The 70,247-nt window shown below is 44.8% G+C and overlaps 1 protein-coding gene across 3 annotated transcripts; it reads left to right on the top strand.

Moving 5' to 3' along the window:
• Nucleotides 1-18,842: 18,842 nt before the first annotated feature.
• MAPRE3 (microtubule associated protein RP/EB family member 3) lies at nt 18,843-69,856 on the top strand. 3 transcript variants are annotated; one of them, XM_069494003.1, is made up of 7 exons: nt 18,843-19,021; nt 64,883-65,010; nt 65,981-66,126; nt 66,751-66,907; nt 68,209-68,363; nt 68,484-68,636; nt 68,934-69,856. In XM_069494003.1, exons 2-7 carry the CDS (start codon nt 64,890-64,892, stop codon nt 69,000-69,002), a joined length of 801 nt encoding a protein of 266 aa, XP_069350104.1. In that variant the 5' UTR covers nt 18,843-19,021; nt 64,883-64,889; the 3' UTR covers nt 69,003-69,856. The 3 variants fall into 3 exon arrangements, with proteins under 3 accessions (XP_069350104.1, XP_069350102.1, XP_069350103.1); XM_069494001.1 differs by having other exon boundaries at nt 66,751-66,952; XM_069494002.1 differs by lacking the exon at nt 18,843-19,021 and adding an exon at nt 57,977-58,208 and having other exon boundaries at nt 66,751-66,952.
• The last annotated feature ends 391 nt before the right edge of the window (nt 69,857-70,247 follow it).

Raw genomic sequence — 70,247 nt, 5'->3', positions numbered from 1 at the left:
GTTGGGACACCCTGTGCCCTTTGCCAGCCTCCTCCACTCCCCGCCCACACCCTCTGGGAGTCACAGGCCCAGAAGGGTAGCTGGGCGGGGCGGGAGGCTGGTGCCAGGCGCGTGTAAATGGTTTTGTTTTGCACGTTTGGTTTGCGCAGTGGTTTGGTTTGACTTGTTTGTGCATCCTGTGAAAAATAACGGTGCTTCGTGTCACTAGCATAGAATAGCAACAGGAGTAGATGTGGTCCTTAGGAGATGCTGCACTCGACACCAACCAGACAGCACAGGGCAGAGACGGTGGGGGCTGGCCTCACGGGCCCCTCTTCTCCCCACCTGGGGTCCTCCGGGCTGCCAGAGGCCCCAGCCCAGGCCTTTCCCCTCCCTTTCCCTCCCAGTCTAGGTCCCCACATTCTGAGAGGGTGCCTGGCATGCCAGCCCTGAAGATGCTGGCCCTATAGGCAGCAGGGTGACCTTCCCCGTCTCTGTCCTTGGTCACTCCCAGCACTAACACCCCCCCCCCACACACACACACAAACACACACACAACTTCCTGTAGCTCCCCCCTGCTGGACAGAGGCCCAGCGCTCCTCCGTGTGATTGGCAAGAGGCCTCATGCCTGCTGAGAGAGGGGGAGTGGGAGAGGGGCTCGCCAGACACCAGGGAGGGAGACTCCAGGCCCGTGGGACCCGGCTGCAGAACCCGCATTGCTGCACAGGTGCTGTGGTCTCCTGCAGTCAGCTCCACGCCCTCACCGGCTGTGGCCTCAACTCCTCCCACGTCCAGTTGGGCCCTACCTGCCCCTGTGGCTCCACAGACGTTTCCATGGAAACACTAGAGGCTAAGTGATCAGCTGCCTCCCCTTGTTAGGCCTTGTCTGCCCCTCGGGAAGTGATTTCATGTTGCACATATGATTTGAGCACCCCAGGCTTTCATGAGACTCCTGGACTCTTGACTGACGGTCATATCCTGCACATTTCTATAGTGCTTTCCATGTTTTCAGACCACATTCATATATGGCCTCTCACTTGGTCCTCATGACAATGGAGCATGTATGATTCTTCCCATTTCACAGATGAGGAAACTGAAGCCCACAAAGTTTAGGCCCTCTGACCCGAGAAGCGTCCGTACTGTCTGTGGAGGGGAGGCACGGGGTGACATCTATTGTAGATCCCACCGGAGGATTTAACCAACTAGAAGACTTACCTCCCTGGTAGGCATTCTGCTTTTGCACAGGTAGATAGATTTTTCTCATCTTTGTTGTAAACAAACTAATGCATATTCTTTGTTCAAGCCAAGACTAGTCCCATGTTGGGGCTTGCCACGTGGTTTGAGCTGCATCCACACCCTCACTTCTCCCTTCACTTCCAGTTTCCTCACTCAGGGGCTGAGAGGACAGAGGTGGTAACCCAGGGAACAGAGACAGGGAAGGGGCTCATGGCAGGTGGCAGCCATGGGGACAGGAGGTAGGGACCCAGGCCTGGGAAAGCTACCATGGATGAGGGAAACCGTGATGCTGACTCCTGGTGCAGTGCACATCATCTTTATCCCTTTCATCCCTCGCTGGGTCATGAGCCTTGGGCAGATGCCAAAGAGCCAAGCAGTGGTGGTGGCCATCTGGGCAGAGTGTCCCTGCTTGGGCCAGGACAGCTTTACCTTCCCTGAGTGCCTCCACCTGAGAGATGCGTGATCATGGTGCTGGGAGACCACATCTTGGAGTGGTCCTCTGTAGACCTTCCACTTCATCCACCCCTGGCCCTTACATAGACCCTACCCTCACGCAGGAGCTTCTAGATGGAAATCAGGAGGTTCAAGGAGCCAAATGAGTGGCCATCCCCCACCACCCACTCCGTGCCCCGTGCAGAGCTCCAGCCAGCTCCGTCACCAGCTCCGTCACTGGCTCCTGGTTGGAATAAAAAGGGTCTCTGGTTGCACTGAATGCAGCTCTCAAACTGGTCTTGTACTTGCTGAATAAATACTGTTGTTCTTGCCTTAGCTGCTCTCTAGGTTTGTGGGGTTAAGTTACCAGAAAATTGTGCTACTGTGTGTGCGTGTGTGTGCGTGTGCGTAGTGCTAGGAGTCCACAGTAGGTCTCTGTCAAGCCAGTGTCGTGATGAGGGCTTTTCCGATACTGACCCGGAAGCCGCAGAACCACGCAGAAACCCAAAGCCCCTCCAGCTCCTGAGGCGGCAGGCACAGCCTGGGGTCAGAGAGGAGCCGCCAGCTCCCCAGCGCCCAGCGATTTCCCACTCTTCTGTAAATGTCATGGTGCTAAGATTGTGTCAACCAAGACGACACATGGTCCTGTGCTTTGGCCACCTGTTTGAGGCAAAAACAAAACAGCCCGACAAGTTGTGTTCTGGTGCAGGTTTGTATTAAACTGTAGCTACTTCTCACTTGGTCTCTGTTGTGTTTCTTCAAAGCAGAGGGAGTCTGGCAGGGGATGTCTACCGTGGCTGGGGTGAGCCTTCAGTACTAAGAAAACTCGGCTCTGATCCGTCTCTCCCATTGGGTGGCAGCTCACTGGGACACCTGAGTAGGGTCTGGAGATTAAAAAAATACGTTGAGGGACAGGAGCCTCAGTGGCCAACAGCTACCAGTCAGCCCTCTCTCCTGAGAGATTCACCATGCTTTTTGTTCCCAGAATTTCTGATGGGAACAAAACCAAGGTTTTTGGTGCCAGATTCCCCAGGACAAGGTCACTGAGTCATCTGAAACAGAAATAATTAGGAGACAGCATTAGATACAAAAGGGAAAAACTACTCCCGCTCCCACATACCTGGAGTCACCGATTGTCTTGGCTGCCACTTTGGAAGCCCACAGCCCTCCCTCCATTCAGCAGAACGCTTTGCTGCTGGAACTATGGCCTCGTAAGATCACAGTAAAGAGTGAATGAAATTGTTGCTTTTAGTACTGTGGGGTCACTTGTACTTATTTCCTAACCTCAAAATTCAAAACCCCAAAGAGGGAATATTGTTGGTGACACGGGAACGCTCATCAAATGAGCAGCCCATCTACAAATGTGACTGAAATACGGGAGCATTGCCACTGGGACCACGCACTTGGCTGTGATGAAATGGGCTGTGTGTACAAGCCCTGGTGGCTTCTAAGCCAGGTGTGAGCACCGTGGGCCGGCTTGAGATGGATGCCAAGTCCCTGGGATGTATTGAGCCAGTGTCTCTGTTACCCTATTTCCCGTAGCACGGGAGCACACCAGAATTGGATTAACTGCCAAAAATCCATTGTAAGTGTTTGGAGGAAAGAAAATAACGTGGCCACACATCTGGCACGCCATGTGCATGGCATCCAGCAGCCTACATAGAAAAAATAAAAGATACCCAGGAAGACACAGGATGCCTTTGTATGTATGTAGTTGTAGAAAACTAAAAGACCACAGACTGAGACTTTAAAATAAGGCTTGATCATTTATGAGAATCTGTATTTGGGGAAACCTGAACCAGTCAGCAGCTAGGCAGCCGTCAGAGAATCACGGGTTGACTTCTATGTACAGCTGCAAGCTGGGTGAGAGTGAACGGGGGCTCTATTAATAATTATACAGGGCAATAGACTTAAACTAGGATTGTCCGGGGCAAACCAGGGCATCTTAATTCTTAGAATTGCCTGTGATCAGTGGAGGACAGCGGGTCTCATGACAGACACCCCAGGTATAAAGAAGAAACCTCGTGACATGCAGGGACAGTAGACTTTAGAGTCCTAAGTTAATAAATGTCTGTTTGACAGTGTTGTGATAATGTACATTTGAAAAGGCGCTTAGTGCTTTTCCAGTAGAACACTAAAGAATCTGGCATTTTGTTGACACTTGGTACTGTCTGAGGATGGAAGCTGAGTTCTTTACTTTCTTCATCTTGTGGATTTACAAACATGTTTATACCTAGGGGGACCAGATGCCACAACAAGCTCTTGGAGGCTTGGTGAGTCTCAACACTGTGGATTCCACAGGGTGGTGAAGGCCTCAGGATGATTTTCTAAGCTTTCCAGTGGACCTTATGGACCTTATTAATCCCATTAAAAGTTTCGTCCACCAAATTCTGTCATTTGCTTTTAAGGGCCTTTGATTCCATTTATGAGCTTAAATAACTTACACCATTTTAAATGACATTTAAAATTTTATTTCCTTTTTAAGTACCTTTCCTAAGTGCAAAATAATTATCACCGATCTAATAAATTAAACATAAATATAGTGAGTTAGTCTTCTTAGATGTTTTGATGCTAAGCATAAATTTAGTAAGATTTCAACATAAAATCATACGTTTTAAATTACACATTTTAAATTAGTTATGAGATGCTCTACCAGGCCAAAATTTTCTTACAGAAATACATAAAATGCCAAATATGCACAGATTCTATCTTAATACAAAAATTTTAATACTATGGGTTTGATTCTTTAAAACCTTTATTTTCTGAATTCTATCCTTTCTGCCAGTTCTCAGTTCTCATTGGGCTTTAGCTTCAAGTCTTTTCCTGATGACAAGTCAACTCCCAGAGGAGGCGAGATAGGTCTGCTTACCAGCGTCACCCAAGTGGCTCAAATCTCCAGTGCAGCACGTTTTCACTCCACCACTATCTGGTCGTCTGCAACAACTGAACGCATAGTTATTAGTGCAAGGTTTATATATCCGCATCAGTTCTAGCCAAGGGAATTCTGCCTCCATTTAAATTTTTTGAATAAATTAGATCTTTTGTATATTAAAGTTTCTTTAAATTTTAACTTAAATTCTAGTTTTTTTTAAATTAACTTAAATTCTAGCTTTTTTTAATGGGCTTTATTTTTTAGAAAAGTCTTGATTTACAGAAAACTTGGGGATAGTACAGAGTTCCCATACACTCCCCACCAAGCTTCCCCTAGTAGTGACATCTGACATCAGTATGGCGTATTTGTTACAATCAGTGAGCCAATATCGATACATCATCATTAACTAAAGTCCATACTTGATTCAGACTTCCTTAGTTTTCACCTAATGTCCCTTTTCTGTTCCAGGATCACGCTCAGAACACCAGGTTACATTTAATTGTTTCCGAGGCCCTTCTGGCTGTGAAGGTTTCTCAGAATTTCCTTGTTTTTGATGACCTTGACAAGTTTTGAGGAATGTTGTTCAGATATTTTGTGGAATACTCCTCTGTTGGAATTCATCTCCTGTTTTGCTCAAATGGTTAGGTGGTTGTTCAGAGTTTTTAGGAGGAAGACCACAGAAGTGCTGTGTTCATCACCTCACATCAAGGGTGTGTACTGTCAGAATGACCTTTAATGATGATGTTGACCTTGATCACCTGGCTAAAGTCTGTTACAAATTTTTAAACTTTATGGTTCCCTTTTATGAGCTATAAGCTCTTCTTTTTACAGTGACTTCATTAAGCGACTAAATATACTATGTATTTTTATACTAAGTTTTTCAGGTGTTTGTTAAATGATTCTCCCAGTTAGGAATTTTTTTTAAAACTCAGGATCAGTTGTAAAATTTTTAATTTGACAATGGGGGACCAAGAAGATACCAGTATCTTAGAATGCCACAAGATTAATAAGAAATAGTCACATAAATACAAGCTCTTGAGGTTTTATCTGAAATCCTGACTCACGGGTCAAAATTTAGGCCTTTATACACACACACACACACACACACACACACACACGTGTGCACGCACACATTTACATGCAAACACAGAGTAGTCTTATTTTAACTACATAACACTGACTTTGTGGAGCCTTTGAATAACAAGTATCCATTACCTTAATGCTATTTGAATTCAAACTTCCAAAACCCAATCAGAAATTCTAGAAAAAAACAGAGACTAACCAGGTAAAATTAATAAGCAACTGTTCAGAAATTATACCAGATATTATTCCTTTAATGGTACCCAGAAAGTTAAGTTGAAACTTCTCTATTGATTTATATAATTTCAGATTATGTGAGTTTTATTGAACGATTTGATAAAAGGACATGTTTTTCTAATTATAACACTTAAGTAGCAATATCCTACACTATTATCAAAATCCCACATTTTACATTTACAAAAAACTTTAGCTATTAATTTTAGTGCAGAAATTTAATTTTTTTCTCCTTTGGAATTTTTCTAGCTATGAAATTCAAATTCTTATTGAAATCAATTATGCCATATCCAAAATCCCTGGTTTCTCATTCTGCATTGATTTATCACCTCAAAGGGAAAAACAAAATTTTATGTTTGTTTAAATTAACTTGTTAAATTTCTCAGCTTCATTATACACTAGGTTTTAATCACCTTTTGAATTTGAAAGGCAGCTAATACTGAATTCTCAAATTTGAAAAATGACATCTTAAAACAGTAAGAATTAGAAATGATTCTCTTACCAATGATGAGGGTGGAAAAAATTAAGTCAACTATCAATTTTCTAGAAAGGTCTTTGCCTTTTATTATTCTGTGGCCTGTGACTTGCTTCTATCAGGAATTTTTCTTCTTGAGTTTAAGACTATGCTAAAAATTTGATTTAAAAAATCTTGGTTTTCATAGTTTCTAGCTCTACAGAAATACACTCATGCTATCATACTGTCTTTCTGGCTAGAATCACATAGGTACATTGAATATTTTCCTTGAAATGCAAATTCTTCATATTTTTTTTTTTTTTTTTTTTGAGACAGAGTCTCACTTTGTTGCCCGGGCTAGAGTGAGTGCCGTGGCGTCAGTCTAGCTCACAGCAACCTCAAACTCCTGGGCTTAAGCGATCCTACTGCCTCAGCCTCCCGAGTAGCTGGGACTACAGGCATGCGCCACCATGCCCGGCTAATTTTTTGTATATATATATTTTAGTTGTCCATATAATTTCTTTCTATTTTTAGTAGAGACGGGGTCTCGCTCTTGCTCAGGCTGGTCTCGAACTCCTGACCTCGAGCGATCCACCCGCCTCGGCCTCCCAGAGTGCTAGGATTACAGGCGTGAGCCACCACGCCCGGCCAAATTCTTCATATTTTTATTATTAAAAGCAAACCATCGTTCTTGAGACCCTGAGAGTTCTGAGTGCCATTTTTCACTGGACAGATTGACAACATGGTTATGTGAACTATAGCCCTTTAAGCCCCTTTGAAGAGAAAGATTCCTTACCTGTAAACCCAAGATGGCCTCATACTAAAAACGGTTGCTTACAGTTATGCATATTTAAATTTTATCATCTGCTCATTGCCTCTTGCTTTATTGGAATTCTTGATTTGAAATTATCCTCTGAAGTTTTGTAGTCCAGGTTTACTCTGAAGGGAGTTACTCGCTTTTGATCAGTTCCCAATGACGCCAAGTTCCAGACACTGGAGAGGTTAGTTTCAGCAAGATAGACTTCTCCTGGGGACAGTCTTTGATCCCTTTACTGCTTAGGGAGCAGAAGCCACTGGAGAGCAACTTCTCTTGGAAGAGACCACGGGTATCGGAAGCCCTAAAGGGAAAGAGACTTCCGTGGCAGTGCTTCGAGGGCCTATTCCCATCTTGCAGTCGTCTGGCAGAACTCCTGGTGTCCACAGAAAAGAAAAACTGGAGGTTCCATTAAGGGTATTTTAGCCACCACATGTGGGAGTTGCTGAGGTTGATTCAGACATTGAGTTTTCCAAGAGCCAGGCTTTATTGTTATATTTTTCCCCAATGTGGCCTGGTGGATGTCTCTTTTCTAAGTTATAAAGGTTTGACTTTGTGCTTTGGGATGTATCCTTTTTCTCAATTCAAATGTTTTACTTTAAGTGTAATGGATATACAAAAAAGTGCATAAGATCTAAGTCTCCAGCTTGATAAATTTTTATAAAGTGAAAACCCAGATGGAGACAGAACATTAGAGCACCTGAGAAGCCCACTTTGTGCCCCCTTCCTGTCACTGTCCCCCACCAGGATAACTGCTCTTTGGACTTCTAATACCACTATTAGTATTGCCTGGTTTTGAACTCCATGTAAGTGGAATCATGCAATACATACTCTTTGTTCTGGCTTTTTTGCTCAACATTAAACTTAAAATTTAAAGGACATACCATCTTGTCTAACTTTTTTCCTATACTTATGTGCAGCACTGTTTAAGATGGAGCAGCTGACTTTGTCATCAATGTGCACATACATGTAAATTTAGAGTATGAGGTAAAGGGATGTATACATGTGAAGTACAAATGCAAAGTACTTTTTCCATTGATGGAGAGTGAGACTTGTACAACTTGAGCACCTTAGTCGTGATCTTTACATAGAAGTTGAGAAAGTCTTCCAGTCAAGATGGAAACCCTCTATGCCCTCAACTATAGACACACAGAAAATAGAGAGCATACTTGCAAAATTTTAGAAATGCAAAGTGCATTAAAAATAATAAAAACATCTCTGTGAACTACAAACAGAATGAAACATAGCTCTAAGGAGAGTAGATGCCACAGGGCCACAGGTTTTCTAGTCTTTGAACAAAAAATAGATGTGGGAAGATGGGGTATCGTACACTTGGGCAGTGGGACCAACAGCATTTCATGCATGGAAGGGAACCAGAGCCAGACTCAAACCATGGAGAAGATGGCAATGGCTGGGTTCCTCCACTCATGCTCACAGATAATTGGACTACTGCCTGGGCTGTGGCTCATAGTGACCCAGAAAAGCGAAAATAGGTAGAGACAACTTGGAAAATGGGAATGGGACCAAGCTATGTGGTGGCTCGGGTAGGATCTGAAATATCCCTGAAGGTTGAGAAGCTAGAGCCATCAACTTAAGAATAAATATAAATAAAATAAAACAGTAACGTAGGAATAGAGGAACAAAAAAGACATCAAAAACAAAAAAAAATGGCAGATATAAATCTAACTATGTAACATTAAATGTGAACAAATTAAACAATCTGATCAAAAGGCAGAGATTGTTAGACTGGATTTTCAAAAGATCTAACTATATGTTATCTACAGGAGATAGACTGTAGATTTTAGAATAGAAATAGATTGAAAGTAAAGGGATGGAAAATATATATCATGCAAACAGCAACCACAAGAAAACTGAGCCTTCACTAAGTGTACTGTTCCACCTCCCCAAAGCTCGATTTACTCAATATTACTTCTTTAATTGAAACTGAATTCTGTCTCCCTGCAACTTGTGCCCCTTTGTCCTAACTCTTTCCTCTAGGGGCACACAGAACAATCTTATTCATTAACAGCTCTTCTAGTATTTGCATATTATCACGGACTTCACTCCCACCACTTTACTCATGCTTCCTCTAAGCCTATAGTTCTCACACTTTAGCATGCACCAGAATCACATGGAAGACTTATTTAAACACAGCTTGCTAGGCCTCACCCCCAGAGTTTCTGACTCAGTAGATCTGGTTTGGGGCCTAAGAACTTGCCTTTCTTACAAGTTCCCAAGTGTGCTGAGAACCGAACTTTGAGAACCACTGCTCTAAGCAAACAATTTCCATTCTTTCAGCTGTCAGTCCATGGCATTGTTTCTATGCCACTCATCCTCATTTAAAATGTGGCACCAAGCCTCCAGGATGGAGCTTTCCGACCTAAGGTGCCAAAGAGAGTTCCCACCAATGCAGAGGAAGGGACCAACAGGGCTTTGCAGAAGCAAACACAATGCCCCTCTAACCCTTAACGACCTGAGCAGATGATGGACTCAGTGTGTACATGGGAGTCACATCTGGACTTCCCCAGAGCAGCCCCACAACTTCCCTCCACAGCTTCAAGTTACATCGAGGACAATACAGAATCCCAGCCAGCCTGTTACATGACCACGGTGGGCCCTCCCTGAGCAGAGGAACTGCGGCCCTTTCCCAGGGTTCTCCAAGACACTGTGGACCTCCCTGGCTCTCAGATAGCCTCTTCCACCCCCAGGGCAAGGCATGAAGAGGGACTGTCAGGTGAGGCTCCTCAGAGTGAGAAGGAGCCACAACTTTAGCAATTCACTTTCTTGGATATGTCTCCCCTTGAGATGTCTGCTTCCCAGCCCCTCAATCATTTTTGACTCCTTTTCCCCTGTCATGGGTGCATCCCTTACATGTTTTCTATTGATTTTGTTTTTCTGGATTACCTGCCACAGCCTTTCTATTACTCTCCATGACCAGCCCCAGGATCTGAACCCTGAGCTGCCAGAGATGATGAGAATCTGGCCGGCCACTGGCAGGATGCTTTGGAGATGCGGCAGGCCATACCTGCTTGGGAGATCAGTTAATCGGACAACTGGCAGGGAAGACTGCCCTAAGTGCCTGAACTCCCCAGCTGAGGAAGAAGGAGGTGCTGAGGGCAGCCTTTCGTTCCACACAGGAGCCTGGGAAGCTAATTCGGAGGTAGGGGGCAAGCCATTCTCCCTGGCAGCAGGCCCACCCATCCAGAAGGAAAAGGGGAGTAACACTTATTAAATACCTACTGTATGGCAAGTAATTTGCTGTATACTTTATGGGTTATTAATTTAAGATTGGAGTGGGGCTGAAATTCCCTTTATCTAGTGCCCCATAAGGTTAAAGACTGTTCTTCCCTGGAAGATAATGATGGATGATGAACTGCTGAGAAGGGAGAATAAAAATTTTAAAAACCACACTTAAGCATGAGCCCTAATACACTCAGCCATTTCAGGTCATGATGCTTCTCCTAAGGCAACAACTTCCAGCCTGGGGAAGAGCCGGGAACAGCTAGCTGGAGAGACAGAAGATTCTAGGGAAGTGAAGCCCTTGGCAATAAACTCCTTTGGAAAGTGCCTTCACTTCCAAGGTGGCCAGAGGAGCAGCAGCTGCAAACTGAAAATGCCAGGAAAGTAAAGCTTCCTCTGCCCCTGTCCACTTCTAGGCCGGCCTCCTCTTCTACCTTGTCTCTGCCTCATTTGGCCTTTCTCTGCTCAGTTAAGTCCTGGGTCCATGGGATGGCCCCTGGCCACACTACTACCTATAAAAGCCTCCAGATGGCGCTTTAAGCTCATCGGTGGCTGCCTCTCCAGTTTACGGTGTGAACAGGTAAGGCTCAAAGCAGAGGTGTCCTGGTTACCACCCCTGAAGCCCAGCCCCTGGAGCAGCTCAGGGGCAGGTCAGCCTTGAGTGTGAGTGACAGGCCATAGAAGCCTTTCTCCTTCCTGGAGCTCCGTTGAGAAAGTTGTCCCTTTCAAGGCCAATCTCAGAATTTAGGGTAAGGTCACCAGATTGAGCAAATAAAAATACAGGATATCCAGTTAAATTTAAATTTCAGATAAAAAATAATTTTTTAGTTTAAGTATACCCCAAATAGCATCTGTGGCATACTCGTACTAAAAAAAGTATTTGTTGTCTATCTGAAATTCAAATTTAAGTCAAGTGTCTTATATGTATCTGACAATTCTAGCTTAGGTTTACTTAAGTGATTTTTCCACCCTCCATTTAATATATGCTTATGGAACATCTACCAGGCATGCATTAGACACTACAAAAATGAATCAACTGCAACTCCTGCATTTAGAAGTGAGTTTGAGGAAAGATAGTTGGTAAAAAATTATAGTACAGAAAGTATAAGAAGCATGGGATAATGGAAGAAGTCTGGATTTTGGTGTTAGCTTTAAATTCCAACTCCACTTCTGATGTTCACTAGCTGTGTTATCGTAGGCCAGCTGTTAACCTCTCTGGGCCTCTGTTGTTTATTGTGAAAATGGGACTAATACTAACCTCAGAAGGTGACCGGGGATATTATAGGAAATGTTATGCATCTCATGCCTGGCTATAGTAGGAGCTGAATAAATGCTAGTTTCCCCCTGTATAAATAAGAAATACCATGAAAGAGAAAGAGAGAACTAAAATTGCCATGGTAGCAATGAACTTTACCTGCTTTGGGAAGGTCTCTACAAAGGATGTAACACTTCACTTCTTAAATAGAAATAATAGCTGATACCATTTACTGAATGCCCACAACATGCCAAGTATTATCCTAAGCACCTGATAAACATGATCTCAATTAATCCTATTAACTCTCCAAGGTATTTACTATTATTAACCTCACTTTACAGATGAAGAAACTGAGTTAAATAGATTGTCATAGAGCTAGCAAGTGGTAGACTTAACATTTCCACTCAAGTCCATCTAACTCCCAACCAATACTCCTAGCCTGTATCTTATGCTGCCTTTGCAAGGATTGGCCCTTGAAGTTTGGGTTGGTGATTGCTATGAAGAGGAGCACAGTTTCTGAGCTTCAGCAACAATAGATGCAGCTGCAAAAGCTGGGCAGGGTAAAAAAGGACAGTCCCCGACCCCTGAGACCACCTTGAACTCATCCAAGTTAATCCAAGCCTTTGTCATGTACCTGGTGGTCAAGGGATGTGTTTTCCACAGAATGTAGAGCAACATCTTGCAATCTAATTCACTGGTCTAGAGTTGCTGGTCATTCTGTATACAGTAGGTCGTTAATATTTACACGATGTTTGTCTTAAGACCTTTGCAAATTCTCAATTTGCATATTAGCTCCTGTATAATGTAACAAGGTATAACTGGGGGTTGGGTCATGTGACCTCTTGACCTTAATGAGTGTTTTGGTTATTATTGATCATTACCATTAATTGGGTATTTACAGTACATCAGGCACTGCTAGGCATTTTTCAGACATTATCTCATTTCACCACAGATCAGAAAAGCCAAGGCCAAGGTCACATAGCAAGGAAGTATTGAACCCAGTGTTTGTGCAACTCCAGCAGGGTGGACGGTTGATGCACTCTCTAAATAAGGACTCTTCCACTTCAAGGCATGTAATTAAAATTCATTCCTGAGGAAAATTACATATTGCTTTCACAAGTCTCTTGTAAATGTTCAAAACCATGTCTAGTGTTTCCTATATTGTGGGAATCAGTCCTATTTTAGTGCCCTGTTCCACTTTTACCTAGGTTCAAATGAATAATGAACACAGTTGATAACAGCTACCAGCATTGCATGCAGCACCTCCCTGCCTCCACCTCGCAGCCAGGCCAGGGCTCCCGTGCATAATCCATATAAACTCTAGCACCCCGAGGAGCAGAGTTAACCCACTCTCTTAGACTCTATTCCCTTCCTTGGCTTCCCCAGTCAACCTGGAGAAAGTGCAATAAGATCAGAGTTTTTTCAACTTGCTTGGCTGTTTTTAGTCCAAGGTGCTAAGAACACAAAGTCCAAGATGCTAAGAATACAAAGGTAGATAACATATGGTCTTTGACTGTGAGGCCCTCCTGTGGGGAAGATGTGAACAAACACAGAACCCAAGGCAAAGAGGGACCATAACAAAGAAGGGACTGGTACCAAAGGGAAAAAGTGAGTCAGTTCACTGGGGAGATCCTTGACAGTGCCACAGAAGCTGATCTTGGAGAACTAGTAGAAATTTGCCTGATGAAGGGAGACGAGGGGTGACCTTATAACGCAGGCTCAGCCACGAAACAGAACAGCTTGCTTGGGCAACTGCAAGTGGTTGTTTTTTGCGGCTGCCACATATGGCAAGAACTATGAGGTGGAGTAGGGCATAAAGGGAGTGGAAGGGGAAGCGGAAATTGTTGGTAGGGACCAGATTGCAAGAGCTTGTCCACCACGTGAGAGGTCTGAACTTTTATCCTTTAAGACAGTGTTTCTCAAACTTTTCCACTAAACTACCCCAAAAGCAGAACAGGCATGGGGGTGAAGAACATCTTGAGCTCAAACTCTCTTTAAAAGTCTTGTCTTTAAAATCATGTGATTCTTGCATTTTACTTCATCATATGTCTGTTTTAATATAAACAATGTTTTTCTGAATCTCCAAAAGTTAAAATTGAGGAAGATGTAAGTATCCTACAGCTCTTTCATCCTATTTCCTTACATGAATCTCCCATCCCTAAAGGCTTCTTCAGCAGTTTTGAGAAGGACAGCCATGGAGGTTTAAGCAGGGGAGTATGTGAAAAGATTTATCTTGTAGAACAAGCCTTCTGGCAGTGGTGTGGGTGATGGGCCAGAGGGAGAAGACACTGGAGGCAGAGCAGGTGGGTTGCTCTGCAATAACCCAGGCAAGAGGTGACGAAGGTGAAGGAGATGAGGAAGGGAACAGATTTGAGGGACATTTAAGAAGTAGAATTAATAGCATTAGAAAACTGTCCTGGGAGTTGGGGACAAGAGGTGGCTTAGGGATCACCCCAGGTTTTTCTTGGATAGTGACACCATTAGCAATAATATGGAATATAGGAGGGGTAGGTTTGGGGGGAGGGTAAATATATTTAATTTAAGCACATTGAGTTTGAGGTGCCTGTGGAAAATAGGGTTAGAGATGTCTAGAGGGCAATTACATATACAGGTCTGACAGTTGGGAGAGCTGGTTAAGATGGAGATACAGATTCAGAAGTCACATAAATAGATGAGGCCACTCAGCAAATATGTATAGAGTGGGAAGAGAGGTAATGTGAGAAGGGCACCCTGGGAATCATCAATATTTAAGGACAGATTTAGGGAGCAAGGGAGACTGGAAAAAAGAACATCAAGAAGTCAGGAGTATGGCAGCAAAGTCACAAGCAATGATACCAAAAGCACAGGCAACACAAGTAAAAATGGACAAACTAGACTTCATGAAAATTTAAAAATTTTGTACATTAAAAGTAAATATCAACAGAGTAAAAAGGCAACCCATAGAACGGGAGAAATACTTGCAAATCATATATCTGATAAGGGATTAATATCCAGAATAGAGAACTCTTAAAACTCAGCAATAACAAAAAAACACCTAATTAAAAAATGGACAAAGGACTTGAATACAGATTTCTCCAAAGAAGACACACAAATGGCCAATAAGCACATGAAAAGATGCTCAACATCACTAATCATTAGAAAAATGCAAATCAAAACTATAATACAATAACATACCACCTCACTCCTATTAGGATAACTATTACTTAAAAAACAGAAAATAACAAATGTTGGTAAGAGTGTAAACAAATTGGTGGGGATGTAAAATGGTACAGGCACTGTGGGAAACAATATGGCGGTTCCTCAAAAAATTAAAAATAGAATTACCATAGGTTCTGGCAATTCTCCCTCTGGGTATATAACCCAAAGGATTTAAAATAGGGTCTGGAAGAGATGTTTGTACATCCATATTTGTAGCAGCATTACTCACAATAACTAAAACATGGAAGCAATCAAAATGTCCACTGATGGATGACTGGATAAGCAAAATGTGGTATAAACATACAAAGGAATATTATTCAGCCTTAAAAAGGAAGGAGATTCTGATATACGCTGCAACATGGATGAACCTTGAGGACATTATACTAAGTGGAATAAGCCAGTTACAAAAGACAAATTCTCTATGATTCCACTTTTATGAGGTACTTAGGGAAGTCAAAATCATAGAGACAGACAGGAGAATGGTGGTTGCCAGGGGCTGGGGAAGGAGGGAATGGGGAGTTAGTGTTTAATGAGTACAGAGTTTCAGTTTTACAACATGAAAAGAGTTCTGAAAATGGATGGTGGTGACAGATGCACAAAATTATGAATGTATTTAATGCCACTGAACTGTACACCTGAAAATTGTTAAGATGGTAAATTTTAGGTTATGTGTTTTTTAACACAATAAAAAAAATTGGAAAAAGTAAAGTCAGGAGGATCCATGGCTCCTTGGAGAAGTGGATGATTACAGGGCTGGGGCAGGAGAGTTACAAGATGAGCCTGGAGCATCTTGTGCCAGAAAGCAAAGAAGTGCTCAAAGAATGATGGGTACAAACCCAACAGACACAGGAGACAGCTTGAAGTTTCTTCCACTAACCAAATCAGTAACAAAATTGGGCATGAAAACAAATAATCATAGGAAAGAATTGTAACCCATTGGGGAACAAAATCCATGTCTAGCCACACTGATATAAATAAATGGGAGTATGACTGAGCACTAATCAAGGAATTGGCAACATGTGCCCAGCTGGATTTCAGAGTCACTATGAATAACAAGTGCTGGTTCACCTTCTGTTTTCCTCCTTTTTGAAATGAGAATGTTCACAATTATCCAATGCCTGTGCCACGATTGTGTGTTGGGTGTATAAGAGGCAGGTGATGTGTCTCTTTACAGATCTTCAGATCAAGAGGACTCAGGGGTTGTACCCAAAGAACTGGACCCAAGGAGCCATATCCACACCAGGACCTGATTTGGATGGTGAGATCCTGTCTTTAGGCTGATGCTGTTATGTAATGAGACTTGGGGGTCTTGGCGGATGAGATGAATGAATTTTGCATTGAGTAGGATACGAATTGTGATTAGAGGGCAGAATGCAGCAGATTATATTTTCCAAAGATGGCTTCAACAATATTTCCCACTTACATACTCTTATTATATGACTTTGAAATTCCTCTCATTGAGAGATGGGGTCTATGTTCCCTCTCCTTGACATTGATTAGGCTTTTGTGATTTCTTTCAACCAATAAGACACAGTGGAAGTGACTCTGAAAAGGGAGACAACTTTCCTCTTGTTTACTAGAATACTCATCCTTGAAACCTTCAACTACCACGTAAACAGTCCACCTGCTCTGAAGCCACCATGTGGCGAGAAAGCCCAAACTAGGTCTGAGACAACATGAAGAGAGAGTTGTCCAGCCAGCCCTCCGCTGTGTAAGTTCCAGCCACCATCTGACAGCAATCACACCCTGGGCTAGACCCATCCAACTGAGCTCTTCCTGACTTCCCATCCCATAGAAATGAAGATAAAGAAATGGTTGTTGTTTTAAACCACTAAGTTGGCATGATTACGTTTGGTAGCGATAGATAACTGGCACATGGTGAAATGTTACTATGCGGAGAATCTGGGTGAGGGATATATAGGAACTCTTTGGGGAAGGGTTCTCTACCTAGTGTGTGATAAAGGGGTGGGGGTACAAAGATCATAGTCTCTTTTCAGGATTATGCAGGGCAGTCTACACCACCCAAGTCTGCACCTGGAACCACGGAGCTGAGCTAAAACTTCAGAATGGGGAAGCAAGATAAACCAAGTCTAAGATTTCCCCATTGTCCTTGTAGCACCCAGATACCCTGTAGATGCAGTTAGGAATAGCTTCAGTGTTCTAACTCTGTGGCTAGGAAAAAGTCTAGCCTGGTTTTTACTCTCCTAACCACTTGATTTGTTTGGGGAATTATTGTCTACAAGGAGCCCTTTCCTTTCTGAGAAATGCTTTAAATGAGAGGAGAGAGTATGTACGGTGTCCCTCACTTTTCTTACTCTATTTGTAATATTCTTCCTTCTCCTTTTTCCCTGAGAAAATGGGCTCAGTCGGAGTGCTTTGACACCAATAGTCCTGGGGTGGGATCAGTGGAAGCTAGACGGGAAGATTTGGAAGAGAATGCCAGGCTATGAATTCTTACTTTTGAATCACTCAAAGAATGCAGCATCTCTGGCATGTCAGCAAGCCCAGCAGCATCCTGTGATAGTCACCAAGAGGCTTGACCAGAGCTGGGTTAGGGAATGACAGAATGGTAAGGTATGAAGGGCTTATACTAAAAGTGGAGGGGACAGGAGTCATGGGGGACATTGGTACCCATGAGGAAACTTACCTTAGTGGAAACATCTGGGATAGTGTAGAAGGGAGAATGGCTAGAGGTAAGGATTCAGGCAATAGAGAATGCCACAATTTTAATTAATAGGTGACCAGAGTTTTGGCATTAAGATGGAGAGCCAAGGGGTGAGAGAGTTATAACAATAGAATAGTCCTTGGAGACAAAATATGTGTAAAGATAATAAGGAAAATGTTGACTGAGACTTTAAGGCAGTTAGGCCAAAGAACATGAAAAAGAAAGAAAATCTGTTTCCACTTGATTCAATTCCATAAACATTTATTAGACTGTGTGTCACAGTCTGTGCAAGATGTTGAGGGAGCTGATGAAGAGGACAGAATTCCACCAGGAGCACATAGTCTGACTGGGGAGACAGACGTGTAAACAAACAAAAGAAATTCTGCAAGATGTGTGTAGCAAAGGAGGTACGTACAAGGTGGGTACAGAGGTGACTGAAACTCATCCACAGGAGTAGGGGCTGAGGGAGGGACAGCCGGAAACCAAAGTTCTCCTCCTTGGCACTATGAAATCATAGTGAGAGTGAGCACACTGGAGCCTGGGGCAGAGGGTGGAGGACCAGGACAAGCATGGAGAGGAAGAGGAGGGATCTAGAAGAATACAGGAGATCCATAAAAGCACACCTGGAATGGGGAATTTGGGAACACGAATGGACATGTCAAAGCGGGAGCTAGTTATGAGGAAGTAAATCTAAACCAGGTAGTGGGCAAGATGAAGAAAGAAGAGTTGTTTATAAATGCACCAGGAGACAGACAATAAGGTGGATTAAACACTCAAGTGATCCGGGTATTGACGATTTTATTAGCGCGATTTAAGAGTAAAGGTGTAGATTTTCTGATAGGAGACGAAAAAGAATGTTTAACCCAGGTAGAGAAAATTGAATTGCGGGATTAGAGAAGCAGGCTGTGATTGAAAGCCACACACTGAGAGAGGAGATGAAACCCAGCCTTAGCTCTCCCATGTAGCTGAAAGAGAAGAAAAAAGTCTTCACTTTTTCCTTTGCAGTAGCCATAAAAGAATAAAAAAATCGTCATCAGCTACTATGGGCTCAGAGGTAAACGGTTGTTCCTTCTGTGATTAGACAGGGTGGAGGAATTGTTACCCTGTTGCTAAGGAAAAAGGAAGGGGCTGTTCCCAGTTGCTATGGTGACAAGGTAAGAGCGTTCCCTCGGTACCGCCGTACATTTATGAGGCAGTTTCGTCTCCTCGTTTCTATGGCAACCTAGAGGGACTGTTCTCGTCGCCCCCACCTCCCGCCTTAGTTGCGAAGACAAGGTGGAGGTAGGGGCTGTCCTGCGCTCGCCGCCCAGTTGTCGTGGAGACGGCGGGTGCCCTGGCCCCGCCCCGCTCGGACTGACAGCGGTGGCCGCATCGCGCCTGCGCAGTGCTCTCTTCCCCCGCAGTCTCTGTGCGTTGAAGCCGGAGACCGCGGCGGCCTCTGCTAGGACCCTCCGTCCGGGAGCCGCCGGCCGGAGCCGCAGCCGCAGCCGCAGCCGCAGCCGCAGCGCCCCCGCCGCCTATCCCCCTCCCCCGCCGCCTCCGCCGGAGCCGCCTCGCGCACTGTGAGTCCCGGCCGAAGCGACGGACGCCGTGGGGCTGAGTCAGCTGGAGGCCCGGGCCCGGGCTGGGGGAGGGGAACCGGGCTCCCCCCGCCCCCGCCTCCCCCCGGGCACCCCCGCCCCGCAGCCGCCTCTCCCCCCACCGGCCAACTCCCCTTCATCCCTCTCGCGGGGCTCCCTGTGGTCTCGGCGGCCAGGCCTCCCCAGCCACTCCCCCTCCCTTCCCTCCCTCCCTCGGGATCCACCTTGGGGGTCCTCCCCACTAGATGTGGCGCTGCCGCACCTCTGCCCTGGACTGATATTTTCTCCCAAACTACCTCCCGCCCGCCCTTGTCCCTTCTCCCTTCTTCTTACTCTCCGGGCCCTGACATCTCTCGGCCTCTCTGGTTTTCCCCAGTGATGTGCCAGCAAGAGTGACAAGGGAGAGAGCGAGGGGAGACTTGGGGGAGGGGGAACATTCTGCTGGTCCAGACCTTGGGGCCTCAGGTTGCTTACCTACACGCTCCTGCCCGGCTGGTTTGGGGAAGCAGGTCTGGACAGTTCTAACTGGCTGCTGAGAGCTTGCGGGGCTTTCAGAATAGATTTTGCTGAGAAGGGTTCAGCCCCATCACGATCAGCTACTGTTTAATGAACACCGGCCGCCAGTGCACGGTGGCCTTCCAGTGGGCTGAGCTACTACTGCCCTGGTTGGTGCTGTGGAGGGTGTGTAGAGGTAGTGGACTGAGGGGAGAAAATGTTGCATTTGGGGAGCTCAAGTTCCTGGGCTTCCGGTGTGGTGTTGTGAATAAGCATTTTGTAGTACTCTTTAAATGCATTTTTTTAAAATCGCAGTACAAGCTTGGTATAATGTGAGGTTTGGAAACAGGCCTGATATCCATAGGAAGTGCTCACTGTATATTGAGGGGTTCTGGCAGAGCTTGATCTAGTATTCTTGTAAATTCCATGAGGTAACTAACATGAGTTTTAACATGACATGTTCGGAGAGGAGAGGAAGGAGAAAAATTGAGGTTTCTGCATGGTGTAGGTGTGAGGCCTGGACACCCTGCCTGCTGCCACTGTGTGTCTTTGTGGGGGCTGTCACCTGATAGGGGTTCTAGCATGTTTGGAGAATTCCCTGAATTGTGTTTGCTACCCATCTACTTGCCCATCTTGCAATCTCTGACCTTGGAACAGAGGATGGTCCCAAACAGTTTTCTTTTTCCTCCAGAAACTGAACTGAAGTCAGAGTTGGTGCCCACAGACAGCAGCTCTTAATAAACATGTAATAAACATGCCTCAACTCGAGGGCTCCTAACTACTGTGTGTGAACCTCTTGCCAACTTCCTTTGATTCTATTTTTTTTTTTTTTTTTTGGTTTCCAGATTTTAGTGTGCTTTTAGAAAATATGTGTAACTATAAGCCAGTTCTACTGTACAAGAGGCTTCAAGTTTTCTTACTCCAGGCTGCGAAAGGAGTGGCTGGTCCACTTCTAAAAATCATGGAGAAGGAGCCATTCATTTGGAGTTTCTGGGGTGGCAAACAGTGAGAAATAACTATTTTGCCCCTTAACTTTGCCCAATCATGGCCTATTGGCAGCCGCCTCAGAGCCACTCCCTGCCCCCATGCCCATCAGATTAGTTTACAGTAGCAAGGACGGCTGTCGCCCTAGTTTTAAACATAGAGATGAAGTTCAGGAAAACTACAGCCCCCATCCCGCAGTGCAGTTTCTTCTGTTTCGAATGCCAGTCTGGGGTTTGGCGGGATGCACCTGCCTGTGGTGCAAGGGAAACTGTGGGGCCTGAGAGTTACATTCCTTCTGTGTGGTCCTCTCTGTGTCACATAGCTCACCGAAATACCCGAGCAGGGCAGGAGCAGACAGCTGTGCTGGAGAGCTGCTCCTCCTGGGCTGAGTGTATTTTGGGAATCAGCGATATTACTGGGCTGGAGGGTTGTGAATTAAGAAGCAAGAAAATGTGTCAAGGCTAGATAGATCAGGAGAGTGCGAGTAAAATGTTCCTTTCCAATTTGCTATGGGGTAGTACGCTTTCAGAGCATTAGAGTGGTTTTTATATGGATTAATTTGCCTTTGAAATCCATACCAGTGTTTTATGAGATAATGATGGAATGCCTTTTAAACTGCTACTATTAGGAAACAGGACTAATACTCATCTTATACATTGCCTATCCAACAGTTATTGAATGTCATTGTAAAGATCAGGGAGAGGGACACAATTTGAACCAAGTTAGACCTAAATCTATGTAATGGATGTTGTAGTTTTGTAGGACTGTATTTTGTTAATCCTAAAATACACCAGCAATTTACCCACAGCTTTTAGGTAAAATAATTTAACACTACCAGATCAAAATATATGTGTTGATTCCTGGGTGCATCCTAATTTTAGAAACATTAAAACAGTCAGGAAGTGGCAAGACGCGAAAGAGGGATTGTGTGTCTTAGAATTGAGGAAGCGTGGTATTTATAATATTCCTGTGTGATGATGCTATTCCTGACCTACCATCCTGAGAGTGCATGCATCGTGAAGATGGGTTTCTTCAAGTCCTTCCTCCAAGCCAGCCCACTTTACAGGGTTGTGTTTGTAAGATGATTGGTCTTAATATGGTACTCTCCAGAAACTGAGCCAACTAGCTGGCAGCAAACATCTTATGAGCTATCCCTGAATTTGGACAACTAATATTTTTCAGAAGCTGAACAGAAAATAAAAATATTTTAAACCAGAATTCATCTGCCCTGATTTGCTTACAGATTTGTAAAGATCCTAAGGCCATGTGTCCTCCTCCCTGAGGATATTAGAACTGCAGAGGACACTAGATGTTATAGTTTAATGTCCTCATTTCCAGATTTTGACATGAGACACCAAGAGTTAAGTGACTTGCCCAAGGTCACCCAACTGATGTAGAAGGTATGTAAAAACACTTTGTAAACTGTGTACAGTGTGCAAATGAATGGTGTTGATTATTAGTGGCTGAGTCAGGATTAGATTTCCAGATTTCCAGACTAGATTTACTTTACAACACCACATTGTTTCATCCCTCATATTTAATGATCCAAGGGGTTTTAATAAAAGTGACTTATAGTCTGTAATTAGCCCTGTAGACAAGGGCTTGTTTTATCATCCGAGATGTTGCAAAGCCAGGCAAAATTTAATGTCAAACTGTCTAATTAAATATGTATTCTTGCCACCTTAAAAAATAATAATTTTCCTCATACATTTTGACTTCAGGAAGGTTTTTCTTTTTTTCAATTTGCATCAACTAACAACAAATGTAAAGTTAGGTATTTCAAGTCTTCTCTTCTTATCTGTGAGGCTGCTACATCCAGAAAGCAAGGTGGAGAGGCAGAAAGGGGGCTGAGAGGAGGAGCACACACATTGGGCAGCTACTGGGTTATCTCCCAGCTCTCAGAATGTAACCTTTTGTAGTTCCTGGCACCGTAAAAACTTCTAAGCCCTATCCTGGGGAAAGTGAGGCAGTCTGACCTCTGGTTACAGACAGACCTGAGTTCAAATCCCAGTCCTGCCACTTCCTGGCTGTGTGGCCTTGGGCAAGTTATATAACCTCTGAGTGCCAATTTCCTCGTGTGTAAGCCTGGAATAATAACCATTTGTTTTACAGGGTTGTTGTGAGGATTAAATGAAAGAAAGTATGTAGAGTACTTGCTTACTAAGAGATAGCAATCATTATATTTACTAACATGAAATAACAAATAATGCTTTCAAAATTTTATTGCAACTTAAGTCTGTCTTGGACCCTCAATTCAGTAGCCCCCATCTCTTGGCATCCCTCTTGGTATGTTTGACATGCACAGAGAGATTTGTCCTATGAAGACCTGGCACAGGTATTATTTCAACTGCCAAAATAGGAGTATATGAAATGCCCCTTTTTCTCCGTGAATTCAGCTGACCTGGTTATCTGAAAGACCAGCAGGACAGGACCTCTAGGAGAGCACAGACTTGGTGTGTTTGGGTGTGTCGTGGGGGAGGCCCGTCTGGGGAGCGATCTTAATTTGAAATAGAAAAGCTGCTGTGCTCTTGCTTGTGAGTAGAGCTCACGTGGCCTTCATTCACTCCTCTGCCATTAGAGGTGTAATTCTGTGACTTTGCTCAGATCAGCTTCTGCACCTTTGAGATCAGATCAGCTTCTCCCCTTGAGATCCAGGCAGCAGGGAGGAGCTATTCATGTTAGGAGAAAAACCTCAGAGGGAAAGGAAGGTCATTTGGATGGACGCAGTTACAGACAGGCTCAAGGCAGAGACCACTGAGCAATTAAAGAGCCAGGGCAAGCCATTCAGGTGGGATGGCACAAATGAATTTAAATTTCTAGATAAATTTCATTAGGGAAGAAAAATATCCAGGTATAAACATCTGAGGATTGAAAAGATAAATGCAACAGTGTTTACCTCTGGGAGGTGGAATTTGGGTGTGGGGAAGGGAAAAAGAGACTCAGGGGGGAATTTTGACTTTATATGCTTTCATATTTGACTTGTTACAAGAAGCGGGTATGCTTTTGTGATTTAATGAAGATCAAATAGTAAATTGTTCAGTAAATGCATTTTGGTTCAAAAGAAGTAAATGCCTTTACTTACTTGGAGCTTCCAATGCATGGGACAGAAAGGATTAGACTGCTTCAAGCAGGCCAAAGCAGTTTGCACCAAACCAGACCCTTGAGTCAGGGTAGGACCCTCCAAAGCAGCTGCTTCCCTGGCAGCCCAGGAAACTTAGCTGACCACATACCTCACTACCTCTACCTAGTCCTTTCAGTCCCCTTCTCTTGACCAGCTGAAGCAATCATTACTATTATAACAAGCTAATTTAATTTTCAACTGTTGATGAAAATGGCATCTGACCTTTATGAAAAATCCATGCCTCTTACTTAATGTCAAGAGGACTTGAAGTTTAAAGGGATCCCTGCTGAAATGCTAGCACACTGTGTTCTGGTAGCTGAGTTCTAGATCAGATCTGGCTGGTACAGCACACCTTTCACACAGTTATTTGTTAACTGCTTCTGGTAGGAATCACAGATAAACCATGATAAAATCGTTGAGGATTGTTGGGCTTTTGATTTTATCATAAGTTGACCAGCTGTATTTTCTAGCTGGATGTCCTGTTTATTATAGAAAGATGACACACCTATCATTTGGCCATGTGCTTTAGGTTGCTTACCCAGGAGTTAGGATGGGTTATGCTGAGTAATTCACATTCCATCACCCAATCTTCCCTTTGGCTAAGAGCACAAATTTGTGTGACAGTTGGCCAAGGTTGGTGAGGCATCCTGTGGCCAAGGAGGGTTTTTCCTCCGTGTAGAGTTGACTGACCAATATTAGCCTAAGCCCAGATCTTATTTTTACTAACACCATGCCCTACCATGTTTACCATTTTGCTAAACTGACCAGATGTTGTTACCCAACTAATATAACATCAGTATTTTAAGCTCTGGATGCTTCGTTTGCCTCAAGTAAATAAGGACTTGGCCTGTCCAAAATGTTTTGACTTCATGCAAAATGATTTTTTTTGGCTGTAACTATTTTCTATATATAGGAGATACATACCACTTGGGTGATATGTTCAAAATAACTGAGCAAGAAGCGTGGCTTCAAATCTGCCTAGTAGTTTCAACTATATGTATCAAAAACCTTAAAAGGATATATATCCTTAGACCAAAAATTGCTATTCTAGGAATAGTTAGAAAATCAAAGGTGTATATAAAAATACTTTTATAAGGGTTTTTATTAATGCAACATTATTAATAATATCAAACATTGAAAATAACCAAAAGAGTCAACAACTGGGGATTGATCAGGTCACCCAGATAAAATACTGTACAGGCATTAAAAACATTTGTAGAAGAATATTTATTGATATCTGTACTTCTTATATAATCAGCAAAAAAAGCAGGATGCAAAATAGTACATTGAGGATAGTGCCGTATTTATAAAGTATGAAAAGATACTAGAAAATCATAAGCCAAATTGTGATTATCTTTGAGTAATGGGATTACAAATGAATGGCTTGTTTTCTTAGTGCCTTTTAGTGTTTTCTAAGCTTTTTTACATTAATCAGCTATAACTTAATTACAACATTTTAAAACTAGTAACTAATAGATTCCATGTAGTAGGGCAGTCTCTGAGAAAATCACAAGGTAATTAATTTTTTAATGATTATATTTGGTTTCACTATTGTCATGATCAATGCTAAACACTTGTCAGAGGTGTTTCTCTAGATGGTATTTCATTTATTCTTTGAACAAGAGTGTGCCTGAAGTATTATTGTGTAGACATGTGACTTAAAAACATGGCCTAGAAACTCCATAGTCCATTCATCCAAATGAAGTAAATCTCTCAATTCAAGTAAGATGTAAAAAAAATTATGAAAAGACAGTGGATCTTAAGGTAGTCTTCTTTGCCTCTTAACTTTTGCTGCTTAAATTTATCAGAAGGTTTTAGTAAGACCTTGTATGTAGTGCAGGGCTCTGTTTTGGGAGGCCTTTCTTTCCCCTGTGCCTTTTCACATTCTCTGGATTCCCATTTCTCCAGTGTTCTGGGGGCCTTTTTTTTTTTTTTTTTTTTTGAATCTTTATCTCATGTCTGGGCGGTTGTGTACTGTCTGAACTGTTTGTTTTAAAAAGTTATGCCCAGGCCTGCTATAGCCTCCTTCCTCCCTGTGCCCTTTGTCACGTTCTGTTCAGCTATCAGCTCAGAGACCCCCTTTTGTTCCCTAGGGATGGGGAAAGTTGGGTGCCCACCAGTGACCACCGGATGGGCAGAAGCCCTCTGCAGGACCAGGCTAGCCAGGTACATGGAGCTGCTGACTGTGTCGGTAGGGGCTGGCCCGGCAGCTGTCCTCTTGCCTCAGCTTTCCCATCCGCTTGCACACTGTACATCGCCCCTATGGCGCAGGCCAGTGGACTGATACCTGCCTTCTGCCAGTGGTGGAGTCTGCCCAACTCTGAGCACTGGTATGCGTCTGGCTTCCTCCTGGGGATCTGGGACTTAGAGTTGAGGGACATATGGCCTGTCGCACAGCTTGGCCTGTGCTGCAATAAATGTTTGCTAAGCAGGATCTGCCTCTTCTTCCAAATGGTTCTGACTACCCAAACACTTGTCCCAGATGGGGTGGAGGCCTTTCCTGCTGCCTAGAATTATTAGTGAACAAGTCTTTGGGTATGGCTGGCTGGAGGAGCTCCACCATTTGGAGAGAGTGACTGTTGGAGAAGGAGTCATCTCATCTTTTTTTTTTTTTTTTTTTTTGAGACAGGGTCTCAGTCTGTCACCCAGGCTAGAGTGCAATGGTGTCACCATAGCTCACTACAATTTCAGACTCCGGGGCTCAGCCTCCCGGGTAGCTTGGACTACAGGCATGTGCCACCACACCCGCCTAATTTTTCTATTTTTTGTAGAGACAGGGTCTTGCTCTTGTGCAGGCTGGTCTTGAACTCCTGACCTCAAGCAGTCCCCCCGCCAGGGAATGCCAGGATTATAGGCGTGAACCACTGTGCCCAGCCAGTCATCTAGAGGACATTGTTGTCGTGGTCACCTTGTAATTTAATGGTATTTACTGACTGGTAAGAAATGAAATCTTAGCTACTTTTTAGTAGGCAAGATTGTAGTTGGGACTAATATATGTGTTGCCATGTGAAAGGGGCAGGTCTTGGACCACTAGATGAAATTAAATATCCCTTCCCATGTGAGGAGTGTTTGACTAAAGGCTTATCTGCAGTGGTGTAATATGTACTGTGTGGCCAGACTTTTCTGCAGCACCACACTCTTGGCAGCTAGCCACCCCACACCCCTCCCTCCTTGTAGGTTATTGCCACTTATCAAGGACGCTGATTTGTTCTTTGATTTGTTCTGATTTTAGATGGGTGCTGCAAGCTCCCAGTTTTGGCATCCTATTAACACTCTTAAGTGACAGGACCACTGCTAAGTACAGAGATGTGTTATGCCGGCCCCAGATTAGCAGGGTACAGTGTCTTGAGACAATTTGATAAGATTTATATTCCCCAGAAAGTATGGTTTCCAGGTTTATAGATTATTCTTATAAATGTGCATATTGTCTTCACCAGGCCTTATTCTAAGTATACTCTCAACAAGTATTCACCAAGTCCTTTCTCTGTTTTGTATTATTAGTCACTATGGGATATGAAAGAAATGAGACTCAACCCCTGTCCAAGAGGAGAGTGTAGTCTGGTGTGGAAGATAAGATGGATGTGTGGAATATAAGTGTATATGACAATGTTGCATGTCAGTAACACATCTTTAGTGCTTTATGGTTTAAGACATAGAATATAAGACATACGTAGGAACTTAGCTAACATTCTAGTGGAAGAGTTGGACACAGAATTATACATCACTACAACATAAGGGGATGGAAACCCCATCAGCGATGGGAAAAGGTGCTTTGGCAGCCCAGGAGGAAGAGTCACCCCGGGCTGTGAGAGCCAGCAAGACTTCAGATAGTGACACACACTGGAGCTGGGTGTGCAGGATGACGCAGGAGCTCGATAGAGGACAGCTGAGTAAGAGAGTCAGCAGGAGAAATGAAAAGAACGATGTATTGGGTGCCACTGGCACTATGGAGTCTAAATTCCAAAGGGATTCTGAGAGGAAAAGAATCATTGTGAACTGGAGTAATTGGAAAAGACATCACGAAGGAAGCAGAACTGCCCTTGCCCTGAAGACAAGCAGGCTGTGAGGGGACAGAACTCCGGAGAGGCTTCCCGCCAGGCGATGTGCAGTCATCAGCAAGGAATGGCCGTGGTGCAAGTGTGGCGAGGATGTAGTCACAGCACCCTGACCAGATCGGGGGTGCAAGCTGGTTTTGAGTTTTGGAGAATATTGGTGACATTAACCAAAAATTAGGAAGTTTGAAGAGACAGTTTGGGGTTGAGTTTAGTGTTAGACATGGAAAACTAGAAACAATGGACAACGGGGTGTGGCAATGGGGATATCCAAGTGGAGTGACCACATAGAACCAGAAGCTGGGAATGGAGCTGTAGACATGGGCGTCAGTAACGCAGAGGAGGGCGGGCTTTCCTGCAGGGGGCTCTCTCCAGAGGTTTTGAGTGCAGAGTGCGAAGACCAGAGCCCAAAGTAATAAGCTTTGATAATTGTCCATAGTTTGGGAAAAAGTGAGATATGGGGAAATTAGGATGGTTCAGTGGCAAGGGAAGAGGAAATGTCAAGAAGAGAGCTTCAGTGCTGCTGCTTTAACTATACCTAAGGATGTAACTAGAAGAATGTAATGATGATTGCTCAGGATATCAGTTCAGTAAAACATTGCAGATGGAAGCTAGATTGAATAGGGTTAAGGGGGAAATTGGTAGAGAAAATTGGGGCAATGGATGGCCACCAGAGAATGGCAACAGGGAAGGGAAGAAAAGTAGTAGCCAAAAGAAGCAATAGGATCACACTTGTAATCCCAGCAACTTAGGAGGCCAAGGCGGGAGGATCACTTGAGGCCAGGAGTTTGAGAAGAGCCTGGGCATCATAGCAAGACCCTCGTCTCCACAAAAAATAAAAAAATTAGCCAGGCACAGTGGCTCGTGCCTGTAGTTCCAGCTACTCAGTACTCAGGAGGCAGGGGGATTGCCTGAGCCCAGGAGTTTGAGACTGCAGTGAGCTATGATCATGCCACTATACTCCAGCTTAGGAGACAGAGTGAGAGCCTATCTCTGAAAAAAAAAAAAAAAGAAAGAAAGAAACAGCAATAGGATCAAACTTTTATTGTCATAAAATAATTCTATTCTTTATCAGCAAACATACATAAAATTATAAGTGTTCTTAAAAATATATTTTATATATTAAAATATGCTTCACCTGAAGATTTCTCTATATCAATATAATCCATATATTTGTAACTTCAATTATTTCATTCTTTCTTTCTATCCCATCATATTGATACCAAATATGCTTAACCATCAACCTGTTATTGGGCAATTGGGGTATTTCCAACATTTTGCAAGTGTAAATATCTTTGTTCTGAACCTTACTGTAAAAGCGACATTTTTTTCTTTGGTAGATTATTTCTTCAGGGTATATTCTATAAAGTGGAATTATAGAGGCAAAGGGCACAGTGTTTTTTTTAAAAACAGATTTGTTATTTATTGTTCTCCACGGTGATCCAACCAACTTTCAATTAGAATAAGAGTTTGATATTGACTTAGAATGATTTTTGATTAGAAGGAGGTCTGAGCATGTTTAATGGCAGAAAGGAAAAGGAGTTATTTGAAGAAAATAGTCCAGGTACACTAGAGAAAGGGAGCAAAAAGGAATAATCTTTAGGATACCGGGGAAGGGTTAACTTTGAGGAGGAGAGGGTATGGCTCTTTCTACCCCTGACTTGCAGGATGAAGTCCTGGGGAGATGACTGAGGTTCCTGCTAAGAAAAGACCTTCATTTCTTCAGTAAAATAGAGCCAAGGCCACTTGCTGAATTGGAGGGTGGGGGATGGCCGTGGGGGATTGCGGTCTTGAAGGTCTGAATTAACCACGGTGAGGAATGAGTCTGTGCATAGGAGAGATGAATGAAAGTCTTGTTCTGCAGGGCGAGGGCTGGGTTGGACCCATGAATTCATAATGGGCTAAGTCTTTAAAATCCTCTGGCCTGGAGAAGCAGTAGGGGTGGGCACCAAGACTGGGGCGTTGCTTGGCATGTTCAGGACAAGGTTTCTGAGGAGGCAGAATTTAAGATGGCAGGGAAGCAGCTGGCCCTGAGGCCAGAGGTGGAGGGCAGGGCCACAGATCTAAGCCAGGCTGGTAGTCAGCGAGAGTGAGGAGGAGGCAAGGAATTACTGGCTCCAATGAGAACAGAAAACAGGTTTGGAATGTGAGGGATGAGCAGTAAGGTTATTGACAGGGGAAGAATTTAATTTTAATTTTAAAATTTGGCAGAGCCTGTTTTTACTTTTAATTGTTTATCTTTGTATAACGTTTGGGTGTTTTTCACATGAGCATGTGTCACCGGTAACATTTTTTAAGCGAATATTTAAAATCTCAAGAGTAGGGCTGTGCCTTCAGGGTGTGGCTGGGTTGCTTTGAGATGGATGAGGGAAAAGTGAAGATGCAGGAGATCGTGGAGTGAAGCTTGGTAAGGTGTTCAGGCTGCCAGGAGCCTCCGCTTGTCACTGTCCAGTGGTGCCCAACTACCAGCCCTTATCTACCCACACTCCAGTAGTGTTTCAAACCTGAGGGGCCAACCGTCCCTAGGCTAGTGGCGCTAGAGGAGCCAACCGTCCCTAGGCTAGTCCCTTGGCCTCCTAGGCAGTCATTTCTTAGACATGCTGTTGTGTGGATCTGGCCGTCTCCAACTCTCTGACCAGATCCCCCACTGAGCCATGCCTCTCTGGCCTCTGGGAGTGGACATTCTTCCTCCAGACAGACAACCTCTTGCTAGAAATGCAGTTTTGTGAGTGGAGTGTGGGTTCCAGCCCTCACTTATCCTCTCTGCTAGGCGCTTTGTGCCGTATACACACTATCCAACTGTATATAGCAGCCCTGCTTCTCTCTTGCCTGTTATGAAACTTGGCCGGAGGCCCTTGCCTCCTCTGACCCCTCTCCTCATGTCCTCCTAGATCATCCACTTTGACCCTGACCCCGTCTGACCTCTACATTGTGGCTTTTATTTCACCCACTGGATTCACATTACCTTCATGTTGCACAACTGAAGCCATTTACACAGCTAACCATGCAAAGCAGTCACAGGGGCTGACAGTGAGGGGCTGAATAGGGGGAAAGGGTGGAAGGTCAGGTGCAGGAATCAGCATGAGGAAATGAAAAGACTGGGGCTGCATTCTTTCCAGGGCCTTAAATTGAGTCTAAACCTTGCCTGGACATTTTGTAAATGCCATGTCGTTAAAGCCAGGACCTAGGCAGAAGTATGGCTCCCTGCCAGTCCCTACCAGGAAGGAACAAACAGCTTGCGGTGCAGGCCTCAAGCCAGGTAGGATAGGAGCTAAAGTGCATTGTGTTGCATGTGAATTAAATGGGTTCTTTGTTAACATAGCCTCCTGCCACTGTTCTTTTCTTTTTTCTCCTAGTCAGGCTAGGTGAGAATAATTAGCCCTTGGCCCATAATTAGGTAAAATGAAGAGGAAGACTACAACTGATGGCTAGAGTGCAGTAAGGAATCTTGAACTTGGAGCTGGGGGACCTGGGCTTGGAGTTACAGGACCTTGAACAAATCACATCTCCTCCTTAATCCCAGTTTCTTTGGATATGCTGTTCCCTCTACCTGGAACATTTTTTTCTGGCCTTTTTAGCTTACTGTTAACCTCATATGTCTTGGTCTTAATAGCACTTCCTCAGGGAAGCATTCCGTGACTTCCACCCCAACTCCATGTTAGGTAAGGGCCCCATGACAGGGTTTTTTAAATTGTATATCACAACCATTCATTGTGGATCACAACTGTTAATGGGCTATGAGATCAATTTAATGGGCTGTAACCAGAATTTTGAAAATGATTAGACCAGAAAATATCAGAGTGTAAGAATTGTTTAATGAAACTTTTGTTTTATTATATATACATATATATATCTCTTTCTGTGTGTGTATATATATGTATACTGTAAAATATATTTTTTACTGATAGAGAGCCACTGCTTTAAGTATACGCTATCCCTGTATTTTTCCTCTATAGCACTTAATGTGCTATAGCAGCTATAGCAGCAACTTATAATTATGTAGTTCTTTGTATGATTATTTTATTACTGTTTATCCATTTCACTAGATAACAAGCTCCATGACACATGGACCATATAAGACCTAGCAGTAGTTAGAGCTCAAAAAATAACTGCTGAATGAATGGATTTCTGAGCTGTGTTTTGGTCCTTAGTTCTGTGAAATGGTTCCTAGAAGTGAGTGGATAGTGACTGCAATAATAAACTAAAAAGCCCTCACATTTATCCCTAATGGATGAGAGTACCAGCAAAAACAATGTTTTGACTTCTCCGGATTGGGCGTGGCACTGGAAACTGAGAAGGCCCAAACCAGCTCCTGTTAGAGGGAAATGGGAAGAAATGAGAGAAAGGCACCAACACCACTGTCTTTTCCAATAAGGCCTCACTTGGGCAGAGTTAACTTTCCAGTGAAGGCTGGGCACAGTGGCTCACACCTGTAATCCTAGGAGTCAAGGAGGCCGAGGTGGGAGGATTGCTTGAGGTCAAGAGTTCGAGACCATCCTCAGCAAGAGCAAGACCCCCATCTCTACTAAAAATAGAAATAAATTAGCTGGGCAACTAGAATAGAAAAAATTAGTAGGGCATGGTGGCACGCACCTGTAGTCCCAGCTACTCAAGAGGATGAGGCAGGATCACTTAAGCCCAGGAGTCTGAGGTTGCTGTGAGCTAGGCTGACACCATGGCACTCTAGCCTGGGCAACAGAGCAAGACACTGTCTCAAGTCAATTAATTAAATAGTTAATTAAATTTTAAAAATACTTTCCAGTAAGATAGAGCCAGAGACATTCAGAGACTGAAGCTACCACATAATCTATGCCTACATAAAGAAAAAATCAACATGTTTAGTGTAGGGGCGATTTCCTACTCTCCTAGGTTTGGATGACTAGACACTCTGATTCCAGAGCCCAGTGGGTTCCAAGCATAGGCTCCACAACTCCTTTTCTCCCTGTGGTAGCCCCCCAACCCCCTGCCCATCAATTCCTTCCAAGAACTGGTTTTCTTCATGAGGTATCTCTGAACCCAGCCAGGCTAACAGCAGGTAGAATGAGCCCCCTGTGCCTTCCCAGATGTATTAATAACAAGCCTCTGATTGTGGCTCAAGGGACTCCTGATGGCCTGGAAGTCTCCATTTGCAAGATCCGGCAAGGTACTGCTCTGGCCCAGACCTGTCCCAGAATGTTTTAGAAGGTTACAACTCAAGAGGACTCATGTCTCTGATGCCCTCTTGGAGGGTATTGGGAACGCAGTGATAATGCAGACCCTGTCAGGAGTATTTAAGAAGATCCAATTTGTGCCTTTATCTTTAAAATTCATCATTTGAACTCAGATGGTTCTGTCAGCATCTAGTTGTTCTGTAGAAATCATGTTTCTTGCTGCCTAGAGCAAATGACTTCTTTGGGAGGGATTAGAGAATAACTAGTTGCTTTAGAGCTCCCATAACTGTTAACTGAAGCATCTTAATTTGTACATTCCTCTCAGCTTGGTTTTCTGGAATGGATAGCCTCTTCTAATTCTAAGGCTGCCTGTCTAGCTTCCTTAAGAAGCTTTCCAAGACACCTAAGCCACAGCGGGGTGTTGAAGGCAGGAGGTACACTGAGAGAAACTACTGAGACTCCTTTGACTACAGGTTGTCCCTGGGCAGCACTGCCTCCCACTTCTGGTCCCTTCCCCATGTTGGGCACTTGAGGTTGGGAAAGGCAGTCCTCAAATGACTACCAGGTCTGCAGTTACTCCTCTGAAGAACACCCTTGAGAATTTGTGTATCACTTGTCTCACTCTCACCCCAAGAATGTTTGCATGCATGCATTAGCTTTCCCATGAATTTAAATGTATTTATATATTATTCTCAAAATAACTATAACATTGCCTATATTTTCAGAGAAACTCCTAAGATCATTGTGTGTTTACTGCCTTTAGTATAATCATCAAAAATCCCCATTTTGGATAAGTATAATTCAAAATTGCCTTTAAAATTAAATATTTTATAATTAAAACATTACGGAAATCCATAAGTCAGAAAGTAGAAGTCCTCCATAACCTTGTCCCCCAAAGAGAATCACTGCCACTATTTTGTTGAATATTCCAATTTTTTTTCCTACACATATACTAACATGTTATTTATTTTTAAAAACATGGAATCTTACTATTTTTCATTTATAGAAAAATTGGGAAAGAAAGGAGTAAATGAGAAAATTAAAACCACTTGTAATTCTATCACTCAGACAATATTGGCACCAATAGGTGGCTTACCTGGGCTTTAGCACTGCCCCCTCTCCAAAAATTGCCCCAAATAAACATACAATCCAAATGCAAATGTGTGCTCATTCTGCAAATGCCAGCTTCAAGACCTTTGTCTATCTCCCTCTTCCCACCAGATTACCAACCCTAAACCCCTCCACACACAAAACCTATTGCTACCATTGCTGTTTGCTGGGGTGAACATATTACTTGCATTGTTTTCCAGTCTTATGTATCTTTTAACTAAGTTAGAATCATATCCATTTATAGTTTTTCCAGCAGTCATTTCAAGTCCCAGTGCAAGATACAATATAGATAGCACTTCCCATTGCCCCAGTTAATGTTGGTTTTGGTTTTGTCCCCAGTTAGCACTATTTCCAAGAAACTGAAATAATATGTCAGGGAACTGTTTTGGACTCACCCCTGGGAGATGCTTTGACTGTGCCAGGGGAGAAGCTGAAACATAGAGGAGATGGTAGAGAGATGGGGGTATGAATGTGAGCGAGGAAAGATGAAGTTCTTTTAAGTGAGGTGATGGCAGCAAGGGTCTTCTACAGCACCCACCTTGGTTTAGCCCAGTAAAGGGCATTCTGTGCAGCCATCAGTCATAGAGCCAGTGCCTGTAGAGACACCAGCCACTGGAGATGATCCAAAGGATGAATCACAAGAAGTATACATGGGATGGGAATTAGAGGTAATAGGGCAAGCTCATTTTAATGGGAGAGCTATAGGGCCTATGGGAGATGTTAGGGAAGATGGAAGTGTTTCGTGTGGAGTGTTGGTGAAAAGAGAGGGTGAAAATCTGAAGAGCCACTGTCTGAAACACTTTTCCATCCAGAGGTAAGAATTCAGAAGGGAGCAACACAGTAACAATTGCTCTCGTACTCAAGAAAGTTTGTATCTACATCAAGACGATCAAAAGCAGAGTTCCTGTTCTGCCCCTGCCCATCTCTCTAGCTCTAAAAAAGAATGATTGCTTCCTCAGAGGTAAATTGAACTTCCTCCTTGAAGAAGATGAGAAAGCATTAATTACTTATGTTTATTTTCATATTTACAGATGAAAGGCATTCTGACTTCAAAGAGGTGGAGTTGGAACTGGGGAAGAGAATTAATTCTCAACGTTAAAATTATCTGCTAGAAAACACTCATGCCTCTTTTGAAAAAGTTTCTCATGGTTGAATGTAAAGTTGGAGAATTTCAAAAAATACCTTTGACAACCAATAAAGAGATCAGATAAGAGTCTCTTAGCACAGAAATGTTTGTGTTCCTAACCACCCAAATGCATTTCTAGGACAAGGCATTAGACAAAGGTGTCAGCAAGCAGCCACCTCCTACATGCTTGTGAAATACTATGAGAAGTTATGGTGAATGCTTCGGAACCTTGCCAGATAGTTAATGACTTAATTCTGCTTCAGCTCCTCTTTTTATAACAGGTCTGAGACAGATTCCAATTAGTGAATTTCACTTTAAAAAGAAGTTTATTGGATATTTGCTCTAATTTAGAGCATGAAATTCAAGGAGGGGACACAGAAAGAACCCATCCTCCTGGGGCCACCTCTCTAAACACCACCAATAGCACCCCATAGGCAGGCAGGCCTGCTGGAAGCAGGTTTTAACCACCAGGGCCATTGTGACGTGGTATGTCTCTTGGCCCACTGGTCTGAGCAGCCACAGGGACATGATGGCAGTATCTTCCATGAGACAAGCATCCTGACTTGGTGGAAGGGGAGGTTCCTCCTTGACAGTTTTTAAATACAGGAACATTCCAGTGTCTCAGCATTCTGTGATGGTTTGGGGTAGTATCTGTCCTAGTCTCTAGCTCTTTTTTTAAATTTGCATATCACATCATCAAGAAGAACACTGCATACATTTAGCTGCTTTTTAAAATGTTGGCAGAAGAAACCAATTAGCTAAGTGGTCATTAATAGCTGTGACCCATCGCTGAAATTTTTTTCAGCATAATCTTATATTTGTTTCCCAAGTTGCTTTATACCATCACAACATTCTGGAATCCAACCAGAAAGAAGACTGAAGCTTCCGGAGATGAGGGAAAATAACAGTGTAAAAAAATCATGCTTTGCCATGACTCAGCTTAATACTGGTCAGGCCACTGCCTGATTAACAGTGACAGGAGCAGCGCTGGTAAATGGGAAATTTCTGTGTGTGTTTTCTAGAGCAGAGCCACTCGAGTGTGGTCACACTACTGACTCACCAAGAAAGCCTGTGAAAAATGCAAACGCCTAAGCCCCAGCCCACATCTGTCCCTCTCTGGGGGTGGGGCCAGGAATCTGCATTGATAATAGGCCAGTCAGGTGACTCATGTGCACCCTAAATTTTGAGAACCTCTGCCCTACAGGGGTTTTCCTTCTTGAGGTAAATAGGGTCAATCTTGGCTTGAAGGGCTTCACCCAAAGCCAAAAGTGACCCCTGCCACTCCTTGACAGAAAAATTATCTGGCACCTCTATTTGTATCCTCTTGGACCTAGGAAACAGTTGTACACCAGGTCAGCGCCTCTATATGTGGTGAAATCCTAGGTTTATCATTCATTCTTGCTGTCTGTCAGGTAAACAGCATCACCATCTCAACTTTTTCATCAATAGCCATCTAATCCCAGCACTGTGTGTCCCAAATGGTGCAAGAGCTAAGTCTTGAGATGCAACCATCTTTGCCTCTTTCATTGTGTGATGGCATTCTGAAGTTTTTGACACCCTAAGTAGAAAAGACTGTGAGGAATTTCTGACAGCTTTTTTGCAGAACATCAAGAAACACCCACTGAGCTCCAGAGCCCTGGGCAGTCCCCGCTCGCTTGCTCGGTTGTGGTGAAGGAGAGAAATGACTTGTTTCTGCATGAGCTGGGCGCTGTGCAGGATGGTGTCCACACAGTGCCTCAATTAAAGAGCAAAGCAACCCAGAGTCTGTGCACTGCAGGGAAATGGACAATAATATCATGAACTGAATGAAAGGCAGGCTTGAATTCTGTTCTCAGCTTCGGTGTTGACTCACCATGGTAGGAAAGGCAGTGCCTCCATTTATCCTTCTGTAAAATGAGGTTATTACCTGTTCCCATTGCCCAATCATGAGGTCAGTGTTGGGAATACTTTGAACTTCTCAGATGAAAGATGATATAAAACTACAAAGTGAAGAGTTGGTGCAGGAGAGGGTGGTAGAAGACTAAAACTGAGATGGCTAAATGAGAGCAAAATGTAAGGATGTCAAGATGTTCTCCTCTGCTGCCATGGGGATTCTCTGGACTTTCATTTGCCTCACTTGTCTTATGAAGAATGGTGTGAATACACACTATCGTATAAGGAGAGGCAGCCTAGTGTCATGGTTAAGGTCGAAGACTTTGGGGTCACCGACCTAATAAATCAGAATCTTAAGTTAGGGGAGGGGGCAGCTGCAGTTTTAAGAAATTTCCAAGGTGATTCTGATGCACAACAAAGTCTGAGGAACAGCATGGCCTCACGAGACTACTGTGATTCCCAAAGAGGCTGCCTATTTCCACGCCACTGTCACATACTCGTGCTGTCCTGCTCCCTGAGCCGCTTCCCCACTTAGTCCCTCCCATGCAGGCATCAAGCATTATCTCTTGGGTTTTCTTCCACTAAATGAACTCCCACTCCTCCTTCGAGGCCAGATTACACATCACCTCTTGCTCAAACCTTTAACTTTTGCAGAGGAATGAATTATTCCCAGATACAGAAGAATACCGTGCAACCATCAAAGAGAATGAGGCAAATCTCTGTGCTCAACATGGAAAAGTAATCATGATATTTTTAGAGGAAAAATAAACAGTCACAGAATATTTATATTTTGATTCTATTTTTCTTTAGACAACTGTAGAAATGTGTGTATATAGTTTGAATATGTATATAAAAAGATCTAAAGGATACACATACCTGGTAACAGAAAACTACTTTTTTATATTATACACATCTGTATTATTTGAATTTGTGTACTACTTTTGTAATTTTTCAAATTTAATAACAATTAGAATAATTACCAAGAGAGTAATTGCTTAAATAATTAGCAGGGCAGCATAGATTGCTGTTATAGCTCTTATATATCATGTTATCTTTGCCTGTGTCTCCCTCCACTGGTCAGCTGTGAGCTCCTTAATGGCAGGGTCCTCATGCTATTCATCTGCCTGTCACCAGGGCCCAGCACAGTCCCTGACACTGAGTGGGTGCACAGCACATACTTGCTGAATTTAAGAGATCTCAAGCAGATTCTGGGGAGGCTTGGTTGATAGCCCTGTGGATGGTCAAGTCTGCCACCGAGGCACAGCCTATGGTCATTTGGCATGTCTAGTCCTAGTAGAAGAGCAATAGCAGGAAGTGATAGTGGTGGTTACAGCAATACTGCCTGTAGCCTCCACCACAGAAAGAAAGAGTTTGACAGTGACAGTAGGGAAAAGAGGACTCTGGGGGTGGCAACGACTACAAACTGTCTGTGGGTCACTGCCACTCACTTTTTCTTAAAGTCACAACTCCAATGTTATGATCCATGTCTGCCTGTTCCAAAGTAATCCCTACTCTTTTACAAAACAGAATAAAACTTTCTATTTACTTTATAGAGCCTCACCTAAATAAAATAGGTTTACTTTCACAGTTTTCCTTAGTATCTCCTTTCTATCTCCATCATCCTTTCTACAGTCATGAGACTGCCTAAATGGTCTCTCTGGAAGGCCCTGGCAACTTCTTAGGCATCCACTTGCAGTCTTAACATTTGTAGATCAGACTCTCAAATTCTGAAGCATTCCAGATGTAAATAGGTAACAACTGTCTGTGCTCTCTCTCCATTCCACCAAAAGCACTGGGCATCCTCCTCTCCTTCCCTTATTGGAATAACTGTCATAAATCACACTAGACTTTGCACCTTGATCTCCTTAGGATACACATGTGAAAATCGATTCCCTGTCCTTCACCACCACCACCACCACACCACCCCCTACACATATCTTCTGTGCCAAATTCCTAGGAGAAATTAGATGTATATAATTTTTAATCTCATGATTTTAGGAAATCAAAACTGTTATTACTCCTATAACTAAAAGAAAAGAATAAATGAAATATGTTCATATTTATTATATTTATATCCAAAAACTATAGCAATATATTTTAACAAAAATGTGATTTTAAAGTCGTATTTTAGGGGAAACATAGCATTCCTTCTCAATGTAATGTTTTAAAATATTGACCCTATTCTAGGTATTTAGGATGCATGCTTGAGGGATGGAAAAGACAGGTCACTCAACAAACATTAAACACCTGCTAGGTGTTTGGAATTTAAAAATGACAAATATGAGACACTGCTTCATCCCTGCCCCTGAATTCATGTTATAGTTTTAATATACTCTGCTTTAATAATGGAAATGTGGTATAAGTCCCGTAAAACTAGGACCAAATAAGGATCAACTGCATCTTACTCATTGGTATCCTTGTGTCAACACTATGTAGGCCAGAAGCGGGGAGACAACTTCAAACCCTCCCATTCCCTGCATGGAGTGTTGATTCCATAATGTATTGCTTCTCTCCTGAGAAATCCAGGGTTCTATTTTATTTTCTGTTGCATATGTTGGACTTTCATGCCCTTTTTATATTCTGCCACTTTCCTTAGCTTCAATTTAGCCATAGGGATCGTACAGCTCCCAGTTTTCCTTTCTCTGGAAATACTATGCATGTTGCAATTGGAAGACCCTGACAAGTTAAAATGTTAGGACATTGTTAAAATAAAACCAGAAACTGATTTGTTATACCTCCTTTCTCAGCTCTTTGTCAGGCATCTCTTCTATCAGTCACTTCAAGCTGTTTGGTATCAAAATTACGAAGAGTCCCCCACCCGGCCCGGCGCGGTGGCTCACGCCTGTAATCCTAGCACTCTGGGAGGCCGAGGTGGGCGGATTGTTTGAGCTCAGGAGTTCGAGACCAGCCTGAGCAAGAGCGAGACCCCAACTCTACTAAAAATAGAAAGAAATTATACGGACAGCTAAAAATATACATAGAAAAAATTAGCCGGGCATGGTGGTGCATGCCTGTAGTCCCAGCTACTCGGGAGGCTGAGACAGAAGGATCCCTTGAGCTCAGGAGTTTGAGGTTGCTGTGAGCTAGGCTGACGCCACGGCACTCACTCTAGCTGGGCAACAGAGTGAGACTCTGTCTCAAAAAAAAAAAAAAAAAAAAAGAGTCCCCCACCATATTTCACCAGTTTCTCTACTCGGAGCCTAAGTCTTTCTCCAGGTCACAGAAATAAGTTGTTCCAGGAACAGAAAAGCTTCCTCCTGAAGGAAAGTACTGGGGAGATCAGAAGGATGTGTAGCTCCTGCCTGATGGCTCTGGACACTTCAGGTGGTAGTTGAGCTCTTGGTGTGGCTGTGACTTACTGATCCATGAGATTGCCAGGTTGAAGACCAGCTGAGGAGCGCTTTGCCTCCTGCTGAGCCCTATTAACTCTGATATTTGCTGGATTTAGGAAATAGGGCAGTTCTGGTCCTTTATCCACTACTGTGGGCCCTGCTTGGTCATGACTGTTGATCAAGTCCAAAAGTTCATATCTGGCAGGAAAGCCAGGACTCATAATGGATGTCTTGAGAACCATGCTCTCCTGGGAAATCCTAGGATGGGTTTCTCCCACAGGACAGAGACTGACTGAGAACATTGACATCAAAGAATGCTTCCAGGATACCCTAGGATTTGGCTTGATCCATAATTGTTGTTGGTGGGAGCTGTCCAACATTTCAGCATACTTTTTCATCTGCCTACTTTGAAAGAAATGTGATGACAGTCTGTCTTGACTGTTTTATTGTGTGCCATGTTCTAAGGAAATTGACACAGTTTAGCATCTAGCCTCTAAGCCAGCGATCCCCAACCTTTTTGGCACCAGGAACAGGTTGCATGGAAGACAGTTTTTCCATAGACCAGGTTGGGTGGGGATGGTGTGGGGATGATTTAAGCACATTACATTTATTGTGCAGTCAAACCTCTCTGCTAATGATAATCTGTATTTGCAGCCACTCCCCAGCACCAGCATCACTGCTTCAGCTCCACCTCAGATCATCAGGCATTAGATCCTCATAAGGAGCATGCAACCTAGACCCCTTGCATGCGCAGTTTACAGTAGGGTTCGAGCTCTTACGAGAATCTAATGCCACAGCTGATCCGACAGGAGGCAGAGCTTATGCACTGATGTGAGCGAGGGGGAGAGGCTGCAAATACAGATGAAGCTTTGCTCATCTCCTACTGTGCAGCCCAGTTCCTAACAGGCCACAGACCTGTAGTGGTCTGTGGCCCAAGGGTTGGGGCCCCCAGCTCTAAGGTCATTTGATCTGACAATTTAATGATCAGCTTTTCTTAAGGTCACTGAGCCCTGAGAAAACTGACTTGTTTATTTGCTCAGGCACATTTGTACCAGAAAGTCAATTTAATACAGCAAGGAATATACTTCTTCTCTGTATCATGGTACCTTGAAAATCAGAAAGGTAATCAGAGCTTGGTTTGTGAGAATGAAGTCAGAGAAAATAGAGTTGGAAGACGTTAAGAAATGATGTGTCATCCACGCCATAGTCAAGCTTGATTAATTCTTCTCTCTGTACTAAAGGAGACATTGTCCATCCTAGTGATCAGAATACCAATTACTTTACTTTCAAGGCATCATTTTTTTTGTAGATTCAGTAATAACAATACCCTCTGTTTATAATTGCCATTACAACCAGATTCTACATGATGATATATTACAGTTTTCCAGGTTTGTAGCTTACTTTACCTTGATGAAATTTAAGTAGGTGCTGCCCTATGACATCTAGTTTTATTTACATATGGCTTTATTTACAATATCTCCAAATCACATTGTTTCTCATGGCAGGTAATCCTGTCTATAACATGTAGTTGGTTGTTAGCAGGGATTGGCAGACATTTTCTGTAAGGGCAGATAGTAAATACTTTATGCTTTGCAGGCCATATAGTCTCAAGTCAGAACTACTCAGCTCTGCTGTTGTAATATGAAAGCAGCTATAGACAGTAGGTAAATGAAGGGGTGTGGCTGTGTTCCAATAAAACTTTTTTTTTTTTTAGCCAAAAAAGGGGCTATCTAGCTTATAATTTGTCAACTCCTACTTATTAGTCATAATCACAGAGGGGGCTCTTTCTTATTCTTGCCTGGCTTTGCTGCAGTCTTCTTTTATCCTAAATATTAATATGATGTTTAAGTCCTCAAAAGTGGTTTCCACTCTCCCGTAAAAGTACTAGGAATCCTTAGAGAAATGGCTTGTTCCAAAACTGGGGCAGGGAAGATACAAGTTGATCCTGGAACAAAATTTTGTGCCAGAAAGTGAGAAACTTCTCAAAGAATGATGGGATGTGTCAAAAAGACACAGGAGCCAGTTGGAAAGGGGCTCCCACTGGCCAGTACTGGGACAATTTGAGCATCAAAACAAACGACAGTAATGTACTATAACCCTTTGAATAAAATAATGACCTATGAGTTTATACTGATCTAAATTTATAATTGAAAAAATACATGGAGAAGGAAGGGCAGGCTTTTCTTTAATGATGGAGTGAGGAGGAAGAGCAGTTTTCAAACAGGTTGGAAGGCAAATCCAGATAGGAGCTTTTTCAAACACCTGAGTCTCTTTCTAGAGAGGGGTGTGTGTGGTGCATGTGTTGAAGAAGCTCCCCAGGAGACACTAATCCTTCTCTGAGGACCCCCTGATATTCAGGCCACAGAAAACAGTGGAAAGACAGCAGAGGGAAGTGTCATGTCCAGCCTGTTGGCCCATTCATGCCTGCCCATCACCTCTGTTCCTCCTGTTATCTTTACCAATGTGTTTGGTCTTCTTAGAATCTGGGGAGTCCCGAGGAAGAGCTCCTGCCTCTGGGGCCTTTGGGCAGCTATAATAAACAGATGACACATTAGAAGGCAGGAGTTATCTGTTATCTAAAGATACTTATTATCTGTTTGGGAAGATGTTAGGAAAAAAACATTAAATGGTAGAAGTATAAAGAATAGATGGGTAACTTAAATGCTGTGTGGCAGAATACGTATATACTTAAACACCAAATGAATTATATAAACTCATAAAATTCACTAGAGAGGGTTACAGGATTAATGAAGGCTAGAGAGGTCAAAGAGGACAGAATCATAAAATTGTAACATCTATTGGAAGGGACCTTAGAAGTCACCTAAGAATAAAATCTCACCTAGTCCAGCCTTCAGTTTAGGACTTGACCCCACTAGGATATCCCCACAGGGTGTCAGCAGCTTGCAAACTTACTGAGGTGAGACCTTACCCCTTGCTGGGGTAGCCATGCTGCCTTTAACTAAGTCTGCTGGAGAAGTTTTTCTCCAAGGGATCGACATCTGTTTTTCTCTATCTTCAACACTTTGGTCACAGTTTTACCCCTTATGGTCACAGAAAATAAGTCTAATCCTTACTCTTCCCCTGGTAGCCCTTAAGTAATTAAAAGTAGTTCTCATGTCACTCTGAGTTTTTCTTCCCTAAACTAATCCCTGAGTTTCTCTAGCAGATTCTCACATGGCCTGGATTGGAGTATGTTCACTCTTTTCACTGTCTTGGTCACTCTCCTCTAAACAAGCTCCTGCTTCAGGATGTTATTCTAGAAGTTTGCTGCCCCGAACTGAATTGAGTATTATAGGTGTGATCTGGCAAGCCCAGAAGGGAGCGATGTTATCGCCTTCCTCATTCTAGAAGGACTTTATAATCAGACATCCAGTTTCAAACCAGTTCTGTTTTTACTAGCTGTGTTACCCTGGGCAAGTTACTTAAGCTTTCTGAGCCTCAGGTCAGTTCTGCTAATATCTGAGAGCATACCATGTGCTGGGCACTATGCTAGACAATAGGGATGCAAAAACTTAATAGCAGCCCTCAAGAACTCCTAGTGAAGTGGAAGAAATAGGTATGGTGAGTACTATCTGTGTTGGAAGTATGCTCACACAGTATTGCAGAAGCCCCCAGAAGGCTAACCTCAGGGAAAACTTTCCAGGGGAGTTGACACTTGAGATGAGTCTTGAGAGTAGGTGAGCAAGGAAGGGAAGGCATTTCAGACAAAAGAAAAGTGTGAACAAAAAGCCCAGAGGTGTGACTCAGCCTGGTGTGGCTCCTCATGGCTGGAACATGGAGTGGGAAGGGGGAGTGGAGCTGGAAAGGCAGGCAGGTGCCAGTCATGGGGAGAGTGCTGGAGGGCAGTGGGAAGGCATGGAGTCAGGGTTACTTAATGGTAGTCTGCAAAGAGTAGATATGAAGCCTGTAAAGTGGGGCTAATGATACCTTTAGCACATCCACACCTCACAATGTGGAGAGGTTCAGGTGAGATAAATACAGTGCACAGTAGGGCCAGGCACATCATGGGGGCTCAGTGCAGCTCTCTTCCCCAGCCTCCAGCATTGTGGCCTTTCATCAGATGGGACTGATGTCCCACCGTCAGATGGGTCCCATCACAGTGGCAGCTCACACTTAACTCCTGTCAATTTTAAATCTTTGTGTATTTTGCACAGTGTTGCAAATCCTTATATCTTTGCCAAATATCTTCCTTCCATTGATTTTTTTTTAAAGATCCAAATGCAGAATCTTGTATATATTTCTTTCGGGTAGTTTTGCCTTTTCCCATAGCCTGACACAGCAATTTGGGGTCCCGATTTGGTCAGCTAGTGCTCATAGAATTGGAGGAACACAAGCTTGGCCTCAGAAGGGGGAGAGCATTCAGGTACCATTCAAGGCAGGAGGTATTCATATTAGGGCAGGGCAGGAGAGACAGCAACAATCGGACTGAAGCTGAGGGGTTGTGGATTGGAGACGTCAGGAAAAAGGTTAGGGGGAAGAGGAAGTAGAATGAAATTATGAACACAGGCCAAGAAGTTTGGTCTTTATCCTACAGAATCTATATAGATAGAAAGCGCCACTGGAGGTTGGAGTAGGGAAGGTAATTAAAGCAGTGTTTTTGGAAAGTTTGTCTTGCAATGAGGGGCAAGGAAAATTGAAAGAAGAGAGACTGGAGGCAGGAATGCTGTCCAGTCATAAAATGGCAACAGTCCGGACAAGGATGTCCACGAGAAATGGAAGGGACAAGATGGATAAGAAAAGTCAGTGACTTGATGACAGTTTGGCCAGAGGTAGGATTAGAGACCAACTACATGCACTTTTAAAGTGGAATTTCCTGGATCCTTGAAGATTTTTTTTAGCATTTTAGTGGATAATACAGATTTAAAATACAAATTAGTTCTAATATCTTACTATAAAATATTTGTTTCCACATTATCATTATTAATGTTTCTATTTCAATTCTGAATATATTTTTCAATATTTTAAAACTGCAGTATGGGAGAAAAAATTGTTTTTTCCAATCTACTTATCTTTTTCAGTTATTGGTTCTTAAAAATGATTTCATAAGATCTTCATTTTTTTTTATTATTATTTATTTATTTATTTATTTTGAGACAGAATCTGCCTGTGTTGCCCGGGCTAGAGTGCTGTGGCATCAGCTTAGCTCACAGCAACCTCAAACTCCTGGGCTCAAGCAATCCTACTGCCTCAGCCTCCCATGAAGCTGGGACTACAGGCATGCGCTACCATGCCCGGCTAATGTTTTCTATATATTTTTAGTTGTCCAGATAATTTATTTTTTTTTTTTTTTGAGACAGAGTCTCACTCTGTTGCCCAGGCTAGAGTGAGTGCCGTGGCATCAGCCTAGCTCACAGCAACCTCAAACTCCTGAGCTCAAGAGATCCTCCTGTCTCAGCCTCCCGAGTAGCTGGGACTACAGGCATGCACCACCATGCCCGGCTCATTTTTTCTATATATATATTTTTAGCTGTCCATATAATTTCTCTCTATTTTTAGTAGAGATGGGGTCTCGCTCTTGCTCAGGCTGGTCTAGAACTGCTGAGCTCAAACAATCCACCCGCCTCGGCCTCCCAGAGTGCTAGGATTACAGGCGTGAGCCACCACACCCAGCCCATAAGACCTTCATTTTTAAGATGGAAGGAACAAATTTCCACTTAATTATATGGATGGCTGGTTTTACAAATAAGTGCGTGTGTTTGTGTCAGTATTGTGCTTCTCCAGATAAAACAATAAAAGAAATTCCGGTAATAACAAGTAAACATTCACCAGGTGAGTACTGCGAGACAGGTGTTATGAAAGGTTCTTGGGGGTTGAAAGACATGGTCCCTGCTCAGACGGCTCACTGCTCAGCAAGGGAGAGAGGCCAGTTGACAGATAAGTTCAGTACAGGGTCATGTGAGAGCTGACAGCGGTACAAGGCTATGGAGACCCAGTAGGTCCTTGTTCTATTGTGGCCAGCTGAGGCGGAAGGAGGGAAGTGGAAAGAGAAGTAAGGGAAGAAGAGAAAGAAGAGTGAAAGATTTAAAAAAAAAAACAGGAGGGAAAAGAATGAGGAGGAAAAGAGATACGTTACAAGAAAAATAACTTGCCAGTTGTTAAACTTGATAATGTATGAAGTACTTTCAGATAGGTTATCTCATCTGATTCTGCCAAGCAGCTTAGGGGAGAGCAGGGAGTGAGAGACAGGAGGAGGAGATGGGAGGCAAGGCCCACACTGAGAGGGGAGAGAGATGCAGAGATGCACTAGGAGGTGCTCTGAGCCCCTGAGGCCTCCCAGGCCATCCCTGCTGCAAGGACCCTGATGGTGGAGGGAGACCTCAGTGGCTCTGGTTAGAAGCCAGTGGGACCTTTTCAAATGAGAGAACTAGCGTGGAGGTTTGAATCACCTGGACAATAAGCAACAGAAGGCTTAAAGTGGTTATTTTGACAGCTGTTGTCAAGGACTCCTCGCTGCCTGACCACAAACTTTCTGCCATTACTTCTCTACCTTGTTTAATTTTTTTAAATATATTTTTGCCTAGTACAGTGGCTTACACCTGTAATCCCAGCACTTTGGGAGGCTGAGGCAGGAGGATTACTGGAAGCCAGGAGTTCAAGACCAGTCTGGGCAACATAGTGAGACATCGTCTCTAAAGAAAATAAGAAGAAAAATTAGCCAGGCATGTGGCATGTGCCTGTAGTCCCAGCTATTTTGGGAGACTGAGGCAGGAGGATCACTTGAGCGCAGGAGTTTGAGGCTGCAGTGAGCTATGATTGTACCACAACACTCTAGCCTGGGCAACAGAGCAAAAAAAAAAAAAAATACACACACACACATGCATACAAAATATATATATACACATATATAAAATATATACACATACATATGTATATGTATAATTTTTTTCTCATCACAAAAATAATATATGTTCATTGTAGAAAATTTAGAAAATCCAGGTAAACTCAAGAAAGAAAATAAAAATTCCTTATGACCCTACCGTCAGACAGAACCGCAATTATAATTTTAGAATATACCCTCACATTATTCTTCTATGCCTTCCCATTATTCTTCTATGCCTGTGGTATGTATACAGACATATGTCGCTTAATGATGGGGTTACATTCTGAGAAATTCATTGTTAGGCGATTGCATCACTGTGCAAACATCATAGAGTGTACTTAAACCTAGATGGCATAGCCTACTGCATACCTAAGCTATGTGGTACAGCCTGTTGCTTCTAGGTTACAAACCTGTACAGCATGTGACTGTACAGAATACTGTAGGCAATTGTAACACAATGATAAGCATTTGTGTATCTAAATATATCTAAGCATAGAAAAGGTACAGTAAAAATACAGTATTATAATCTTATGGGACCACCATAGTATATACAGTCCATTGTTGACCTGTGATGCGGCTCATGACTGTGACCCCCTCCCCCCACCCCCATGTCTTTATCAGTTGTGATTGTGTTTTGAAACAGGGTAATAGCCAAACCTATTAACCGTGGCTTGAACTAACAGTGGGGTATTTTACTCACATGACAGTCTGGAAGTAGGAGGTCCAGGCTGGTAGAACAGCTCAAGGATGTCATCAAGGACATTCCAGCTCCCTTAGGCTGTTATGTTCCCTCATGGTCTCAAGGTGGCTCTTAACTCTAAGGAAAGCTGGGAAAGCAAGTATTTTAGAGACAGGCGGTTAAGAAGGGTGTTGGGATGGGTGCTGAGTCACCCAGACAACCGTGCCAAAAAGTCATTACATATGCTAGAATATCTGCTTTGAAAGCAGCTGCATAGTATAGATGTACCATGATTTATTTAACAGTTCATTGCTGGACATTTCAGTTGTTTTCATTTTTTTGTGATTATAAATATGCTTATATCTAAAGTTTTGTGCATACTCATTGTAATTGATTTAGTACAAAATTCCTAGAAGTAGAATTAAGGACAAAGAGTATCTAAAATGTGAAGGCTTTTAATATCTTTTTTTTAACCAAATTGCCCTCCAAAAAGACTGTACTAAATTATACTCTCACCAGTCAGTCGTGTTTAAAGGAGCCCATTTCCCCGCGCCCTTCAAAATTTTTTTGTTTGTTTTGTCATTGAGCTATTATCCTGCTACAATTACTGTGGATTTAACTTTGTGTTAGCCCTGACCAGACTCTAAACTGCCCATTGGTGTTGTGGAACCCAGAGCAGGGACCCTGAGAGCCTTAGGCAGACCCCACCCTTCTCTGTTGCTGCCCAGGGGTGAGGGTCTGCAGGCTGTCCTGCACACCCATGCAGGCTGGTGCAGATCCTCGTCCCAAAGTGCATTGCAGAGGACTTGTGGTGTTTCTTGTGAGCATGTACCGCACTCTTCTATTCTTGTTTGGAAAGTCCTTTCGGCCACTGTGAAGTCATTGTTTGTCCCATCTCAGTCCTAATTCGAGGCCATCCTGGCTTGTTTTAGATTGAGATGCACATGGGATCTGGCCTCTTTTAAAACAGCACTCCCCACATCCTCACACATCACTCTTACCTGATCTACCTCAGGTACAGCAGACTTACAGGTGTAATTTATAATCTGTAACAGAGAGAAGGCTGAGAAGACAGTATCTGTAGATTCTGGGAATTCTGGGAACATTTTAATTGTATTAAGCTGCTTTTATGACATGCCACCACTTCCTGGGGAGGTGGTCAAAAGAGTAAGTTATCCCCAGGCATCACCACGCTTGGAAATACTTACTAAGTAGTGAGCAGTTAGCCACTGTGTGTGGCCCTTCTCACCAAATGAGGACTCATCCATGGGCGAGAGAAGGAGCCCCTGGACTGCAGCCCTCTGGCCTCTCTGCACGTAGTGGTGCCTAAGTGTTCTGCATGTAGGCTTATCGTCACATGTGAACGAGTGAGGGAATGCCGAAGCCAAGCAAGACTTAAGCTTAGTGCAGGAACATAGGCCAAAACCACCACCCATCTAAAATAAGAACAAGATAATTCCAGAATTCTGATTCCGGGAGGAAAATGGTATGGCTTCTATTGCAGTGCTCCCTTCAGGACCTTACCCTGACCTCCTGAGAGGTGACCCCCAAAGTGTAAGAAGCACTATCTTAAGAAAACTCAGCTCTCTGTGAGCTTTCCTTCTAGGATGCGGTGTTGTGCTTCTCCCTATCACCACCACTAGGGAAGAGAAAGGAAGAGAAATTAAAGTTGATGAAGCACCTGTTGTCAGTCCAGCTAAAGCCAGGATCATAGAACCCTGGCCAGTCAATACTGTCAAACTTCAGCTCACGGCTTCTATCCAAATCCTCACTTTTCCCTCTAGAGATTACTGCCTTAGTAAGTTACCCACAAAATCAGTCCCACACCCAACTTACTTAATATAACAACATCACAGTCCCCACTCTCCTTCTCCCACCTGATTCATTGTTACTCGCCCTATGTCAAAGACTTAAAAATTCCCTGACTGTCAGAATTGCATCAACAACCTCTGACCTGTAACCATCACTAACCTGAATTGGCTAATGTTAGGTTCTGTGTGGATGCTCCACTTGGGTTAGCTTTAACCCTCATAACAGTCTGGCAGCACAGATACTTTTAAATTATTAGTAAAGTTGAACATGTTTCATCTGCTTGTTGGCCATTTACACTTCTTCTCCCATGAGTTGTCTGTCCATTGAGAGTGTCTGTGCATGTGAGCCATGCACACAGTGATGTCCAAAGAGCATTTCAATTTTACAGTAAGAAACTCAGTCCGAGAGAGGCCACCTTTGCCCAGTGTCCGGAAGATCATGAGACGCAGAGCTGGAGTCAGGTACTTTGGAGTCTTTTTCACCACCTTTTTCATGCACCAGGCTGCCCATCCACGTGGCTCAACGTGCCAGTATATTTCTTAGGAAACACACCATAAGGCTACATATTTTGGTAGTGCAATAAAAGTTTGATTTCTGAATTCTCTGTTTCCCCTACTTTCAGCAGAATCTTGGGAAATCCTAAGTCATTTTCCCTTTCTTAACCCTTTTGCCTCACCCCCATTTTCTAGGCAAAAATATGGGAGGGGAGTAGCTTGGATAATGTCTAGCTTTGTTTTATTTCTCTGGTAATGTGCATTTTTCCCACTGTTACCAAACTTCCGCTTTTTCCATCTCAAAATACATTGCAGTATAGCTGGAGTATGGCAACAGTATTTTGTTTTCTTTTAATATTTACCTTAGGTGAATCTTTAAAACTTTCATATAAGGACATTTTCTAATATCTCATATGCGTAGAATAAATTACATGGAATATTAAGGATTTAGTAAAAAAAAAAAAAAAAAAGTAAATGCCATGGATATGTCTGGGGTCAGTACAAATTTACCCCAGGATGCTAGATCTTCAGTACAAGGTATGAATGGTAAGAATTCATTATCAGATGTTTATTAGACATGACCACAAGGATGGCTTATGGGTCCTCAAACCCTCCATCCCAAAACAATTCACAGAAGAGTAAATATGTATAGGTAATAAACATGGAAATATGTTCTCCCTCACTAGTAATCAAAGAAATACTATTTAAAGGAATAAAAAATCATTTTATTAAATCCCCACATTTTAAAAAATAACAATACTCGGTGAGTGTATTGAAATGAGCACTCATAAATTTCTGGGGGGAAAAAAATGAAAGATACAGCTTTTTTGGAAAGCTGTTATGCCTGAAAAAATATGTTATGCTCTTTGACCCAGTAATTCTCTGACCAAGGAAGTAGTCATATATTTAGACAAAAGTTGAATGTTCAAAGATATTCATTCCAGAACTATTTAAATATGAAAAATGTCCAACTTTCCTTCTCTACTCCCACTGCGTCACTTGACTAGCCTAAAAAAAATGTCCAACAAGTGGAGAATGATTTAATAATAGGATGGAATGTTATGCCCCATGAAACACAACGTTTCCTAATATCCTTAACTATGTACTGCAGTGTGCACAGTATAATATTGAGTGAGCGCCTGGTCTTCACACTACACTCAGACCTGCTCCTCCTGCAGTCTTCTCCATCCTCCCAGTGGCTTGGGCAAGAAACCCTGGGGTCATTTTTGACCACCCTCTCTCACTTCCCACAGTGTTCTGCAGCAAATCCCATAAGTTCCACATTTAGTAGGATTCTCCCTACTTTCTTGACCTTTTGTGGAACATGAACTGAAAAGGCACGAGGAGAAAATGAAGCAGTTCCAAATTCCCCTGTAGTGGTTAGGGTTTGGGTTCCTAAATTAAGGTCCAATTTTTCTCCTCCTTGAATTAAGTTATCTAACAATTTCTTTTTCCTAGAGCTGAAACCAATGGGCCAAGGGGTCTCACTGAGAACATAACATCTAAAGGGAGGGTGGCAGGATTCAAAGTATTACTACAATGAACAGAGGTACATGAGGGAGAAAATAACAGGATTCATTGGTGCTAAGCCTACTTGCTGAGAAATGTTGTGTATTTGCAGTGAGCAACAAATTTTGTACAGCATGAAGGATCATCAAATTTAAAGAAGACCCTAAAACTAAGTGTGTGGAAGCCTCTGCTAGCTTAGCTGCTGTGGCTATTAGGCAAGACGAGTAGGCTTTGCCACTAGGTCAGGCGAGACGTAGTAGTCTTTTGATGTCTGATGATTCAGATCGTCAGGAAGGAAACATAATTTCTTCTCAACACTCATAAGTTCGTTGCTGGGGCAGACCTCTGTAACAAAAGACAGATTAGCAAGAGACAAACAAGCAAGTGTATTAACATATGCAGCGCACATCATGCAGGAAAAACCTCAATGAAAGGTAACTCAAGGCAGTGGCTTCAAACTCTGTCTCGACAATGAACAATAATTTGTAGAGAAATGACAGGACAAAGGAAAGCAATTTTAGGCTTCCAAAGGTAGGAAACTGTGGGAAGGTGAATACATGGGAAGAAGCTAATGGAGTAAGGTTTGTTTGTCAATTCCTCTGGTGCCATCTCTGGGCTGATAAGAGCCATCTCCAGTAAAGGAAAATTTATTAATGTATCCTGTCTTGAGACAGAAATGCAGGAGGACAGAGAGAGAGCTCTTCCTCTGTTTGCTGATTCTTAATTGCCTTTAGCTCAAAAATAATTTTTATGGCAAAGAGGCGTATTTTGGGGTGACACATTCTGGTTTCCTTCACCATGAAGTTGAGTCACAACACTGAAGGTTTATCTATATCTCGCATGTACAAATAGGTAGAAAGGTATATGTTAATTTGGTAAGCCCAGAGTGGCAGGTTATTGAAGGGCTGATTTAGTTTACAAAAGGCCTCTATGTTTAGATTCCAAAGGAAGAAGTTTGCACTTGGTTATTAGTGTGATGATATCAGAAAAGTTGGAAACCCACTACCTGCATTAGCTAGGATTCTTCTCAAGTGTCTTCTTAGGAGTAATTGGGAAAGTTTTGAATGGGCTATTGTCTGTCAGAAGTAAAAGATTTACCTCCCTGGGGTAAATTATGTTCTGCATAATGAATTTTGACACAATTGGAACTTCTCTCTGCAAACCTTATACTCTTCCTAAAAGAAAATAGTAGATAGCTGGAATCAGTCTTAGAGCTTACCTCATCTTTAGAACACAACAAAAGCTCATCCATGCATCAAATATGAATAAAATAACAGAGAAATTTAAGGCCCTTGAGGTTGTGGTTGAGGACTTGTGAAAAGTAGGAGGGGCCTTAGTAAATCTTTGGGGCATAACAATCCAGGTATACTGATTTTCCCAGGAAAAGGTAAATATTGACTATTTTGATCTAAAGGAATGCAGAATATATATTTACAACTGTAAAATATGCAGACTCAGAAGGCACTGGAGATAAAAGAGTATTTGGTTCTGGGCCCCAATGACTATTCTATTTATGACCCCAAGGTCCAGAGCAAATCTATATCCCTCCCATTGGGTTTTTTGACTGGGAGGGTAGAGATGTTACAAGGACTTGTTTAAAATATGATCAGTCCTTTTTCTATCAGATTTTTACTATTTATTTTAATCGTTCTTTAGCTCTGGTTTAGAGGCTATTGGGCAAGTTTGGGTAGAAATTTAGATGAGTCATTCTGGACCTTTATGGATTCAGCCCTGGTAATCCTGCAAACAACTGCATGTTTGAAACTTTGTTCCCTTTTTGTTCTAAAGTGCCTCTCCAACAATTTTGTTCATTTCAAAGATTCCTCCAATTGGGCAGTAAAATTCTAAATTATCCTTGGTGAAATTATGCTTTCTAGAAAGATAAGGCCACAGATTTGGGTGATAGTGTAAATGCACGTAAGAAACAGGAGTCTTCTGAGGCAGGGGTACAGGCTTAGGTTTAGACTGAGACAAAGCCATAATTCTGGGACCAGTGAGTCCACAGAGTTGCTTGTGTACCTCATGTTTAACCCCTCCTCCCCCAACCAAAGGCCTGGGCCTTCCAACTACAAACCCCAACGAGATTTGCAGTTCCCAGAGCCAGACTCTCTGGACAAAGCAGGGGAAGACTGAGGAGAGTTCTCATAGGGTTTATTTGTAATCACCAAAACTTGGAGACAACCCAATATCCTTCAGTGAATGAGTGGATAAACTGTGGTACATCCATGCATTGTTTGGAATACTGCCCAGCAATAAAAAAAGAACTATTTATCCACACAACAACTTGGATGAAAGTCAAAGGCATTATACTGAAAAGAAAAAAAAAAAAAGCCAGTCTCAAAAGTTACTGTATGATCCTATTTATATAACATTCACAAAATGACAAAATTATAGAGTGATGGAGAACACATCTGTGGTTGCCAGGGGTTTGAGTTGTAGGGGGAGCGCACAGCTATAAAGGAGTAGCATGAGGATGTTTCTTTGAGGTTGTAGAACAGTTCTGTTTTCTGGTAGAGTAGTGACTACGTGAATCCATACATGTGATAAAATTTCATAGGCTGTATACCAAAAAAAAAAAGTGCATGTAAAAACTGATGAAATCAAATAAGGTCTGCAGTTTAGTTAAAAATGTACCAATGTGAATTTCCTGGTTTTAATAATTGTTATGTAAGATGTTACTGGAGGAAGCTGGATGAAGATACCTAGGAATTCTTTGTTCTGTTTTGCAACTGTGAGTCTAAAATTATTTCAAAAGTAAAAGTTTACAGAGAAATTGGAGGGGTGCTGATTTCTGCAGCACCACTTGGGAATCTCTTCAATTTCTACAGGAAAGGATAATATAAAATAAAGCCTCTGAAGAATTATAAATTAAATGTAGTTTCTAAATGCTGTAATTTCATTTGTTATAATTTTGACTTGGAAATTATTTTAACTATGTATTATTAGCAGTGTTTTGTATTGTTACAAATATATTGTATACATGGAAAAAAATCCTTTGGTGAATTTCCCTTCAGGATAAAATAACTCCTTAACCATGATGTACAGCACTCCTGATGAGGTGGCTGCCTTTTTAACCACATCTCCTCTGCCCCAGCATGCATTCTGGGATGAACTATTGGCAGTCCTTTCCCCGCTCCCCATACGTTCCCCTTTCCTCTTGACTCTTATTTTCTTAAAGAATTCTCTTCAAGGCCCAGGTCAAACGCTGCTTCCTCTAAGAAGCTATCCCTGGCCCAGGAAGCAGAGTTGCTCCAATGGCATGCTCTTCCTGTATCTGGGGTTGGAGTGAAATGTGTTGCCCTGTGATTATTTTGTTCACTTGTCCACCTCCCACCTGAGTCCATGAATTCCTCAAGGGCCAAGACTGGGTCCCATTCCTTCCTATAGGCCCCGTGCCTAGCACACACTCCATAAATGGCAATGAGAGAGCGAGTGATCTGAGGCTCTGAAAAGTCCTTAGGAACCAATTTTGTCTATTCTTCCCTGACTTAATACAGTAATTTTCCACAAAACTAAAGATCAAAAAGGGTTCTGACTAATCACATTTAAACAAAACAGTAAATCAATATTTAAGACATATTTTCCAAATATTTAAAAAATAAAACATTCAACTTAGTTAAGATTTTATTATATCAACATTTTTTACCACTTTTCATTCATGACACAGTGTTGTGAAAGAGAAAAATCACAAGGTTGCACTCGTGAGCATCCTTGGACAGTTAAGATCTAAGACTTAAGGGTAGGACATGGAGTCTGAAGGAGGATGGGTAGGATGTCGCGATAAAGAACATAAGCCTAATGTTAATCTCTATTTCGCTTCAAAATTTAACTGAAAAAATCGAGACGTTCTCTGCCCTACAGTCACTCACTAGTCTACCTGAAATGCTTAAAGGCAAACCCCTGCTTTCCCCTTCCAGCATCCTCCTGGGCAGATGATCTGGGACTCTGTAACTGTCTGCAGGTCTAGCTTTTGTCCCCACACCCCAACAAAATGACTCAGAGTGTCACCATTTCTTATTGCACAATTTAATGACCCCACCTTAGGTCTGGTAGCTTCATTCAACAGGCAGATGACCTCCTCTTTGAAACCGGCCCCTCCCTTGGCTCCCTGTCCTACCTCTTCTCCTTTCATCGCATCCCCTAACATTCTTCCAAGACTGAGTCATTGGTCTTAGGCTCATTTTTAAAAATAAAAGTTATAATAAACATGTTTCCCATATCCCAAATTTCCCATTTTCTGTTCACTGCCGTCTGACATCCTGTCATCTGTAAAGGCCCAGAGTAGGTGCCACCTTCCTCCAGAAACCCTGTAACTGCTGAGCCCCCACTCATCCATTACATGTGCCTGGAGCACATGACAGCCAAATGCACTTTCAGTGCTCAGCACTTCGTGTAGCCTGCTTTGCGGGGTTCTTGTTATTTATGAATCACTCTTATCTCTTCAACTGAAGGCTCCTTAAAGACAAGACTCATGCTTTAAAATGATCCCGTGTCCTCACAGTGCCTCACGGGGTGTTTAGCACATGGTGTCAGTAGTCAGTAAGCACTTGCTGATTGAGATTGAGGCAGTGTTGCAGTAGCTTGGAGAAAGAAATAAAAAGAAAACCTCTGAAATTTCCTTTCCCTCTTCATTCTCAGGGGGCTAAATTAGAGCGAGCCACCCTGATCTAGAACCATGCAAAATGAAATTGCTCTTCCTGCCCCCCAGTGGTGGTGTGGCAAGAGCACGGGATTTGGGTTCAGACAGCCTGGGTTCAGCTCCGACCTTGCTATTAAGGAGACATCAGCCTCACCAGGCTGCTGGAAACATGAATGTTCTCTTCCCAACACATCCCGTCAGCACTGCAGCTCCCTTCCCTCTCTGTGCTCAGGCTAGCTGAAGATGGGCCTGCAGTCCACCACCCAGTGCAGGCCACCAGGTCCCCTCTTAGAACCATCCTAAAACCCTGCTATGAGGAATATATACATCAGAGGAAGATTTTTAAATTTCTTACTGAGAGTCCCAAGGCTTCATGCAGCATCTGGCTGTGTGCAGCCAAAGAGGGCAGCTCGCGTTGTACTCTGCACCCTTCTCTTCACGTAGCCAACAGCACCTCCTCAGGAGACCAGAAAACCACCCTGACCGAGCCCACCTGCCATCTGACCCCCCCATGCCCCAGTTTAACCTCCCCCATTCATTCATTCATTCATTCACTCAATAAATAGGGATTGGGCAGCTATTGTGTGTGTACCAAGCCCCAAGCTAGTACTAACTGAAGAGAGACAGGGGCAGCATAGCTCCAAAAGCACCGCTCTGTCCTTCTGCCTGAGGCAGCAGAGAACAGAGAACCAAGCCTGTCTCTGCTCTCTCATCCTGACCAGAGGGTCTGTGGGGAGTTGGTTCAGGGTGCTGGAAAGAACTTGAGTCTGATGTATTGAAGATTCTGTTGGTAAAGGTTGCTCAGCCCCCAAGGCAGGGTGACGATGAACCTTTGGTTCCCATAGGCAGCATCTCTTACTACCCTCACAACAACTCCATGTTCAATAATACCATCATTCTGACTCCTCAAACATGAAAACTCAGGCTTGGGTGCCTTCGCCTACTTGCCCAACATCTCACAGGCAGTGAGTGGCAAAGCCTGCAGCCAAGCCACACCTTCTGCCATCAAACCTGTCACCAACACACTGCCTCCAAGAGACAGGTGCTGGGGGCCTCGGGTTGATGGGTGATTCTGTGGACATTTGTTGACTTAAAAAGTAGGTGATTGAGGAACTTAAAGATCTCCAGTGAAGAGTCTTTACAAAGAAAGGGTTACCTTTCTATCTGCCCGCCTAGATGGCCCCTACTAAAATGGATTAATTTTAGCAATGAGGAGTTCTGTTTACTACACTCCTGGGTTTCCATTAACCCTTGGAGTTATGATCAGATAGAGCAACTTAGCAAGAACTCCCCCAGAGGACTCCTTCCCCTGGCAGCATCATCCTGACCAGCCCAGGAAAACTTCTGTAAGAATTGAGATCATTGTTCAGCAGGACATGTCCAGGACCCCAGTGGCTGTGACCTCTCCAGGGCTCAGGATATTAGGGGACAGCTATGTGACTTAAAAGTATGATGAGAACAGAATCCTGGAGAAGCTCCAGTCCCTACCTGAACCTACAACCGTCCAGATCCCTGTCCTGGGTCTGCTGTAGTGGGCACATCTGATGCCCCAGCCAGCCCTGGAACTACTCCACTTGCCCCATCCTACCTTTGACTAGTCCAGCTTTGAGAGGCTGAGCCTCTCTATGAGTCAGGTCCTTGCCTGTCCATGAGAAGAAGGTGATTGGCTGGATCTGCCAGGGCTTTGTGACCCGCTGGCAGGGCTCCTGCAGCCCCTCAGAACCCTTCATCCCTGCCTGCACATATTGCCTCTGTGCAACCTTAGAATAACCTGTATGTGTGACCCACAGGGGCAAGGGTAGCAATTTTGCAGATTTTCCAAACAGGTGACTTCAGCCCCCCGGGCCTGGGCAGGAAGGGGTAGCCCAGTGACAATGGGCATAGCCCCACATCAGGAGCAGGAAATATTTTGGCAGGCTCTGCAGAGTTCTCTCTCTTCTGATCCCACAGCGTCTGTTCCAGTTTTCCTGGCTGGTAGGATGGCATCTACAATGCATAACCTATGGGAAATCTGGAGTTGGGAAGGAATCGTGGTCAGAGCCCAGCTCAGGAAGTCCAGATGGCTGTCTCTAGGCAGAAGGGGCGGAGAAAAGCGCAGTTCTGTGGTCTGTCTCCCTTCTGGACTGGCCATCCCATGATCTTAGAGACCAGACGCTGGCTGTGTGTCAGGCGCCTGCTTCCCAAGTGCCCTCAGATTCTCACTGTCTGCCCCAGTGATATTGATAACACTTAACCGAATATTGATTGTATGCCAGGCTGTGTGCTCAGCGCTTTGTATACGTGGCTCGCTTAATCCTCATCACAGTTCTATGAACTGGAAACTGGCACTCTCCCCATTTTATAGATGAGGAAACTGAGACCTAAAATCAAACAGCTAGGACATGGTAGAGCCAGGATTTGAACTCAAGTGTTCTGACTGGAGATCCAGTATTCTTAAAGTACTGTCTTTTTGCAGCTTGCTGGAGGCATCCCTGCCACCTCCTGCAGGACTGAAAGACCTGGCATGTCTTTTATAGCCATGCTGGGCAAAGGGTGGAGGCCTGGGAACTGCAGGGCGCTCTTCCAGGGACCAGCCAGAACTGGGCTGAAGTTGGAGTAAAAGGAGCCCTAGAGAATTAGAGAAGACTGGGGGCCCCTGAATTATCTTCAAGACATATTTGTAGAAGACAGATTTCCACTGAAGATTTAAAAATAAAAAGCCAAAATTAGATTTAGGCTGTTGATAAGGTTATGAACTATGAGAATCTAACATTTCAGAGTTATGCAAACTTACTGGTCATCTTTATGATTTAAGAATATAAGTGCCTAGATCTAAGTGCTGTCCTATGTGTCCGGGAAGGAACTGAGGATAGCGAGATTTGGTCTTGATGACCCTTTTTCAAGGCTTCAGTGTGCAGAATGACCAGAAGCTTCCCCTCTCCCAATGAGAGATGCACCCACCTTCCCCATTGCCAGTGGAGGTACCACGAACCTTATGGTCCTAGCATAGGAAGTGGTTTGGCAAAGTCACCAGATTAAACCTCAGCTTTTCTTTCCCCTGACTGCAGACCTAGTAGCAGGCGTCAAGGCCCTGCAGAGCAGGCCTAGTTATCCCAAGGACAAGTCTCGGGCTGATCTTCAAGTGGGGTTTCCAGCCAACCTGGATGGTGGCATGCCATAACCCAATCAGGGTCTGTTTCCCCTGACAGTCACCATGTGCCAAAGATGATGCTAGAAACATGGGGACAGGCTTGGGAGACCCTGTGGCTGCATCTCTTGGGACAGAGTCTCCCCCTCTGGGTGGTGACCTACCATTCTCTCAGGGAGGCGAAGGCACTCTTGGGAACAGGTGTATCATCACTAAGCATCTCCTCAGCCTGCGTCTTTGCTGTGATTGGAAGCAGCTGGTCCAGTTGGAGCCGGATGCTCGGGGAAATGCTTTCTATAGCTCTGCCCCCTGCAGCTGGTCTGGTTCAAGTCCAGGCCCAAGTCAACCCCCAGTTCAAAAGGCCATCAGAAGTTAGACCAGTTGAGTTCAACTTGTGGCTTTGGGGAATAGGGAGGCTGGTTTAGTTCAGTCCAGAATCTTAGAGCAGACCCAATACTCTACGCTACTCCAGCCAGCCCAGCTCTTAGGGGACATCTGGGCCAGCAGTAGGCTTTCCATGCACCCTCTTCCCTCACATCACCAGCTTTTGACTGAACCTGGCTTCCTGTTTGGGGACTAGATCAAAGTTAGGCACTCTCCCTTCTCTAAACTGAGATCAGAAAAGGGAAATATGAGGATGAGGGGAAAACATTTAAAGGGACCTTTGCTCAGGACCTGGGTGCCACCTGCTGGCCATGTTTAGTTCTATTTACACAGCTAAATTTAGGAGAGGAAAATTAAAAGGGCATCCTGCTTTTCACAGCATAATGAGGGATAAGGAAATGAGGAGGCTGGTCCTTCATGCAGCTCTAGCAAGTGTGGCAGAGACTCCTTGCAGAGACCCCTGGGTGCCCTGGATGAGTGCTCCTGAGCCAGATGGACCTCGGCCAGAACAGAGAGAAGCACCACCGGGGAGGACCTGAGCCAGTCCTGAGGGAGACTAAGGCTCTGTTCCTAGTATCAGCTGCCCACCTTCCCCAGAAGCCCCCTAGGGGGTGACAGCATGATTGATTGCTCTCCCTGAAAGGAGCTATGTTTTCCAACTTTCTTCTTACAGGCATTGTTGCCACTTGTGGGACCCTAGAATCAGACTGATCAAAGGTGTGGAAAATGCCGTCCCATCATCAGACACTGATAGAACTGAGAGTTTGGCTTGGGCATCTTTTCAAGTAGCTGTATAATTTTTGATGACTCTTGGAGCCTGGATAGCAAGGTCTTTAGTTGTATTCTAAGCTCCAGGGAAACTGGAGATTTTTCCTGTGTACCAAGGAGGAAGAGAGCTAACACTTTCTCTCCCAGGAAGGTGGCAAAACATGCCAACATCCCAGTCTATGCCATGGCAACACAGACCAGGAAATCCCAACTAAACACATGTATTAGATGAGGGCTGTGGTTCTCATACCTGGCTGTGCACCAGAATCACCTGGGGTATCAAATATATATATGTGTGTGTGCATAAATATAATATATATAAATTTTTATATAAGAAATTATGTATCATGTATATTATATTACATGTAATATATAATAAGTATATATATTATATACACATGCTTGGGCTTCACTCTAGCCTATTGAAAAGCCTCTGCAGGAGAAGCTAAGGTGCTCTCCTAGTAAAGAACCTCTGGAACGTGTGCAGTGGGCCTGAACCATCAGCAGGTCCAGTCCTATGGACCCCCAGGAAAGCTACCCTCAGACTGGAAGACCCCTTGAAACTCAAATGATTTCAGTGAAAAACTGGAGACGAGTTTGGACTAGAACCATCGCCTCTACTTTTCTTCAATAATCCGCCCTTGAAACTCACACACTTTAAACAGAACAAAATCCCTACAGTGGCTCAGCAACGCCCAGGGCCAACCTAAGACAATCCTCAGAAGCCCCCCTGACCAGCCTAGACCCCGGAGGCCTAGCAGTGTGTCAGCCACAGCTGGGCCACAATCACCGTGCCCCAAGGGGCCCCAAGGCTCCCTGGAGAAATGAGTCTGAGCCTGCGGAAAGCTCCCAGATAGTCATTCCAGACAGTTGCCAGAATGGCTTGTGCCCTCTGCACCCAGCTCCTGGCAGGTCTCTGCAGACCCCCAGGGACCTGGCAGAGGCTGAACACTTATATTAATACTTTGGGGCCATTCAAATCCATCTCTCTTTAACTGCACACTCTCTCCTTCCTGACTGTAGCACTTACTGTTTTTCAACACACTTTGGGCATTTGGTTATACTGCTCTCATGTGTGTTTGTCTCTCCAGTTAAGATTATGAACTTCTTCAGGACAAGGGCAAATCTTTTCAATTTCTCACAGTCTGTAACAAAATAAATACTCATCAAAATAAAATGCCCTTCCCTTGACCCAGCCCACTCTGCCTCTTTCGCAAGCTCAGTGACCATCCACCCCCGTCCACTCCTCCTGCTCTTGTTACTTTAGGTCTGTCCCCCGAAACTCGGAAACACTCTCCTAACCCGTCTGCAATTCCATTCCAGCCATGTGGTTAGGCAATTGTCGTTCACTGAGCATTGGTCTGGAACCCAAAAGTGAATGTTACGGTAGCCTGGCCATTGGAGAGCTTACAGTCAGGGGCAAGGGACAGACACAAATGATCTCAAGAGAATGTGAGAATGCCGTGATGAGCTGTGCTCAGGTGCTGTAGGAACATATCTTCACATAGGGGTTCAGGGAAAGTTCCCTGGACACAATGCCAACTCCACTGCAGAGTCCTAAAGGTTGAGTGGGGTGGGGGACCCAGGCCAGAAGGAGATGAAAGACAATTCAGAAAGAGAGGACATGAGGAGGTGTCACTTGTTCAGCAGACTTTCTGAACACCTTGCCTGTGACAGGCCCAGATACCCTACTCCTGGCTTCAAGGCACTTCCTGACATGGGGGGCAGACAGTCCAGTGGTGACCACGCAGGTCGGGGTAGAGGGCAGTGGGCTGAAAGCCACTGTGTAAGAGGAGACTCAAGTACAGTCATAATTACCCTCGGAAATCTCTGACATTGCCAGGTCCTGAGTCCTTGGAGGCTCCCACGACAATAATTTTTGTTTCTCTTGGCTTTTTGGCCCTGCCTGGCCTCCCTTTCCCTGGGCAATGACGGACAAGGTTTATTTTTAGGAATAGGAAGGACTAGGAATAAAAGAGTTTTCTCTCATGATTTTTCTTCCAAAAATCCATTTAAATGTGCATATAATGAGGTTCTATTATATATGCTTGGGGTCGGGGTGCAGGCGTGGGGGGAGCAGAGCCCGGCAGATGCCATGCCGAGCCCCGCTTTTGCTTCCCAGACCTGACCGCGCCCGCTCCTCCTCCCCGCATCTCGGTCAGAGGCAGATGCTGATTCCGTAGGGCCTGGGGTGGGGCGAGAGAACTGGAATTTCTAACAAGCTGAGGCCCATTTTACCCCAGTGATGCTGTCCCCGGACCTCAGTTTGAGAACTGTGGAGCAGAGAATGCATGGACTTTGGGGTGGGGACAGTGGACGAACGCGGAGCTGCCTATGGCTCCCAACTGGGGGAGCAAAGTGGGAGAAGGCTAAAGAGATGGGGTCCATTTAGGAGTTTGATAAGTGGTAGGGAGGGGTCATATTGTAAGAGCAGATGCCTACAGGGGACAGGGAGGTGGGCTGGGTGTACTCTTACTTTGCAGAGACACTTTACATCGTAAGCCTGGAGAAAATTCATTCACTCCAGAAATATGAGTTCTCACGATTCTCGGAATACAGTCCTTTTGACCTGTGTTCTGTTTCTCTATTTCTGATAAAGACCTAATCGTAAGAAATATTTCTCTCTCAAAAGTGCAAGTCAGTGACCATCAGCAGCTGACACTTGGCATCTGTGTGGGGCGGGGTGGGAGGGAGGCGCTCTTGCCAGCTGGCTCAGCTCCAGCTGTTGCTCTCGTTGCGGGAACATGGACTCAGCGTCTCCAAAAGAAGCCAGAAACCCCAAATTGTTTGTATGAAACATACCAACTTGAAAATATTAGGCACTAATTTAAAAATGTTTCCAACACTTTGAATGCTAAACAGTTCAAAGTCTGCAAGGCAAATTCAGCCAATGGGCGTCTCCTGTGTGACTCCTGGCTAAAAGAGCTTGAGGCTTGGGAGTGGGGCAGCCAGGCCTGCCTTTAGGTAGATGACTTAGGAGGAGGGAGGGGCTGGAGGCTGGAAGGCCTTTTTAGGAGGCTCCTGCTAACCTGAGCTAGAGAGAGAGTACAATGGTCAGCTGTCCGCATCCGTGGGTTCCATCCGTGGATTCAACCAACCTGGAATTTAACCAACTGCAGATTGAAAATATTTGGGGAAAAAAGGAGGAGATTGCACCTTTGCCAAACATGTACAGAACTTTTTTTCTTATTCCTAAACATTACAGTATAACAACTATTTATGTAGCATTTACATTTTGTTGGATATTATAAGTAATCTAGAGATGATTTAAACTATATGGAAGAATGTGTCTAGGTTATATGCAAACTCTACACCATTTTACATAAGGGACTTGAGCACCCATGATTTGTATATCTGGGGTTCCGGAACAGTGCCCCGCAGAGAGCGAGGAATGCATACACTCTGAGGGTGAGAGGAGCAGGGCAGATGGAGGGGCAGGTCCAGGACTTGAGAAATGGCTCCATGGGGGCATGAGGGGAACGGGCTGTCTGAGTTGACCCTACCGGTTTCTAACTTGGGCGACTGCTGGCTGCTGGTGACATCCACTGGGGTACTGAATACAGGAGAGAAGCCTGTGTGAAGGGAAGGTTCTGGACAAGTGGAGATTAGGTGCCTGTGGTCAGCCAGCAGGCCACAGGCCACAGGAATATGAAGTCTGAAGTCAGAGGAGAGGCAAAGTTTAGTTGGCTTTCTGAAACACAAATCTGGTCAAGTTACTGTCTCCTTGAAATCTCTAATGGCTTCCTGTTGTCTAAACAGAAAGTCCAGCCACCTCCTCATGGTAAACAAAGCCCTCTCAATCTGTCCCTGCCAGCCTCATTGTGCCACGCCCAACACAACAACCTGCTCCCCAGGCCTGCAGAACAATTCAATTCTGGAATGAACTGTGCCTTTGTTCTTGCTAGTCCTGTGTCTGAAATGCCCTTCCACCCAATCCCTTTTTATGTCTGGAAAATTCCTATTCCTTTCAGGCTCCAACACCTCTGCTCTGAAGCCTTCACAGACCCTGCCAAGCAGATGAAATCATGCCCTTCTTTGTGCCATCCCTGAACTTCTGTGTGCTTGTTTTTACTTCCCAGCGCTCCTTACTGAGGGCACTTGCCTGTCTATAAACTCCTGGAAGGCAGAGACCATATCTCAGTTAACTCTGAACCACCAGTTCATCTAGCATACATATAGTAGACATGCATTAAATATTTAAAGAATATTAAATGGAAGAAGGACCCCTTCTTTGGGGGCTAAACTGAAAGGCGGGTGCTGGAAGGAATGCTTCTCACCTCCCCAGGGGTCATGCAGTCCCTCCTCTCCCGACAGCTAAAGAACAGCACGAGGGCCAGGTGCTGACCTCGCCTTTCTTCTTTCTTTGCAGCTGGGGTATGGCCGTCAATGTGTACTCCACATCTGTGACCAGTGAAAATCTGAGTCGCCATGATATGCTTGCGTGGGTCAATGACTCCCTGCACCTCAACTATACCAAGATAGAACAGCTCTGTTCAGGTAGGAGGCTGGGGATGGGGGAAGAGGCCCTGCTGGAGGGAAAGGAAGGGAAGGCAGGACTGCAGAGCGGCCACAGCAGGGAACGTACAGTCATGTGTCACTTAATGGTAGGGATAATTCTGAGAAATGTGTTGTTAGGTGATTTCGTCATTGTGGGAACACCGTCGGGTGTACTTACACAAACCTGAATAGCCTACTACAAACCTAGGCTACAGCCTATTGCTCCTGGGCTACAAACCTGTACAGCCGGTTAATGTACTGAATACTGTCGGCAATTTTGTGACACAATGGTATTTGTGTATCTAACCATATCTAAACATACGGTATTATAATCTACGGGACCACGGTCATATATGAGGTCCATCATTGACTGAAGCATTATGGAGTGCCTGACCATAGCTTGTAATTAAGATCAAGGAGGAGAGCTGGAGAGCCTGAGCTAGTCAAACAGTTTGGAATAGAAGTCAGGAAATGGAAGAAGGGAAAGTGAAAGGCGAGAGAGGCACAGTGAAGGGCTATGCGGTGGGGCTGGGGGAGAGTGGAGAACTGAGGGCCAGGACAGGCAGCGAAGCCACAGGTTAACAGCACGAGGTCTGGTCCAGCCACTCCAGGTCCCTATTCTGGAGGCACAACCCTGGGCAAGTCACTATACCCCCCTAGGTCTCAGTTTTCCCGACCATAAGATGGAGATAATGTCGCCAACTAACTGGCATTGCTGTTAGGATTACACTACGTACGTGCAGTGTTTGGTATGGTGCTGAAACATGATATGCTTCAGTAAATAGTCATTGCTCTTATTCTTGGAAAGCTGGGGAGATTCTGGCCATGTCTATCCTAAAAATATGACTGGCTGCAGCCCCAGGACAAAGAGAAGAGGAGAGCAGGTTTGGGGGAGTAGACCAGCTGAGGGCCTGGTGGAGGGACCGAGAGCAGCCCAGCAAGCCCCCTCAGCCGGCCGTGCTTCTCGCAGGGGCAGCCTACTGCCAGTTCATGGACATGCTCTTCCCTGGCTGTGTGCACTTGAGGAAGGTGAAGTTCCAGGCCAAACTAGAGCACGAATACATCCACAACTTCAAGGTGCTGCAAGCAGCTTTCAAGAAGATGGGTGTTGACAAAGTAGGTGCCTGTGCTCCGGGGGGCCCTGAGGAGCTGTGTGACCCTGGGGAAGAAGATGGCCTGCCACCTGGGGCCACAGGGGCTGCTGGGGTCATTCCAGTGCTCACGCCTCTCTCCACCTCCCGACTCTCCGAGGGAATGTGTTCCCCCAGCTCAAGGCACAGTGGAAAATCCATAACACTTGACATCCCATCATGACAACATTCCTTTCCCTTCCTCCCCTCCGGACCCTACCCATCCCAGATGCTGGGGCTCTGTGTACTGCCCCTATTAAGTTCCATTTCTCTGTAGAGCCCAAGAAAAGTCTCTTTGCTCACTGTCCTGCCTTGAGGGCCACAGGGCTGTGGGTCCTGAGCCCCCGGCCCACATACAGGCAGCAGAACCACGGGATGCCTCCCCACGCGGTTCTTCCCGTGCCTGTAGGAAAGGCATGTCTCTGGATCCGAGGCCGGGGCCTGCCAGCCTACTGGTCTGCTCTGGTGCCACGGGAGGGGGCCGGGGGAGAGAGTGGAGGATGCTGCAGCCCAGGGGCTGGCTTTCCTGAGAGCAGTGGCTCTCTCGCAGAGGAAGGCGGCCCTACGGCAGCAGGGAGTTAAAGTGTTCTGCTTATGTGGTCTATTTCAGATCATTCCTGTAGAGAAATTAGTGAAAGGAAAATTCCAAGATAATTTTGAGTTTATTCAGTGGTTTAAGAAATTCTTTGACGCAAACTATGATGGAAAGGATTACAACCCTCTGCTGGCGCGGCAGGGCCAGGACGTAGCGCCACCTCCTAACCCAGGTGATCAGATCTTCAACAAATCCAAGAAACTCATTGGCACAGCAGGTAACGTGCCCGAGCCGGGGGAGGGAGTGTGGGGGGCCGGGCCGGCAGGGCTCTACAGCCATGAGTGCCCCCTGGGCTGCCGGCCCGGCCCTGCCACCTGGAGGAGACTGTTATCACGGAGTTCAGATGACGCCGCCTGCTGCCCATTTAGACCGGGGGAGTGACAATAGGGGGTGAGAGGGCTCCAAAAATTTTCTAAGAGGAGAGCCACCAGCACCAGTGATGGTGGCAGCTGGTAGCCGGAAGCCCAGGGCACTTCATTTCGTAACATGAGCTAACTTGTTTGCCTCCAGATGGTGGGGCAGTAAGGTGGCATGGTTTCCCCATCCAGGTCCATCCAGGCTAAGGGCCTGGTGCCAGCACCACAGCCCCTTCTTGCCCTGGCCCACTGGATGCCCGGGGGCAGGAGTTTGCCAAGCTGGATCATGTCTTCCCCCATTCCAAAAGCCCATAGCCCTACGTCCTCCACGGATCAGTCTCTAGAAACGAGGCTTTGTCTAGGTCCCAGAAGGGAAAGGAGAGGAGCAGCCCCAGCCCGCGTCGGACCCCGTCATAGCAGAGCCACCTCCTCCATCTACGCTGCTGTCCCGCCTGGGCCTGCCCCACTTGCCTGCTTGCTTTGCATTAGAATCAGCCCGCTCTGTCTAGGGAGGTGCCGGCCTAGACAGCAAGTAGCCACAGCATGCCGGCTGTGCTGGGAAGGAGCTCCAGTCCCTGATTCGGCCACCGCTGCATAGACACCCGGTCCAGCCCAGCAGAGGGGAACAGAGCCCATCCTGAGACAGGGGCTAGGAGGGGCGGGAGCCAGGTTTCTTGTGTGTCCTCCAGTCAGGAGACTCTGAGGTCGCCTCTAGGGAGGGTGGCTTTGGGCTGGGGCTTCTGGTAGGAAAGACCCTGCACCAGCTGCTTTTCATCGGGCTCTGGCTATTAGTATGAGAGGGCCCCAAACCCCTCCAGCCCCACTTCTCCAAATTCACTATTCCCTTTTCTCTCTCCCTTGGGCTGGCTCTTTCCCCACCCCAACACCTCACACCTTATTTTAGTTCCCTGTAGGGCTGCCTAGTTGCTGTAGTGTCCCCCGTGGCCAAGGCTTGGGGCCTAGGTGTAGATGCCCTTCCTGAGTGGCTGAGAGGTGAGGGGGGTGAGAGTGCCTGCCTGTCGCATGGGCCTGTCCCCGCAGTCCTTACACCAGGCTGTCTCCTGCCACGTGCACTGTGGCCTCACATGACCTCACCTGACTCTTCTCCTCTGGGCAGTTCCACAGAGGACATCCCCCACAGGCCCCAAAAACATGCAGACCTCTGGCCGACTGAGCAACGTGGCCCCACCCTGCATCCTCCGGAAGAATCCCCCATCAGCCCGAAATGGGGGCCATGAAACTGATGCCCAAATTCTTGAACTCAACCAACAGGTGAGTGGGATGGGTAAGAGCAGCCACAAAAGCCAGGCCCCTGGGCTGTCTGCAGGGACACGAGGAGGGCAGGCATGAGGCCGGGACCCCTGGCTTGAACACTGCCTTCTCCCCAAGCAGCTATTGGACTTGAAGCTCACTGTGGATGGGCTGGAAAAGGAGCGTGACTTCTACTTCAGCAAACTTCGTGACATCGAGCTCATCTGCCAGGAGCATGAAAGTGAAAACAGCCCTGTCATCTCAGGCATCATTGGCATTCTCTATGCCACTGAGGTGAGCTCCCCTCCACCCGCTAGTGCCCCGGGCCCTCTGCACCCTCTTCATTCTGGCCTGGCCCTAAGACCAGAAGCAGGAGAGGACCAGAAGAGACCTTGGAGAACATTTGCTGATGGGGGGAGAAAGGTGAAGTCACTAGCCCAGGGTCACATAGTGCCATTAGCAGGGATAGTCAGACTAGAACTCCGGGCTCCTGGGCTCTACACACCCCTTGGTCCTCAGCTTCCTATAGAACCTGACACCTCAGCCTGGCCTGCTGGCCCCACCACTTCCCTCTCCCTTCCCACCCTCCAGGAAGGATTTGCACCCCCTGAGGACGATGAGATTGAAGAACACCAACAAGAAGACCAGGACGAGTACTAAGGGCGGCTCCGGCCCTGGCTGACTGCACGGCCTCCCGTGCCTCCCCTCCCTGCTCCCACCCCCACATTATAATCCTTTCCTTACAGCCAGGTCGGCCGGTGCTCTGTGTCAGTGCCGCAGCATTGGGGAGCCGGGTGGGCGGGGCTTGGGGGGGGCAGGTGAGCAGGCAGAGGCCTGTCCTTGTCCTTGAGTGGCACTGGCCCAGCGGGCGGGACCCCTGCCCACTCCCTATCCCTATTTATTTCCGTTGTCTCTATGCTGTGTCGGCCAACACTTCCTAGGGTGCTGCCGACACCCACCCCAGCCAGCCACCTGCTCCCTGACAGCCAGCAGCTGTATATTTGACAAAGTCATTGGTATATTTTTACTTACTGGATTTTCCTTGCACTTTACCTGTTCTTTTCCAGGGCCAACAGCACGGGCTCGGGGCAGTGTGCCTGGCTTGGCTTCCCTTCCCCATGGCTGGGGGCTGGGGCAGGACTCACCAATTCTTATTTATTTTATCTTTTGATTTTCCAGTAGTCGAGGGAAGGCTGATGTCAGGAGAGGGAGAGGGGGCCTGAGGAGGTGGTGCTGTAGGCCCTGGGGTCAGGGAGAAGGGAGGGGAGCATGTGAGGGACAGAAATGACCTCCTGGCACCAGGCTCCCCTGCCCAGGCCCCTGTCCCCAGCACCGAAGCCCAGCACTGCCCCAAGGCCCCCAGCCGCTCCTTCCCGCAGCCCGGTTCACACCACACAGACTCTGCCTGGACCCTACTGTACGTCTGCCTCCCGCCCCCTCCCCACCCCTGCGCCTCGGGCACCAGCCTGCATACGTGTTCACTTTTATTTAAATAAACTTGTGTGGTAAAAGTCCATGCCATGTCTGCCTCTGCTGGGCCACAGCCTGGGTCTCTATGCTTTCCGCCTCCTGTGCGCCCCTCTCTCTCAAGGTGACGGCTGTGCAGCACAGCCTCGTTGTCAGCCTCTCGCAGGCTCAGAGGCTGACCTAGTCCCATCTCCCAACACTGGTAAGACCCCAAACCCCAATCCCTGAGGAGGAAAACTCACTGGGGCCCTGGCCATGACCAGGGGCAGCCCAGTAAAGTGGCTGCAAGTAACGGGGTGGCCTGGCCAACAGTGACTTCATTTCCATCTCCTTTGGGCCAGCTGGACTGCATGTTGTCCCCACCCCTTATCAAAGCTCACACAGCTCACAACAGTGATGCAGCTGGGGACAAGGGCTTATGTGACAGAGCTGGGAGGA

The sequence above is a fragment of the Eulemur rufifrons genome, chromosome 19 (assembly GCF_041146395.1).
Source record: "Eulemur rufifrons isolate Redbay chromosome 19, OSU_ERuf_1, whole genome shotgun sequence".
NCBI classification, from domain to species: Eukaryota; Metazoa; Chordata; class Mammalia; order Primates; family Lemuridae; genus Eulemur; species Eulemur rufifrons.
This window is presented reverse-complemented; position numbering and strand designations above follow the sequence as displayed.

Coding starts and splice junctions, on each gene's coding strand:
- MAPRE3 (XM_069494001.1), top strand. CDS start 64,890: ATGGCCGTCAATGTGTACTCCACATCTGTGACCAGTGAAAATCTGAGT. Junction 66,127..66,750: donor AGAAGATGGGTGTTGACAAA/GTAGGTGCCTGT, acceptor GGTCTATTTCAG/ATCATTCCTGTAGAGAAATT. Junction 68,364..68,483: donor TTCTTGAACTCAACCAACAG/GTGAGTGGGATG, acceptor CTCCCCAAGCAG/CTATTGGACTTGAAGCTCAC.